General features: G+C 38.2%; 2 protein-coding genes across 2 annotated transcripts; both read right to left on the bottom strand.

Moving 5' to 3' along the window:
- Nucleotides 1–4,100: 4,100 nt before the first annotated feature.
- Nucleotides 4,101–25,189, bottom strand: LOC117299979 (integrin alpha-9-like). Its single transcript, XM_033783614.1, has 25 exons — nucleotides 24,642–25,189; nucleotides 22,182–22,306; nucleotides 21,307–21,413; nucleotides 20,551–20,698; nucleotides 20,276–20,398; nucleotides 19,682–19,786; nucleotides 19,168–19,310; nucleotides 18,247–18,384; nucleotides 17,462–17,570; nucleotides 17,120–17,214; nucleotides 16,530–16,672; nucleotides 15,625–15,785; nucleotides 15,268–15,431; nucleotides 13,167–13,328; nucleotides 12,648–12,727; nucleotides 11,831–11,975; nucleotides 11,504–11,629; nucleotides 10,632–10,804; nucleotides 9,710–9,881; nucleotides 9,186–9,293; nucleotides 8,186–8,329; nucleotides 7,427–7,543; nucleotides 6,810–6,914; nucleotides 5,816–5,935; nucleotides 4,101–5,124 (listed from the first exon to the last, which is right to left on the bottom strand). Exons 1-25 carry the CDS (start codon nucleotides 24,854–24,856, stop codon nucleotides 5,068–5,070), a joined length of 3,285 nt encoding a protein of 1,094 aa, XP_033639505.1. The 5' UTR covers nucleotides 24,857–25,189; the 3' UTR covers nucleotides 4,101–5,067.
- Nucleotides 25,190–32,526: 7,337 nt separating this feature from the next.
- Nucleotides 32,527–59,408, bottom strand: LOC117299996 (integrin alpha-9-like). Its single transcript, XM_033783638.1, has 25 exons — nucleotides 58,278–59,408; nucleotides 53,752–53,876; nucleotides 53,357–53,463; nucleotides 52,500–52,647; nucleotides 51,713–51,835; nucleotides 50,298–50,402; nucleotides 48,687–48,829; nucleotides 47,817–47,954; nucleotides 46,391–46,499; nucleotides 45,398–45,492; nucleotides 44,682–44,818; nucleotides 43,210–43,370; nucleotides 42,603–42,766; nucleotides 42,341–42,511; nucleotides 41,640–41,719; nucleotides 40,990–41,134; nucleotides 40,207–40,332; nucleotides 38,984–39,156; nucleotides 37,989–38,160; nucleotides 37,251–37,358; nucleotides 36,509–36,652; nucleotides 35,632–35,748; nucleotides 34,990–35,094; nucleotides 34,410–34,529; nucleotides 32,527–33,379 (listed from the first exon to the last, which is right to left on the bottom strand). Exons 1-25 carry the CDS (start codon nucleotides 58,496–58,498, stop codon nucleotides 33,323–33,325), a joined length of 3,294 nt encoding a protein of 1,097 aa, XP_033639529.1. The 5' UTR covers nucleotides 58,499–59,408; the 3' UTR covers nucleotides 32,527–33,322.
- Between the last annotated feature and the right edge of the window lie 1,138 nt (nucleotides 59,409–60,546).

The following is a 60,546-nucleotide window of genomic DNA, read 5'->3' as shown; positions in this document are numbered from 1 at the left end:
GCTCTGCTGAGCATTTTTAGACGGCGCAAAGCAAACTGCTGGTTTTGCGAGATTTGGCCCATCGGGCTACGGTTTCTGCAAGACTTTTTAATCCAGTTGATGTCCTTTAAGCCAATGGTTCAGCTAACCTTTGGAAGAGGGGTGAGGGTGTTACCCTCCTCTTTAAAAGACCAATTTGTTGGGTAAATAAGACCATAATATCGTACCTTAAAAAATAAAATGAATCATGTCGACAATTTCCCAAAACATGGTTGGGGGATTGCGGATAGTAATTAATTCTACAATTTGTAAGTAAATTTTGTTGACGTGTTTAACGGTGTTCTTACAAACATGTTGATGAAGAGGAGTTTTTCAATTCAATTCAATTCAAATAATTTAATTATTCTTTATTGGATCCCCAAAAAGGGTAATTCAAATGTTCGCATACAGTTAAAAACATTGACATTTTGAGAAGGATTTCTGTCAGCCTGGGAAAAAAATCAATCCTCGGTGTAAACTGACAAATGATTCAGTGGCTCACCATTTCTCTTGACGTGGGAAAATTCTTCCGTCTCTCAGAGAGTGTGCAATATTAATCATTATAGAAGTTGTCAACACAGTTGTAATAGTATAGCTGACGAATCGTTTATAGGTAGAGACTATTGGACTCTGACCCTTAAATCTCAGAGGTGCAACCATAGTCGGAATACTCGAGAGACTCTAATGAATATCTTTTGGGCTAAACTCCGACCTACGTAGAGTTTAATCATTTTCAGGAAACCAAGAAACATTTTTCAGAGACAGTGAGATAAATCACAAATAATAGAAAAGTAATTTTTTTCTAGTACTGTTTGTGTTTTTGAATGCCTGTGTGGCAAGAGATTCTGTCCCCCGGAGAAGTTATTATGGGGATTTTGATGGTATTTACACACAATAATAAGAAAAACTAAACCATCTTCTTTAATGCCTCAGGTGTTTTCCGCAAAACACATCATTAAGTGCCTCATTATCCCGATATCCCGTCTGTTGCCAAACCGATCACATCATAACAAAGTCATCGTTAATCACCTCGTGCCTGTTCCTAAGTTTTTTGTTTTTTGTTTTTTTTTACGTTAAATGCGACCTTACATCAATTAGTGTACGATGCCATATCAACCCATCTATGATGACAACAACCACCGATCCACATTTTTTAGGGGTCCTTCGATTGTGCACGCAATGGTGACGTACTGGGCTCGATCTAAACCCTGGGAAAGAGTCAGAAAATTAATACCCATGCTGTTTATAAACATATTATAATTATTGTGGTAGTTTCGGAGACGCTTGGTGGCAGCAGACTTCAAAAGACTTGTAATATAAGGTGAACCACATCATATAGGCCTACTCCCGAGCAACCAATGCTAAATGCTAAATATTCAAAAATACTATAAAAAAAAGTAAAGTACTTTTCAAAATCATCAAAAATGATATTTGCAGACAACTAAAACTTCAGATTTCTTTTTAATTTTTGTGGGCAGGCCAGCCGTTTGGAATATCATTTGCAAATTACCTCAGAAAACAGGTTTTTTTTCTTCATAGGGCTAGATATAGGGAATACAGGACACTTAAGCTATTTGAGCTGAATAGGAAAAAAAAATAAGTTTCAAGAAATACGATTTCTTTGGATGTTGTATTTTTATGCTTTTTTGTTTTAATCAACACTTAACTCATACAACTAACTCAACAGCCACATTAAACAAAACAACATTATACGAAACAAAACAATTACATAAAAAACTACAACAAATTTCTAGAAAAATATGTTAAGTTATACCCTTCAAGATAAACGTACACATAACAAATTCCTTAGTTTAATTAGTACACCTTTTACGTAATTGTTCAAACACTTGCATAGATAAAATTAATCGACAAAATTTACTGAGTAAATATACAAAAAGTAAAGGTCTTACTGCGGCCGCACGGTAGAACTCGGTCCTTAATATAGCCCCAAAGGGGAAAAGGCGCTGGACACCTTTGTTAAAGGCACGGACACTATTGGTATTCACTCGAAATAAATATTAGCACAAAACCTTACTTGGTAATGAGTAATGGAGAGCTGTTGATAGTATAACACATTTATGCGAAACAGCTCCCTCTGAAGTAACGTAGTTTTTGAGAAAGAAGTAATTTCTCATTAAAATATTTGAATTTGATTTCGAGACCTCAGAATGTGATTTCGAGGTCTCAAAATCAAGCATCTGAAAGCACACAACTTGTGCAACAAGGGCGTTTTCCCCCCATTATTCTCTCGCAACTTCGACGACCAATTGGGCTCAAATTTTCACAGGTTTGTTATTTTATGCATATGTTGAGATACACCAACTGTGAAGACTGGTCTTTGACAATTACCAATAGTGTCCATTGTCTTCAGTTGTAAAGCGTATGGTTATTGTGAAATGCGCTATATAAGAAGGTGTTATTATTGTTGTCAAAGACCATGCACACTGTTTCCCAACAGTATGCATAAAATAACAAATCTGTAAACATTTGGACACAAATGGTCATCGAAGTTGCAAGAGAATAATAAAAGAAAACACACCCTTGTTGTACAAGTTGTGTGATTACAGATGCTTGAATTCGATACCTCAGCCTCAGCTAAGGTCTCAAATTCAATTCAAAAAATTATTTTAGTGAGAGTTACTTCTTTCTCAAAAACTACGTTACTTTAGAGGGGGCCGTTTCTCAAAGAATTTTATACTATCAACAGCTCTTCAATTGCTCGTTACCAAGTAAGTTTGTATGCTAATAGTTATTTTGAGTAATTACTGTACAACTACTATTACAATATTGTCCACTGCCTTTAAAGCCAATGGACCCTTTCGGTAAACAGTGTTGTCCAAGGCCCACACTTCGTGTACCACAACTTCTATATCAAATAACAAACCTGTGAAAATTTAGGCTCAATCGGTCATCGGAGTCGGAAGAAAACAACGGAAAAACCCACCCTTGTTTCCGCGCGGTTCGCCGTGTCATGACACGTGTTTAAAATAAATCCGTAATTCTCGTTAACGAGAATTCATATTGTTTTGCTGTTTTCTCAAAAAGTACAGCATTTCATGGAATAATATTTCAAGAGAAGTCTTTCACCATTGCCTTCTGTAAACCCTGTAAGTTATTTGTAAATCTGTGAACTTTTTTTTTTCTGAACCGAAAGGGATTAATGGCTTTAAAGCAAAACAAACTTTTCTATTGTAGCGCCACAACACTGTCTTTTTAATAATAATAATAATTTATTCATTTATATTGCGCCCATTCCATAAAATATCTTGCACTTAGTCTTCAAACAAGTCACCATTCACCTTCAATTTAGTTTAAACGTCTAATAAATTTAAAACCTTTACATCGACATAAAAAGACGAGCATATTTACAAAAACATTACATAAATTGTCACACAGACTGGCATTCAGAGTTAGTCGTTCAAGGTTGCAAAATTCCTTTCGAAATCCCTTAAAGTATACCAGTCTAGCCAAGTCGACCAACTGAATCTATGTCCTAAGAATATAAATTTCGCCAGGTCGACCTATTATACATCTTAGATGTTTACTTGTAAAAATAAATCGTGCCGGTTGTCTTACACTTCGGGAGTACAAGTTGACCTATACTGAATCTTAGATGTCGACTTGTCGTGACAATACATCTCGCCAAGTAGACCCATTGAATCTGAGATGTCGACTTGTCCCGACAGTCAATTCTGCCAGTTGACTTACTGAAACTTATAGATGTCGACTTGTACAGCGTGTACAAATTCGTCCTACTGAATCATAAGATGACGACTTGTCCTTATGTAAGTCAAGTCGATCTACTGAATATGTTGACTTGACCTGGTGTGAGCAGAGCACTTATATTTTTGTGGTATGGCAATTCCGGAGCTCCGTATGTTGGATTGAATAAAAACACACCCTGTGTCCTTCCTCCAAACCAAATTGTCTGTCAGAGCTGGTTTACATCTCCCGTTTCTTATTTGTTTGCTTACTTGTTTGCCTACTTGTCATGCAAAATATGTAATCGGTGTTTCACTATTTTCTCGTGACCCAGATGGCCGATCAATCTCAAACTTCAATAGGTTTGTCAGTTTATGTATGTTGATTACATAAAGTACTTACACTGCCAGCCATGTTTTGTTAGCAAAAAACAATTATGTAATGTTCCTTTAACAAGGTGTCAATTGATCACATTTCCTCTGACAGCTGTTCCAGAAGACTGCTCTACATTAAACTGTTTCTGTGTAAATCCATTGTACTCCTATTTTCAAATCTCATGCAAAATATACAGCTTTTAATGCATTTTATATACGCATACAAAATAATAACAACAGCAGTATAAAAGAAAACAGCGTATAATGTGTACACCCCATTATAATGTTAGTTTTGGTATAATTCTACTGTCATATTTGGGAACCAGTAGCTTCTATCTAACCGAGTAAATGCAGCAATATATATAAATTAAGCGGCAAGTATTTACATAATTTTGACGTCATTCGTGTAATTAGCCAATAAACGATTCACAAAACACGTATACCCCCATTGCTTATGACGTCAAAAGCTCAAGTAGAGCCCTCATTAGGTATATAAAAGGAAGACTATCATTGACGGAGAGTTTGTTACATGCATGCTTGACGTTTCTCTGATTGGACTAAGAATTTGGCGGTTTATGCAGGGGTCTAGGATACAAGATGCAAAGCATAAGTAAAAGTGAACAAAAGGAAGAAGACTGACAATTTTACAGCTGTGTAGACCTCTTTTTTACCAACTCTCTATAACCAAACCGAGGCTGGAAAGAAACAAATAGACTGGTCCCTTTTTGTATTTACACGAGAAGCCCATGATTGCACAAAGTGAGGGAGTTTAGGAGCAATACTAAACAATTATCAGCATCCGATCGCACTATGAGCAGTTTTAACACATCGCACGTGGGTTCTGTGAAGTTTGAATTTGAGTTTTTTGCACGTGGTGCAATAGGTTGGAATTTTGAACGCTAAACCTCGATCTATGCTGTGTTTGTTTTTTTAAGAGTTCGAAGATTTCTTGTGTCCAAACTGAAAAACCACCTCAAGGGGCACCCGATTTGATAATATCATCCACTGTCTTTCTCTCGAAGAAACCAACCTATGGGAGAAAAATACAAACATCTCAAATAATTAGTTGTCGGTTTATGGTTTTTACAAGCGGGGGTTGATTGGCGTAGTGGTTGCTTTCCTCGCCTTCCACTGGCAGTAGAAGAATCCAAGATGTGAAATGGATACGCAGTCCGTGCCTGATTGCGTGGATTGTCTCTGGAATAATTCTTCGAGTTTACCCCCCCCCCTTTTTTTCTAAGGGTGAAACTTCCTTCTTTCCGTTCTTGGCTATTTTTAAGTCTTTCTTTTGCATTCGTTGGAATATTTTGGGTTTTTTCTTAAATTTGCTCTTCCATGTACAAACAACCATCGCCAGAAATACTACTATTAAGGAAAGGTTCTGCTTATAAAAAGTGGTTACATTTTAAAAGTCCAGAATTTCATTTTAGCTTTGTGTTTCTCTGTTTTTCTGTCCTTTTATAAGAATTTTGTATGCCTGTTATTTTCACAGAAGTCGGGAAAGTTCTGAGTACACATTGCTAACACACATCGTTGTAAATGGGTAAAACCAAACTGAATATTCTTTATCCCCGAAGTAAATTTAACATCTATTAAATGACATTTCTGTTATTTTAGAAAGTTCAAAAATGTTAAGAAGTCATTCGGCCAGTCCCACCGACCTTGTGATAGTAAGAGTCGACTGTAATAGTTGGTATTTTATATTTGTTTTTATGGCGTACCTTCCATAGAGCTGCTACTAACATCACCAGCCCCAGTATGCCTCCGATGGTACTGACGGCAATGACCCAAGGCTCCACGGGCTTATTCAGAACCTCGTCGGTAAAAATCGTTGTCTTCAACTGAAAATGAAGAAAAGTCAAAACTTGTCATCTTTAAATAAACATCTTGTTTTTGCGTTTCTTGTGTAATATACAAATTGCAATCCTGCTCAAATAAACATAATTAAACTCTGTGGAACACTCCTTTTGGTAACGAAGGGTAAATTAGTAACTTTTATATAACACCCAAGCAGATCCTTGCCATTTGATTGGAGGATTGTCCGTCACGTGATAGCAAATAAAAGTACCATTGCACGCTGAGTCACTCGCCGTGCTTTTTCGTTCCATCCGAAAAGTACCATTGCACGCTGGCACGCTGCCAGCGTGCAATGGTACTTTTCGGATGGAACGAAAAAGCTGAGTAAAAACATCACTGCGTGCGCGTGTCTTTGGTAACGCAGCAGGTGTTACTGCAAGAAGGCATAGTAAAATTACTAGCATTCGGCTTCTACAGTTGAAATTGTTTGTTTTGAAAGTTGTTTCTTTCAATCAAAATGACAAAGTTCTACTTGGATGTTATATAAAACAAATAATGAATGTTTTTCATTCGTGCAATGGTGCGAATATGTTCATTCGTTGAAAGCTGGAATGTTCCATTCAACTCGGCTCCGCCTCGTTGAATAGAACATTCCATCTTTCAACTCATGAACATATTCGCACCATTGCACTCATAAACATTCATTATGTGTATACTAACCTAAAAACGAAGTTCCCCCGGTGAACAAGAAAAAAAATATGTCCCCAAATCGGTAACAAACGTGACTTTAACGGTCGCAGATCAAAAACATATGTTTACAAGAATTGGTCAAAAAAAAATATTCACATTCGCCCATTGTCTTAAAATATGACCCAGAAATTAAAAATTACTATTACAGCTTTTTTACTGAAATATTACCTGAATGGTATCCGGCATCCCATCATCAGGTTGCGTGTGGGGTCGGCTGGTATCCTGCAGTTCAAATATTGCCGTCGAAATCAGATCAACGATTCCCATCTCATTCTAGAGATAAATAATTATTTGCAAAACGAAAACAATTGATTCGAATCCAATTCGCGTAAAAATTCCTGAGATTTTTCACATAACCTCAAGAAAATTTTTGTCATCCAGTGCTGACACATATTAAAGGTGTTTGGGTAAAAACAGTACTCTGTATCCCATCTACTCTGCAATTTTAACATTAATACTGAGAACAAAAAATAAAGTAATATTTCAACCGATCCGCTTGGAACTGGGTTTCAGTGAAACTTGAAGTATGATGACTACGTCAACATTGAAACATGATGACTACGTCACCATTTTGGTGTGACAGAAAGATCATGACTTTGTGGATGTTCCCGGTATTTACACACAATTATAAGAAACACTAAACCATCTTCTTCAAAACCTCAGTTTTGTCCACAAAAAAACACATCATTAAGTGCTTCATTATTCCAATACACTGCATGTTGTTCAATGGGGTTTTTAGGAGCTTTTTTTTTTAGGAGCTTGTAAAAGTTAAAAAGCATCCTTACATCAATTAGTGTACGTTGCCACAGCAACGCATCCGCGGTGACAACAACTCCAGCTCTGCTGTTCATAGGGCCTTCGACTGTGCATGTAACAGTGACGCACTGAGCTCTGTCGCAATCCTGCGGGGGGGGGGGGGACAACACCCGAAAATTCAAAATGATTTTAAAAAAAATAATACAATTAACTAAAGATGTCAGAAACTATTCACAGTTAAATCTTCTTGTTCACTCAAATTAATCTTAGGACTTATGACGAGTTAAATTCCCTATCCATAGACGTGAGGACGCATTGAACCCATCCTAAGTAAGGACGAGTTACTCGTCCTAACTCGAGAAAGGATTAATCGATTCGTGAAATCGGCTCCAGAACACTTATTGTGGAATAGGGGTTAACCCTGGTGTTTCTTGTTCACATAAGAAGCACCCTTATTTACAGGTTTCCTCGAGCGTGCGAGCTACAGTGATTAAGTTCACTGTGGGGCATCATTTTCACACCAGAAATGTATTATAATGATAATATTATACTAGGGAACTTTCAAAAACTTAAAACATTAAGTAGGATCTGAAAATTGGCATGGTGGATAACTCAGGGAGGTTTGCGATATTCACCATGTGAATATTGTATCTTGTTGAGTAGTGCTGGTTCTAAAAAGAACCGGTGGTTACGACCCAACTTATAAATTGTTGAACTCTTTAGTTGTTTACAACCGTATCAATCAAGTAAAAGTATTGAAGTGGTATTTAAAATGGTTGTATACTTACAAAATCTTGATTTGAAGAATCATCTAAAGCTAGTCCATCGTTTGAATACGCCAGCATACCGGCTGAATCTAAATAATGGTCCATTATTTCAAATCTCTGCTGTTCTAGTACTGACGCACCATCACACTTGCCTCCACCGTTCATCTGCAGAGAAAATGAACTTAATATAACCATGGAGGAAGAGAGAAGACTTTTTAAAGCCTTATTTGTAACGCTGTAAAAATTCAGACAATCCCATTGCCCCAGGGCTCCATGGAACTCTCTACCACTTAATCTTCGATCTGTCTTTGTACCGCAAAATTCAAGTCTCTTCTCAAAACTTATCTTATGTCACAGGTTTACAATGACTAATTTTGTTGTGTCTGTTTTTCTCTGTGTTGTGTTTTGTTTTTGTTTTGATTTTTGGTTTTACCGCGCCTTGAACACCCAGCAGGTTGGATATGTGCGCATTACAAGTCTTATTATTATTATTATTAATAATATAACAGGGTACATTTTCCCTCTTCCGCTTCCTAAGGACTGTCTTCTCCAGGGATAAATACATGTTTAATCGTATACGACACCTTTCCTCTGAACTGTTTTAAAGACACTGGACACTATTGGTAATTGTTAAAGACCAGTATTCTCACTCGGGTGTATCCCAACTTACGCACAAAATAACAAACATGTGAATTTTTTGGGCTAAATTCGTCATCAATTTTGCAAGAGAATAATGACAAGAAAAACCAGTCACCCTAGTTGGATTATTTTGTATGCATTCAGATGCATAATAAAACGCTTCAGATGAAGCCTTTTTACTAACTGAGTGAATAATTACTTCTTTCTCAAAAAATATGTTACTTCAGAGGGAGCCATTTCTCACAATGTTTTATACTATCACTGCTCGTTACCAAGTAAGTTTGTATGCTAACAATTATTTTGAGTAATTACCAAACAGTAAAGTCTCCCTAGCTGTTTCGCTGGAGAAATTGTATTCACGACATTGTACAAACTGGCTTACCTGAATGCTCTTGAAGTAAATCAACCAATCACCGTTGTTTGCTCTCCATGGTAACTGAATGGTAACCTTCCCATCAAACGGTAGACGACCAGGCCCTTGGTTACCAACCTTTAATTAATCACAACGAGTTGTGTATGGATTTCACTATTGGCAGTTTGTTCAACAAATGAACATTGTTGTGAAAGCTGACAAACATTGAAACCATCAAACAAAAAACACAAACAAACAAACAAACAATTAAATGTATTGATTGCACCATATTATTCGACATGCAATTCGACTTCAGATCATTGGTCATACATTAAAAGCCTCTCTGGTGACGTCAGTGCAAAATGTTCCATTTTGTAACCTACTTCATGCTTACATGCTGCATGGCTCTATACAAAATGTTGCTTAACAATTATTATTCGCTAAGCAACCATTAGCAGGGATCCATTCTGCTTAGCATCTGTGCTAAGCAGCAAAGTGACAGTAACACATATTATGGGAACAAATCACTCTTTAACATTAATTGTTTGTTGTACCTCGTATATGTGTGTAAAAGTTGGTCCAATCCCTTTCATGTTTGACTTGCCGTCGCCGTCTAAAAAACCCGCTCCTACAAGGGCTTGCCGCAAGAGGGCCTCCTTGTCTGGTGCCTTGCCGTCAACTGTCTCGTTGTCCGGGGAATAAAAGATTTGCTCTGGTTGCACCACTCTATAACGCAAATAAAAATGATGCAACTTGAAAAGACAGTTTTGTTATTGACACAAGCTTCTCTATACAGCTGTTTTTCCCCCGGCTACTTTATTATTTGTGTTTCACTCGTACGCCCGCTAAAGCGATTTAAGTTTTAAAGCACTGTGTACTTTGGTACTTTATCGAGTCCTACATATGTTTATCAACCATTACTCGGGTCGATGGGACTCGAACCCGCGACGTTTTTCTTTTCAGTACAGACCACTAGGCCAACAAGGTTGCCTGCCGTCGATTTCACAAAGAGTTATGACTCGAGTTAGGATGAGTAACTCGTCCTAACTTAGGATTAATCTTAAGGTCTGCATGCTACAGTGCAGGGTTGGGACTCGTCCTACGTCCTAAAGATTAGTCTTAAGTTAGGAAGAGTTTTGTGAAATCGACGGCTGGTACCTAAAAGTAGTTCGAATTGTTTTGTGTACAACTTTGGAAAGGGAATTTTATCCCTACTGTGTGTTTGTATAGAAGGTCAATGGTTAACTTTTTTTGGACGCTGGGTGGCAGCAGACTTACCAGGTATATCCATTGTTCTCGATAATGTGCGCATGCTCAGAACTGCGTAAACGTTGGAAATTTCCTGGTAAGTTTGCTGCCACCTAGTGTTCTAAAGTGTCCAATTTTACCTGCTTTTTTAACGAGGATTTCGATGGTTAACAGAAACTATTGCAAGTCTAACTTGACCTATTTACCAAAAGGTAATTAGTTTCATACCCTCTGACTGCTATATCCGCGACGATTAGGACAGGCAGTTTCACTGTCACGGTGTTGTCACGTAGACCGTTAGCGCCCTCTTCGACGCTGATGGTCGAGGCTGCTATGGATAAATCCACCACTTTTCGCCCCAAGGCTATTCCACCGACATCGAACCGCATGCGCAGAATACTCTGTTTGAGATAATTTGTGCATGATTAATTGATCGTTAACCACCGAATGGCTTAAATAAATTCAATTCTAATTTCAACAAACATAATGAAATACGGTATAACCTAATGTTTCAACCCATTCTGAGTATAGTTGGTTCTGAAAAAAAGAAAACCAGAAGTAACATAAGATTTTTAAACACATTGTAAGTAAAACTGGCAAAATTAAATATACAGCTGAATCACGATTCAATGAAAAAAAATCATTGAATAACTTGTCTAAAACTTACAGCATCAGGGGCCAACTTCATAGAGCTGCTTAAGCAAAACATTTGGTTAAGCACGAAAATAGCTTGCTTATTTTACACTTGTTACTGGCCGAAACTTTATGCCATACATAGTGTTTGTGACTGGTATTTAGCTATTTTTCACTTAGCATAACAATTGAGTGTAGTCTTGGCCGGTATTCTGATTTTACTAAGCATGGATTATTTTGCTTAAGCAGAATTATGTGTTTAAGCAGCTCTATGAAATTGGGCCCTGATCGAACAGTAGCCTACCTCTCAAAATATTTGGTGACAGTTTTCATATTATAATAAGTTAATACTTTAAAGGTTATGTTTGAAAATAAACTGAGATAATCAAATCTCTATACCACTTAATATCACTGAACTTTATCCATTCATTATGTTACCCACAAGCCATGTAACATCCGGTACTCACCACTGTGTTAGATCTCATAGGATTACCCACAAAGCAAAGCACTTCCGCTGTCTCGTTGTATGCCTCTCTTGGTGCACAGGTTATCGTATTGTCAGGAGTACAGGTACTCGACTGTAGACACTCGACCTTTGAATGGAAACAAAACAATTTTAAATAAGCAATCGACGTTATGGTGTTCTCGTTGCTAATGAGTATCCGAAAGTAACGAGAAACACATCAAAAACTGAAATCTCACGTGGCACCAACTAATTAGTAACAAGTCATCAACTGCTATGAATTTATAATTGTATTTCACTATTAATTGTTCATAGCAATGCTTCCACTCACTGTTGTAGTTTCCAATGACTCGTAAACCACTTCTCTTGGATGGGTGATGAGCAGTTCCGAGTTGTGTGCTTCCTCCCCCTGGTTGTGGACTTCCACCAACAGGTACACCACGCTGTCACCTCCGAGAGTGATGTACGGGTTACCGCTGTGGTTTGGGAAATTATTTGGTTTGATTTGATTTGATTCGAAACGGTTTAATAAAAACAAAGACCACCGCAGCCAAAGGCTGAATTGCAGTCAAATTTCACTTAAGATACCGTTTTTTTTATTACAAATTTCAAAGAGTTTAAAATACAAGAAAACAATCAAATATAAAACCACAATATTAAAAAACAAGATTAACAAAGATGATTAACACAAACTAAAAAAATTAGTGGTCCAGGAAATTTCAAACGGAAACAGACTCCAAATTAGGACTACCCAAATCTTTAAAGATGTTAGCAATTGACAGGCAGACAAAGCTAATTAATCTTAGGTGTAAAGAAAAATAAAACTCGGATTTACAACAATAAAACCATTGTTTAAATAATGTTTATTTTCTAAGGGCCATGTCACACCAGGCAATTTACAGGCAACCTTGTTCACAGCATCTCAAAAAAGAGAATTCATTTACATTTGAATGTTCACATAATTAATATTGGGGATCGCACGTGTAAGACCATTCCTCCATGGTAAGACAGTGTTTGAAAAATTACTCCTGTGCTACCAAAGTAGTCCGGCAGCATACACTGCAGTTGGTTGCATCTAATTGCCTCATGTGACACGGCTAAACATTTTTATAAAATTTGACCATAAATTATTTCCACATTGTGGTTACCTTTGTGCTTCGAGGTCGGCCACGACTTTAATGTTAGTTTGGCAAATGGAGTCACTCCCGCAATCACCAACGAATAAAACCTAAAAGAAAAAGGAAAACATGTTTTAAGGAACTAATGTTAAATCGAAAAACAACGAAGAAACTGCACTAATACAAACAGCCTTCGTGTGACGTCACAATTGCGCATAAACATAACCAGTCAATTTTGATCAACCAAAAATGTATAGGCCTACATTAGATATGTTTGTTAAATATAAATTGGTTATTTATAAGTATTTTATCATTAATAAGGACTTTCGTATTGATCAGGGCCCAATTTCATAGAGCTGCACAAGCACAATAAGTATAAGCTAAGCACAGCAACATTATGCTTACCAGATTAAGGTTTCCTGCAAAAAATACAATGTCACTTGTACAATTTGTGACTGGTGTCCTGCTCATTTCTCTTAAGCAGATTTTTGAAATTCGGCCCAGGTTCTGGATGTTTAAAACATTTAGCAAATAGTTTATTTTGTTTACCATTTTTTCTGCAGTTCCATTGGAGCAGGCGTCATATACAGGTGGTAGATTACCTTTGAATCTGTAGACTTCATCACCGCGCAGTGGACCCTGGGGTTGGTAGTCGAAGACGTTATAGTTCAGAAGAAACTTTAGCGGAGTCAGGAAATCACCAGCTTCACCCTAAGAAGAAGAAAGATAAAAGGCTGTGGACACTATTGGTAATTACTCAAAATAATTATTAGCATAAAACCTCACTTGGTAACAAGTAATGGGGAGAGGTTGATAGTATAAAACATTGTGAGAAACGGCTCCCTCTGAAGTTACGTAGTTTTCGAAAGAGAAGTAATTTTCTACGGATTTGATTTCGAGACCTCAGATTTAGAATTTGAGGTCTCGATATCAAGCATCTGACAGCGCACAACTCCGTGTGACAAGGGTGTTTGTTCTTTCAATATTATCTCAAAACTTTGATGAACAGACCGATTGAGCTCAAATTTTCGCAGGTTTGTTATGTTGTGCTGATGGTCTTTGACAATTACAAATAGTGTCCAGTGTCCTTGAAGCCATTGGACACTTTCTGAACAGATTTACAAATAACTTACAGGGTTTAGAGAAGGTAATGGTGAAATACTTCCCTTGAAATATTATTCCATGATATGCTTTACTTTTTGAGAAAACATGTCCTCGATATCGAGAATAACAGATTTATTTTAAACGTATGTCATATGACACGGCGAAACGTGCGGAAACAAGGGTGGGTTTGTCCCCGACTCCGATGACCGATTGAGCCTAAAATGTTCACAGGTTTTTTATATATAAGCTGTGATACACGAAGTGTGGGCCTTTGGACAATACTGTTTACCGATGTTGTGCGATTGCTTTAAAGTCACCTGGAAATAGATTGTTTCTCTCGTTCAAACATAAGAGTATATGCTTATGAACAATAAACAATTTTTTTTAAGTAATTGTTTGTCCGATTTATAAGTTAAAATATATAAAGTTGTTTGGGAGGCTGACTCCGCCAATCCCTTTTGTGACGTCAATCGAGGCAGACTTTGCCTGCAATGCGTACAGTAAACACACGTGCAAAGTACATGTGCGGTTCAGGTCGTGAGTTTGTACGTTTCAAAAAAGTGTTTTTCTGCATTCAGCAGTAATACACTTGGTCGGCATTGCCGGGAAAATGCAAAAAAAATTTGAAACGTACAAACTCACGACTTGGACCGTACATGTACTTTGCAAGTGTGTTTACTCTACGCATTGCAGGCAAAGTCTGCCTCGGTTGACGTCACGAACAGCGCCCTCTCGGGTCGGGGCCTAGTCTTAAATTTGTAAATAACATAAGAAAAAACTTTTCTGTTTTTTTCATATTCCACTCTTCAAAACACATATATTAGTGACAAAAGCTTTATTTTGAAAAAATACCACTTCCAGGTGACTTTCAGGTAATTGTTTAAGTTTTTTTTCAAAGCCTACTCTCTGTCTCTAACAGTTGAGGTGAATTTGAAAATTACTGACTAAACTCGCTTGGGAATGCCCATTGAAACTTCTGTAAAGGGTGACAGTAAAGTTCATTTGATATTGGTTGTCACAGAAATGTCGAATATACAACAAATGCCATTAAAACACTCGCTGTGTAAACATAATGTGAATGTTCAATATTCAATATCAAACTAACTTTACCATCACCAGTAAAAGGTGTATATTGTTTCAAGAGTTAAAATTCGTGGATGAAATATAGAGCACGCAATACTCAGTTGAGTATTATTTTGTGGTCTCTTTTTCATCCATAAAAAGAACCCAGGGTAGTTTACAACACGACGTTTCGATCAGTATGCTCTGATTGTTTTCATGGAAAAGGCTGGATTCTCTTGCTACTGGGGCTGATTTCACAAAGCAATAAAATTCACCACAAGTCAATTAATTGTCAGTTTTACCATGATAAATGATTTGTATTGTGACACCTACTTAGCAACTATGATTTGATTTGCAGTTAAGATCAATTTAGCTCTTTGTGAAACGGCCCAAGGCTGGGAATGTTGATGTGGATTAGCGTGACGAGAAAGCTTGTTTCTAGTTAAATCTTCAATAATTTTACAAACTTGTCAACCACACATACCCTTAAGTAGGCCTTTGTAAGGTAACAAGAACGCACGTCTTTCTTGAGCTCAACTGTGTCTGCTATGGATGTTGCTTCGCTCCCTCCGTCCGTCATAAAGAAGAACCTGGACGCGGCTCCAATATCAGACTTCAGTGTGTCCACCTCAAGATTATAGTCAAATTCTGTGAAAACCAAACATTAATCGAATATTGATCAGTCAGCCAATCAATCAAATCGGGCCTACATCATTGCCCTTGACTTATTGAATACTCTACAAACTAAATAATACCTATCGAAATTGTAAAAAACAACAACCAGATAACAAACAAATTGGGATTACTGGATTTTGTTTATTGATTATTGATTTAAACTTACTGACGTCTTCCGGCAAACCATGTTCATCGGTGTATTCAAAACAGACTTCAACATCTAGACACGTGATCGATCGATTCCTAAGTATGCAGTTGAGGAACTCAGGGTCAAGGGTCAAGGGGTCAACTGCAATCCAAGCCTTAAGCCTGATGACCGGAAGGGTCCTGAAACAAACAAAATATCGATAGCTTGAGTGGTACTGTCTTCTGACGCATCATTAATGTGACACTGCACAATACTACACATAACACTACAAGGTGATAAATCACTGACCCTCCAAAGGCACTGAACCCAAAACTGTTAAGCACACAAATTGAACAGCACAGAAACAACTTGCTTAGCAGAAACAGGTTACCAGTCAAATTGCCATGTATGTGTTTTGTCTGCGGCAGAAAATCTGCTTAGGCCCCATTTTCTGATTAAACTTGTCAATCATTTATGTATCTCTCTCTCTCTCTCTCTCTCTCTCTCTCTGACCCAGTTATGTCCGTGATGTCACTTTTGTTTTCTGCTGAAGACAATCAAAAGCATACTGATCGAAACGTCGTGTTTATAAACTAAAACAAAGTCCATAATCACGACAGCTTATTAAGGGATGAGAACAACCATAAATGTAATAAAAATCAACCATAATAGGAGACTTTTGAACGCTAGGTGGCAGCAGACTTACCAGTTAAACGTCCATTGCTTACGTACTTCTGAGCATGCGCACATTACCGAGAACAATGGATTTTACCTCGTAAGTCTGCTGCCAACTAGCGTTTAAAAGTCTTCAAGCGTTCCAAACGACCCGAAAGTCCCCTTTTGTAATCAACCATAAATGTAATAAAAATCAAACGTGGAATTTCCTTCACAAATTAATCCAAGCAAATACGAGAGAGACCATAACTGGGTCAAAGGTCACTTACTTGAACAATACGACTGTGTCATTTGCATAGGCGCCAACAATAATATCCGGATATTCATTAAAGTCGATATCCATCCCTCCGGAAATAGAACTGCCGAAACTTTGAAGGCCAGGTAGGTTTGCCAGGGCTCTTGCGGCGATTCTCTTCAAGGTAGAAAATACGTCATGACATTGTTTTACTCATATCTCAAAAACTACAGCACCTCGGATACTAATATTTTAAGGGAAGCTTTCTACCATCATTATCTTCAAACGGTGTAAGTTTAATATAAATCTGTGGACATTGTGTTTTGTGTTACAAAAAGTACCCATACCCTTTAAGGGTTTTGATACTTTTACGGATCAAGTTTTTGGCCATGACATCTCACACACTGTATATGAGGATGTATTACGATTTCTTCGCCAAGTTTTTGAGAAGAATTTTTTTTTATCCGTATCCGTTGTACTCGTTAAATTAATCATTTTCGTGAAATTGTTTACCTCTTTTCTCAAAAACTACATGCAGCACCTCATCAAGTAATATTTAAGGCATTACTTATCAAAAATAAAAATTGGAAACATGTTGACGAAAATATCAATAATTTGACCAACCTGTGAATATGTTCTTTGGATTCCTCCAATATAGCCTCTGTAAATGTACACTGCGCCGGTATTTTCGTCTTCGTACGGTGCCCCAATAGCGACATCTGAATTTGATGATAGTAATATACTTGCGCAATGAATATGCATGAAATGACGTCATAATGTAGTTTGAATAATCAGATTCAAATGGACTGCATCCGTTAACTGCATGTTAAAAATGCGCGCGTCTTTCCTCTTATTGGTTTTCTTTTTATTTATTTATTTATTTATTCATTTATATAATTCACTATTTTATTTATTAATGTCATTTTTTTCTGGGGGGGGGGAGGGGGTTACGCAAGACTAACTTACCATTAAAACCATCCAAATTAATGTCTCCAATGAATGCTATGGCTGAGCCGAAGCGACCTCCGATGGCCCTGGTGCCCTCCAGCTTAAAATCCTGGAGTTCCATCCTTCCCTGTTTACCAGTGAATAAATAAAAACATGAAATAATACGTCTGGGATCCAGACTAAACTACCTACCCTCATCACTCTCTCTAGTCTTTCTTTTAAAAATTTAAGAGTTCAGTTCCTTATTCGTATTCACAAACTTAGGTATAATTTGTAAGTTTTGCTGGCCTTGTCTCACACTTGTATGCTTCATTACTTCATGAAGTTGTACCATGGTTGCAATAAATGTTTGTATGTCCATAGGTTAGAGAGCAAAAGCATATGGCTTAACCTTATCACTAAATGTTACCATAATTGCTGCGTATTATTGAATAATTATTGTGAACTGCTTGGGTATACTGACATTGTTGCAATGAGTTACAACAATGAAATACTTTTACTGAAAACTCTTATTGGAAATAAAAATGATAATGTGCGAATTTATCAGTGCATAGAAAGGTAACAACATCTAAAGCGCGTATACAAAATTTATATATTGTAACAGATAAATAACAAGGAAAAAACAAGAGAGGAGCGAAATACTTTTATAGACCTTATGCATTGACGTCATCCAGCCGCCATTTAGAGGTAAAACTGTGACGAAACAATCGAAACGCACACATTTGTTTGCGTGGCGCACATGATGGAACAAACAGACGAAACAAACGTTCAATAATTAAAAGAGTTTAATATTGTGTCTTTACCGCTCCTTTGTTTATGTAGACGTATACAAGTCCTTCGTCTTGTTTGACGGTATACAAGGGCGCCCCCACAAGAAGATCTGACAATCCATCATTGTTGAAGTCTACCCCTAAAACGGCACCACCGTAGTAGGAGCCCATCTGTGGATAAAGTCCATGTGAGAATAAACGAGGTAAGTGCAAAGTAGTTTATTGTGTGATGCTATTCGGACATGGTACTGCCTTTCGAAGTAGAGTTATTATCACAGTGCACACACGAGCCGCATGCTTGTCATGCAATCTGTCCCCGCAGATTGTGTCCCAATAATAATGGAAATTTAACTTGCGCTGAAAGAGGTTGATTCAAAATAGAGGGCGTTATTAGAAGACATTTGTACACAGTTCATCGTAGGGTGGACATAATCTCCGGAGAAGATCTATTTCATCTATTATGTTATTATTTCACCGGGGAAAAATGGTTTCGTGGAAGTGTCGTGGCCGGGCGGTTAAGAGCACCGAATTCAAACTCAGACATGGTGTTTCTGATGAGCAGAGTGTCAGTGAGTTCGAATCCCCCGCTGTGACACTTGTGTCCTTAAGCAAGACATTTAACCATTGTCTGGTCCTTCAGATGGGACGTAAAGCCGTTGGTCCCATTTGTTGTGTAAACGCATGTAAACGAACCGTGTGCAGTCATCGAAAAGAGAAAAGGTTCACCTACGTGTTCCTGGCTGGATTGGCTGCATAGTGCGCCACTGCACCTTGTAAACCATTACAAGGTGCTCATAAGGATTAGGTCTCATAATTCAAACTTCGTCCCACACTCACCTTGCAGTAAGAAAAACTCCTGGCGCTTGGTACCCTTTGGCAAAAGGCGCGTTATAAACACGGTTATTATTATTATTATTATTTGCCTCAATGGATAAAAATGTTATTGATTTTTACCTGCTCGCCTCTGAGCTGAGTGTACATCTCAAACGTCTCCAGATTGTAAATAAAAACCTTCCCGACTGAATCTGACCGTGGCGCCCCCGTGACGCCCTGCTCCGTGTCGACCGATCTGAAGTTCCCAGATGACACCGAGTAACCTATGAATGGGAGGTCATGATAGCACCCTTAAGTTCATAGACTTTTATCAAATTTTAGAATTGATATAAAGCACCCTTAAGTTCTTGGATTTTTATCACAGAATTTTATGCAATTTTTTGAGAATTGATAACACCCTTAAGTTCCAGGATTTTTATCACATTTCTGGAATTGATAGCACCCTTAAGTATCTGAATTTTTATCACATTTATTTTTGAGAATTGATAGTTTTGATGCAGTTTTATTTACATACGATTTGAACAAGACAGGTAAATAATACTCAAGTCTACTAAATCTTTGCCCTCCTGTATCATCCTAGACAAAAACAAAAACACCCCAGCAAAAAACGTTTACTTGTTATGTATCTACCTACCTATGTATTCCGTTTGGTGTTTTTCGCCCATCATGTTCCAGTCCGAGAGGTTCCCGAAAGTGTACCGATATGTGTCCCCGTTCTTATCTGCCTTTATTGTGGTACCTATCCAAACCATGGGTTAGAATCACAAAAATAGTTAGTAAAAATGATTTTTAACAAGTGATAAGTTTGTATTGGCAGGCCTATTTGTATACACATTATTGACTGGCAGTTCGGTAAATAGTATACGTCTATTTCCCCATAGTGACCTCTTCTGGTCACTCTTAGGCCCGAGGGAGTTTTTTAGTCGCTGTTCACGATTCACGTCTAGAGGGAACTGTAACCAGTCAACAAAAACGACTAGTGCCCGATCGGGCGCTATTCCCGCAAAACATGCGCGCGCGCGATCACTAGACTTTATTAGTTCACCCCCATGGACCGTGCTTCAGCCAACCAAGAGTTGTGTTATAAAACTTATTATTACCGGGCAATATCGGTGGTCTTATTTGGCAAGACATCTGCTATAGAATGGCAAAGATCGTGGGTTCGAATCCCAATAGAGTAAAATACCGGTGATTTTGTTTTATACAGAACTCAATTTATTTGACATACCGGCCCATTCATACGAGCCAACAGCCCCTAGCATAAGGTCTCCATCCTTGGTGTAGGCGGCGCTGATACCCGCCTGGCAGCTACCCTGGTACCTGTATGTCCCATTCACTAAAGTTTGTATCTCTGCAGAGAGAAAGAAAAAGGTAGATGATAAAAAAGGATGTTGGAGTTACTGGACTGTTGTGGACTTAATTTACATAACTGTTAATCATTATTCTAGCCACCTTCAATTGTTCAGACGGCAGTGGCCGGTGGGTCGTTCTGGATAAACTCACCATCAACGCATGGTCGTAGTTTCTTGACTTGTTCGAAGTTGGCGTCAGCCACGTAGCATATCCCATTCGGGAATCGGTCAACTCCCTCGTTCTCTGACGTGGGATCCTCGTTGATGTAGTAATCATTGGACCATAGATGACCACACACCTAAAAAAAAAAAAAAAAAACATGGAATTATGGCTTAAAATTACGATTGTCATGCACCGCGCTCAACAATTTCCTGTCGTAGGCATTTTTTGTTTGAATCTTGAAACTTGAATTGTTTTTACTGTTGTATGATTAAAAATACCATAATTCTGGACACACAATAACGTTGTAAATTTCAGGCCCTAAAAACTTATGTGAATATTCAATGTCCAATATGAACAGGTTTTCCTCATAATGTACTGAATATAGCACAATTCTGGACACACATACACTAACAGTGTAAATGTCAGGCCCTCACAAACTTATGTGAATCTTCATTGTCCAATATGAACAGGATTTCCTCATAATGTATTGTTTATAGCACAATTCTGGACACACAATAACAGTGTAAATTTCAAGCCCTGACAAACGCAGGTAAATATTCAATGTCCAATATGAACAGGATTTCCTCATAATGTATTGCATATAGCACAATTCTGGACACACAATAACAGTGTCAATTTCAAGCCCTGACAAACGCAGGTGAATATTCAATGTCCAATATGAACAGGATTTGCTCATAATGTATTGAATATACCACAATTCAATAACAGTGAAAACCTGCTTACCGAGACGTCACCATTCTTGTCCCTATTGGTTTGTCTTGCCAGGGTTACACCCAGCCATTGATTGTCTTTAACGTCAACTATCTTCTCGGCAGGAAAATCCTGATTTCCTAGATTTAAAAAGGAAATCAATAAATTCAACATGAAATTATAGAACTAAGAAGAAAGTCATCAAATCGTATTAACCGTCACTTTTTTGTTTAATTTGTTTATGTGACATCTTTCTCAGTTTAAAGACCTGGACACTTTTGGTATTAACTGTCACAGACCAGTCTTCCCACTTGGTGTATCTCAACATTATTCATAAAATAACAAACCTGTGCAAATTTGAGCTCAATTGGTTGTCGAAGTTGCGAGATAATAATGAAAGAACAAACTAAACACCCTTGTCACACAAAGTTGTGTGCTTTCAGATGCTTGATTTCGAGACCTCAAAATCTAATTTTAAGGTCTCGAAATCAAATTTGTTGAAAGTTACTTCTTTTTTGAAAACTACGTTACTTCAGAGGGAGCCGTTTCTCACAATGTTTTACACTACCAACCTCTCCCCATTACTCATTACCAAGTAAGTTTTTATGCTAATATTTTGAGTAATATAATAGTGTCCACTGCCTTTAATATAATTATTTGGTTTACGGTTACATCATGTGCATATCTACTTCCCAGGTAGAGTTTGTTCTTTAGATAACTGTCCTGCAATGTTCTCTTACCGCGGAGTAAATTTGTCGGATTTTAAATTATTTTAAGAGTTTTTAAGACAAAGCATTAAGTATAAATGAATTCCATATGTTAAAAGCATTGGTGATGCAACGAATATCACCCTTTAAAGCGCCCTCAAGCGGTCACAAGTTAAAAGGTCAATTACAACAGGTGTTTACCTGTAGAGTCAAGGAGTATCTGGTCACAAATGTAAGGGGAATTAGAACGACACTTCCAGAGGGCACCTGGGCGTTCCAACGAAGGCTGATGTGCACTTCTGCCTCTGGGGGCACCGACTAAAATCCTGGTCAAGGAGAAAGTAAAAAATGGGTTTCGTTAGTTCTTTTATTTGTTTTAAAGCCTTTGGTGATTGTCAAAGACCATTCTTCTCACTTGGTGTATCCCAACATATGCATAAAAATAACAGACCTGTAAACAATGGCCATCAAAGATGCAGGAGAATAATTCGTGTGCTTTTAGATGCCTAATAAAAGGCTTCGGGCCTTCTTTAAATATTTGAGTGAGAAACTACCTCTTTTCTCAAAAATTAACTATTTCATACAGAGGGAGCAGTTGCTCGCAAGTGGCTGCACTATCTCAATTTCGAACCGCGTTGAAACCTACCCGAGTCCTCTCCGGTTCAGCCTCGCTTCTTTTCGACACGGATCAGATCGATAAGCAACATTAACACTGGTCTTTACGTGAACCGGCTAATGCGTGAACCGTATAACAGTTCAAGCCGAGAAATGCAATTTGGATCCGGATTGAGATTTTCAACCCCCCTTGTCAGGGTTGATTTCAATCCGGCTAGAGCATGCTACCCGGATCGGAGGCGGACTGAACTTTTAACAGTGTGAAACGGGTTGAATGAAATCTCCAGTTCGGAGCCGGTTCCGACCTAGTCTTGGTTCAGGACTCTCCTGGATTTGTAACAAGAAAGCGCGCTATCACCCCCAACGCGCTATCAACCACGAACCGCTATCACAGGAGAGTCTTGGAACATTCGTTAAATCTCCCCCCAAAATCGGGGGAAAACATAATGCGCGTGCGTAGGTTTCCCGCAGAGCCCGCCCCTTTTTTTTTGGGGGGGGGGGAGATTTAACGAATGTGCCAAGACTCTCCTGTGATAGCGGTTCTCGGGTGATAGCGGTTGGTGGTTGATAGCGCGTTGGGGGTGATAGCGCGCCCTGTTGTGACAAATCCAGGAGAGTCTTGAACCAAGACTAGTTCCGACCCTGAGATTTTGGACAGTGTTAAAAGACCTTTAGGTGATACAAGAATAGCACTTTCAAATGAAGAGCCACTATTGCACTAAACCATGCGTAACAACACATTCTGTATCAACACATTCTGTATCTGTATCTGTCAAGTTATGCAACAATATCCGAACAGGGACGTTATTATTATTTACAGGCGCAGAAATGTCAAGCGGACAAACCCCCCCCCCCCCTCCACCCCAGGAAAGTAGACATGTTTTTATTAGTAATCTTCTCCCTACCTACCCACGCTACCTGCGACCGACCGTTGCATGGACGATATCGCACTTTGACTTTTGTATGAAAGGCATAATGTGCGCATTTGGTGCAGCGCTAACGACTTGTCATCAAGTCTAGAACTACCCCCCCCCCCAAACTCATTGCCATTACAAGGGGTTACCGCAAACCTTATATCTATAGTACTGTATTATTGTGCAGTATATTGTGAACGTCATTTAATAAATCGTACAAAGTGTTTATGTTTGGTGTGACCAATCAACCATAACATGAAATACAAAGCATGTGAATATTTGGTTTGAATCTATTGTGTGAGTGAGGAGGAAGTAGTGGAAACCAAGTATAGGACCTATACAACATTTCCAACATGTTGGAAATGGTATGTTGTATCAACCGAAATCGGCTGTTGCGTTTTTAAAAGATTTTCAAAGACCGTTTATTTTTTTCCGATAACTGCATTTCAGCCATGGACAATCACCGGCTTGAACGTGTCATTGAATTGGCTTCCGAAACATTTCCTACATTGTAGTTTTTGAATCTGCAATTACCTCTAAGATTCAAGTCATTGTGCAAGATCCTATACCCAACCATTTCATTCTTCGGTGGTTGTCAGCAAAATCAGGGAGCAATCGTCCTCCACCTGCACTAAGCGTTTCAGTAATTTTTATTTGGTGTCCTTTTCTATTTTAACTTCTACTTGATGTAATTTTTTTTAAACATATTTTGATGTTGACATGTGCAATTCAGTTTTTTAACTGCGAGTCATGTTTTAATAAACCATTTTTGAATTGAATTGAAAAAGTAAGTCAGTCCTGCCTATTGCTTGTCACTTGGTCAACTCCAAAATTCAAAAGATAATTCCCTGCGTTTTGTTCATTTTCTGTTTTGCTTGGGTTGCTGGCATCACTTACAACTTGTGAGGGCCTCCTTTGTTCCCTTTTTTCATCTTTGGTGGTTTTTGTTTCTGTCATCTCACTTGTATTTTTTGGATGGTTGTAAATATTTATTTCTCTGTGTATTTTTTCCCGTTTACATGTTTGGGGGTCAACTGAGTGAGTGGGTGCTATAATAATCATGGGGAAATTTTCTTTATTTTTACCCTATGCTTCAATTACATGTACTTCGATAGGCTGAAAATACACTCACCATGGCGTGGTGGCCGCGTTTGTATGTTGCACCGTGGTGTAACCAAAGTAGCTACCTGGATCTCCTGTGTACTTAATCAGGTCATCCGTCATATCGTCTATATTACAAGTAGCAACAAGACACACACAAGAAGACAAGAAGACAGTCACTAGGGCCAGTAGCCGGAACAGTGATCCACCATGCGATCCCATCGAAATCCTTAGCCGAGTTCTCATGATGGTAGCTGAACGTCTGACGACACGAAGTTGGTGGCGTTTTAGGGGTACCGGTGACACGCTGCAACACCACTTCACTGGAGAAAATTAGTACAGCGTTCCCGGCTGGTATGAAGCTGATCAAGATAACCCGAGCTTTTTCACAAATCTGGTGCCGGTTTTGCAATATGATGTGTCAGATGAAAACAGACCATGCATGTTTGACATCAGGATGTTAAAGGAGTCCAAAATAAAAGGATCTTGACGAGAGGAGCTTTTGCCGTTATTTCATACAGTTATTTATTCTCGATCTAAAAACGTAAAGGAGAGAGCAGAGTATGTATAGATGTTAACTCTGTCGCAAATATTTTGAAAGTGAGTGTCAAATGTGAACGTGAAGCTTATGAGGGCGCAAGTGAAGAGGATAATTTGCATTAAAAAAAAAACGTTTCTAAAACGAACTGAATCGGCGGATGGATAACAATATTAGTTTAAGTAATACGTTAACAAATGAAAGAAATGATACATTTAAAGGCAGTGGACACTGTTGGTAATTACTCCAAAAAGATTATTAGCATAAAACCTTACTTAATAACGAGTAATGGAGAGCTGATGATAGTAAAAAATGTGAGAAACGGCTCCCTCTGAAGTAACGTAGTTTTCGTGAAAGAAGTAATTTTACACGAATTTGATTTCGAGCTATAGACCTCAGAATTAGATTTTAGGTCTCGAAATCAAGCATCTGAAAGTAGTCGTGTGACAAGGGTGTTTTTTCTTTCATCATTATCTCGCAAATTTTCACAGGTTAGTATTTTATGCATTTGTTGAGATACACCAAGTGACAAGACTTGTCTTTGACAATTACCAATAGTGTCCATGGTCTTTAAAGGGGAAACAAGTAAACTATGTGGGTCATCTTTATAACTGTCATATTGTTCCCCTCAGTCGAAAAATGTCGTCTTCGGCATTCAACTTAAGTTATAATTATATTATAATTATGCATGTACAAAACTCAAATGGTTTTCCCTATTGTTTGCAATAATTGTTGACATACTCAGTGACACTTTCTCCGTATATACAATGGGGGAGTATCACCCTCTGGGTCACAAGGAGGGGTCGTGGAGGAGACCTCGACAGGTGAAGGAGACGAGAGGAGTGGATCTGTGTCAAATGTCACTGATGATGACATTGGTGTACCATTGGAGGATACTGGAGGTGGTATACCCTCTTGAGACTCTTCTTGGGGGTACAGGGGTTTGTCTATGCCCACAGGAATGAAGTAGATTTCTCCTTCTTAATATTGACTGTCTTCTTCATGAAGTTGCGGTTCTCTTGGTGTTTCTTGTGACTGGTTTCTCCGTCCGTTGGTTCACTCTCTTCTGAAGCTGCGGTGCTGGTTTCTTCCAGAGGGAGGAACATGCAAGCGGTGATTAGGTTCCTGTGGAGTCAGTGTCATTCATTCCCGTCGTACATGGAGCGAGCAGTATACACTGGCAGATCGGAGTGTTTGGCACATAATGGTGTAAGGGTGGTTCCCATCTATCGGCCAATTTATGCGTACCTGTTAGATGTTTGTTCTGCACCAGAACTGAATCACCACTCTAATAGAGTTTGTGCACAATTCTCCAGTTTCGATTAATAGAGGGCGCTATTTTCCTGTAATTATTTTCTAATTAAAATAACTCATTACTGTGCAAGTTTTGCCCTTGACGACTTCCACATGTTATTCAGGGCCACCATAAGTACATCTGGGAAAAAATTCAGGAAGATGCAGAGGGTAGACCACTAAACACGAAAGCTAGAGCCCTTTTTGATGATCATCCCACGGTCTATCTGCAAGGGTGCATCTCGGGTTCTTCTGTCGTAATCTTGCTTCTGTTTGGTTTGAGCTTAATTGACGGGGTCACTCGCTGTGTTGTACGCGCGTCGCAGTCTTTCTCTGAAACCTTCTAATAGTCTAGACCAGATTTCCAAAAAGGGCTCTAGTTAAGCAAGTGAGCGGCATTTTTGAGTAAAAGTTCGTAACATACCTGATTTAACTAATTTGGGGGTGCTGAATCCGAAAATGGTGGATACCAAGGCTAATTTTTTAGTCCTTCACCCTGAAAAATCAAATTTAAAACAATACAGGAAATCTAGCTGACGACGGACTTCTCACGTGAAAAATAGTCAGGTTCTGCTGTGGTTCCATATTGATGTTGTCAGGATACCATACAGGGCAGGTACCCGGGTGCATGTCAGGTATCCGTAACAAACTTTTGATTGTACTGGATAGATCTACAACCGAATTGCACTTTCAGAGGGACCAACATGTGCTTCCAATGTCAATTTGAAAGTATTTTAGTTGTTTTTTTTTTTCTAATAAAGAGTTATTTACTATTTGAACATAATTTCTCTGTTGTTAAAAGCACAAACCGTTGATTATTTTCTCTTATAATGTAGGCCTACACTACTTAAACTTCAACTTCAACAAATCAACTTTTCAGTGCTCCCTGTTTTTGAATAGGTCAACTTTTAGTGTTCACACTCATGGCTTGAAATTATCTTACACAAGAAGACGATAGCAAGATTCCGAAACAAAGGACAACAAAATATGTACCTCCTCCATTGATTAAACAATCCATCCCTCTCTTTTCAGCTGGGTGTGAAGAACAAGGAAAAAACAAATATCTCTTTATTCAATATTACCGCTCAATCCACATGAATAGAATCCTACTTTATTTTTGTATGTCAGCTAGGACGGTTCCCAGCAATGAATCATTCATGAAGGTTTGCGTATCTTCGATATTAGCAATCATAGTTTGGAGTACAAACTGTGGCAAATTGTTTTGCTAAACAAAAAGCTTAAGTCAAAAGACTGTTTTAATTTTAGCTAAGTACCTCAGACTCTTACTTTGCTTTTCCAGCAATATTTTATTTGGAAAAAACAACAGGAGTTTAAACTTTAAAAACCAACTTTAATAAAAAGTCTTAAACCCCCCAAAAATGAAAATAGTAAGTTAAAAAAAACCTAATCGTAAAAAATTTATAATACCCAGTGGACTTCTTTGCAATGTGATAGTATATGATTTTCGATTTAGATGACTCTGTACATGCTGGAAAGGATGACATACACTGAAAAGAAGATGCCTCCTTGCACCAAGCTGTTGTATGTGTTTCCGTGTTGTTTCAGTACTACAAGGATACCTTCTCCGGTATACTTCCATCATAACAACATAAAATCAGGTTAATTTTAGGAAAAACACTATTGGATTTTGGGAAATATCAGCTTGAATGGAATGCTTTGATGCGTCGATTCCATAGAGGCATTTTTGTAATGTCATGTAACTGTATCTCCCCAAAGGAAATAACATGTTTGTAAAATGATATGTTTGCTCATCAGTTTCCTGAATACTAGGGAGCCCAAATACTACAAAACATTTGTTTATAATTTATACACATTGGGTTATTTATTGGACATAATATTAAGTGACATCAAACTGAAACACTTCAAAATATCGCTTGATTTTCGCACTCTAAGTATCTTGAACTATTCTGACCAAAAAAAGATGATATACAAAAATAAAGTATAGGAGTCTATACTTGTGGATTGAGCGGTAATAATGAATAAAGAGACATTTGTATTTTTCCTTGTTCTTCACACCCAGCTGAAAAGAGAGGGGTGGATTGTTTAATCAATGGAGGGGATACATATTTTGTTGTCCTTTGTTTCTGAATCTTACTATCGTCTTCTTGTGTGAAATTTGTCCATGTGTACAAACACGAACAATGCGTTAAACTGTCAATAAACAAACAAACTGGATTTTTTTCAATTGTTAGCCTACAACAGTTAGATTGTGGAGAACACTTTTTAAAACGAGGGGGATTGTAATCGAAAAATTAGTTACTTTAAAATCCTTTAAAATAAATTTTTGTTTTGGACTGATAAGATAATTTGCTTTTAACAACAGAGAAATTATGTTCAAATAATAAATAGCTCTTTATTAGAAAAAACACTAACTCAAATACTTTCAAAATTACATTGAAAGCACCTGTTGGTCCCTCTGAAAGTGCAATTTGATTGCAGATCTATCCAGTACACCCAAAAGCTTGTTACGGATACCTGACCTGCACCCGGGTACCTGCCCTGTATGGTATCCTGACAACATCAATATCGAACCACAGCAGAACCTGACTATTTTTCACGTGAGAAGTCCGTCGTCTGCTAGGTTTTCTGTATTGTTTTAAATTTGTTTTTTCAGGGTGAAGGACTAAAAATTAGCCTTGGTATTCATCATTAGCGGATTCAGCACCCCCAAATTAATTAAATCAGGTATGTTACCAACTTTTACTCAAAAATGCCGCTCGAAGTTGGATTTTTTGAAATCTGGTCTAGACTATAAGTACTCTTCATAGGATGGCGTTTCCGTGGTGTTAGGGTCATGTCACGCGGGGCCATTTACAGGCAACCAGTTCCAGGCAATCTCAAAGAAGATAAGGCTTTCACATTTCAATACTCACATACTTTTTTGGGGGATCATAAGACATTTTTAAGAAAATTACTCATGTGCTATCAATGTGGTCTCGTAGCATGCACTGCGGTTGGTTGCCTCCAATTTGCCTGTAAAAGTTGCCTCGTGTGACAAGGCCCTTAGGCTTCAGATTGAACATGATGTCTATATGGGGAGGTTTGAGTGCCTGCCGAATATCAAGAAAATGGTGCATATCCCGTGGAGTCATGGCGAGTCGAGTTGTAAGCATGAGCGAGAGCACGGACATAATTGTTTTCAATCTGCTTTTTGTTCAGCTTCTAGATTTATACCAAGCATGTTCGGTAATGTGTGATTGAATCGTTCAGTGAGCCTGTTTCCTTGAGGATGGTAAGAAGTGGTGCTGCTTTTCTTGAACCCAAACATTTTACATTTTAGCTCTATTATAAATTCTCCTTCAAAGTTACGGCATTGATCAGCATTTGTATAAGGCGGACCGGGTCACCATACTGTTGAATGACGTGTTCCCAAAGTATCTTTGCCACCGTTTCTGCGTTTTGGTCTTTTGTTGGGTAAGCTTGGGCGTACTTGTTGAAGTGGTCGGTGATCACCAGCATATTTTCATAGCCGCTTTAGGATTTATCTACCTTCAGGAAGTCGAAATACACACCAATTCCAATGGTTCGCCTAGTGCTGGCGATCACTTGTGGCACTCGAGTCTTGGTCTGTGGGGTTTTACGAAGACAGCATCGTCTAAATTGCTCACACCAAATGTTCATTTGTGTCAGCCATCTTCGGCCAGTAGAACCTCGTTCGAACCATGTACAGTGTTCGGTCATAGCCAAGGTGGCCAAGATCATTGTGAAGGGATGCCATCACTATCTCATGATATTGAGGCGGTAGGACGATTTGGTACGACGTGTCACCGACTGATGTCTTTCGAGAGCAGTAGAGGATGTCATCCTTGATGCAGAAGTTTTTCCATTGACGGAGTAATGGTGTACATGTGGATCCACTCTCTCTTCATTGGTTTTCGGCCTTTCTCGAGGTGTATGACCTTACCGATATTAAGGTCATCCCGCTGAGCAGTCACTAACTTTGTTCTTGACACCGTGGGTAGCCTATAACTGGTTACCAATGGTTCCGACGTATCCATACCATGTTTAAATCTTGCGCGCGATCCTAAAGACTGCGGCCTAAAAACTGTGTCTTTTATGATCGCGCGTCAAGATTTCCAGGCGAGCGACCATCGCGCGACTGACTATAAACCTGCCTTTAGCTTGCATTGCGTCTAGTTGTGACCTGGCGTTGGGGTGCACTCGGTTGTACAATAATGGGCATGTTTCAGAGGGATAACCATCACAAATGGCTTGGACTACATTTAAAGAAAGAGTAATGGCATCTTTCTGAAGCTCGTGGGTGGTTCCGGTTGCTTCAGTGTGCGTCTTCCTAGTCTGTAACGTAAACTACACGTATCATGGAAAATCCCCATGAAGTTTTACTCTATTTTTTTTGTTTTATGCAAGTCGCCACAGACACACAAGACCTCGGGGCCACTTTAAGGTGTGGGCTACAAATCAACTATTTTTCGAGAGGCCGTTGCCACCTACTACTGGTGCTGAAACGGGGTTACCCTCTACAGTCCATGTAGTACTTAGGCAATAGACCATGATCATGGTGCAGCCATCTTGATTTTTTTTTCCAATTGATATTAATGTAATCAAACCGAGGCTGGAAGAAAAAATAGTTTGGTTTCTATTTGCAAAATGATTATTAGCATCCATTATTGCTTTATATGGGGGCAGCTTGATAAATATAAAAGGTCTATATTAAAGTTTGAAGTACAGTCACACTTCAATATATTTATGTGGAGTACTTTGTAAAATCCAGATAGGGTAGATTTAGGGAATACCAGACACTTAAAGGGAAGGTGCACTATTGGTAATTGTCAAAGACCAGTGTTCTCACTTGGTGTATCTCAACATATGCGTAAAATAACAAACCTGTGAAAAATTGAGCTCAATTGGTCATCGGAGTTGGGAGAAAATTATGAAAAAAAAAACACTCTTGTTGGACGAATTTGTGTGCTTTCAGATAGGAATAAAAATACTTCTAGCTAGAAGTCTTTTAACATTTTAGTGTGAAATTACTCTTTTGCAAAAGCTTTCTTACTTCAGAAGGAGTCGTTTCCCACAATGTTTTTTTACTATATCAACAGCTCTTCAATGCTAGTTACCAAGTCAGTTTTTAAGTTAATATTTGTTTTGAGTAATTACCCCAAAGGTGTACCTTCCCTTTAAGCCAATTTAATTGATTTGCATATTAAAATAAATAAATAAATCACATGATTTACGATTTCTTTGGATGAAGTATTTATGTGCTTTTTGTTTTAATCAACACTTCACTCACGCGACATAACTCAAAAGACACATTTAACAACAGCAAAACGGGGGAAAAACAATCATATCAAAAATTACAGCAAATTTATAGAAAAATAGATTAGTTGGTGATAATCTTTAAGATAAACGTACACAAAAATAATAGTTACAAATGTTATAATTTAATTTCTAATTTATTTGTAATTAATTAGCTAGTTGTAGTTAGTGCACCTTTTAATTAAAGTTTTAAAACACTTGCATAGATACAATTACTTAATGTAATAAATGTACTGATATAAGACATAAAATAAGTTAAAAGTCTAAACGCGGCTGCACGGTTAACCTCGGTCCTTTCGGCCTTTGAACCCAAATAGATAAATACACTGGACACCTTTGTTAAAGACACTGGACACTCTTGGTAAAGTGTTCAAAGACCAGAATTCTCACTTGGTGTAACCCACATAATACGTAAAATAACAAATCTGTGAACATTTTGACTCAATTGGTCTTTGAAGTTGCAAAAGAACAATGAAGGAAAACCTACCCTTGTTGCACAAATGTGTGTGCATTCAGATTCCTAAATGACATTGATGTTTTCAGATTATATACCGACTAGAGATTCAAAATAACACCAATTCAATGGTTTGGGGAAAATAAGTGTTTTTTTAACACTCATTGTGGTGTAAGATTGATTCGTTTTGGTATCTTTATGTGATAAAACCCATGGTTTCGGGTATAACTCCACTGTGATTTTCTGAGCATAACATCACTTTATCATGTTTCCAAGAAAAGTTGTAGCAGTTCCCTGTCAGGAAATAACTGGCAATATTAATATTTACCCCCTCCCCCACTTCTATTTTTCAAATCTCACGCAACTTACACAGCATTTAATGCATTATATACGCATACAAAACAATAACTAGCAGTATACAAAGACAATAGTATTTGTACAGCCCAGTAATGTGTTAGTCCTGGTATAACTCTACTGTCATGTCCATACTTGGGAACCAGTAGCTTCTATCTAACCGATTAAATGCAGCAAAATATATAATTTGGCAAGTATTTACATAATTGTGTCGTCATTCGTATAATCAGCCAATAACAATTCAAAGTATTACACATCATTGCTATGACGTCAAAAGCCGAAACAGCGCCCTCAGTTGGGTCTATAAAAGGAAGACTGCTACTGGCTGAGATTTGTACATGCATGATGGACGTTTCTCTTAATGAACTTCATATTTGGCGGTCGATGCAGGGGTCTAGGGACTAAGTTGGAAAACATAAATAAAAGTGAACAAAAGGAAGAAGAGTAAACGTTTAACAGCTTGGTGTTTATTCTTATTGATCAACTGTCTCTAATAACCGAACCGAGGCTGTAAGGAAAATTAGACTGGCCCCTTTTTCGTATGTACACGAGAAGTCCATGATTGCACAATGGGATCATAAGAAAGAGGGTACTAGGAGCAAGACGAAACTATTCTTTTGCAGCTGGACGCACCCGGTTGACACATTGCACGCTGTAACTGCGAGTTGGAGCTTTTTGCACGTGGTGCAGTGGATTGGAGTTTCGAACGCTAAACCTCGATGCGATGTTTCAAAAGAGTTCGAAGATTTCTTGTGTCCAAACTGAACCTACCATCTCAAAGGGCAGTCGGTGGGGTCATATCATCCAACGTCTTTCTCTTGAAGAAACCAAGCTGGGGAGAAAGATACAAACATCTCAAATAATTAGTTGTCGGTTCGTGGTTTTTACAAGGACGGACGGCTTTTGTGGCAGGACGGCTTTGTAGAGGTGCTGGTCACCCGTTCCTCCTTGCCACTCACTGGCTTGGTATTTTAAAGTTTTTTTGGTTCATTGTTTCTCTATGTATCGTCTTGGATAGTTATATTTGTATGCCAGTGTAAAGTTTAATAAAACTAAAACAAGTGGGTTTCTGATTGGCGTAGTGGTATTATGTCCCTTGCCTTCCACGTCTGGGACCCTTGGCAGGTAAAATCCCAGCACGTGAAATGCGTTTGCAGTCCCTACCTGATTGGTGACAAATCACAGTGACTTCACAGTTTTCCCAGTGTTTTCACTCTGCCAGCATTTGGAATAGTTCTTATATGCTTTACCTCCCCTTTCTAGAATTGAAACTTTCTTCATTGTGCTCTCTCCAATAGGTTATTGGCTAGCATAGTGATTAAAGTCTTATCTTTTGCTTTCGATGGTTTCATTTATTACTATTTTATTCAATTTGTTCTTCCACAGTCCCTATACTATACAGTCGACTCTCGTTATGAGGTTCATTATCACAAAAAGGTACTGCTTAAAAACACAGGTGACGGTCGTTACTAACGAAAAATTCTGAAACTTTGATACAAATTAAAAGGTTTTTTGAAATGGTGACATTTCTACATTTTAGTAACCCCTGGGGTTTTAGATTCCTTCAAGCTTTTGGGAACAGTATCCAAAGCACTAGAGAAGTAGACCAATGAGCAGGATTTCTTGTCTGATTTTCTTCACCAGGCCGACATAAAAAGTCTGAATTCAGCCAAAAGTCTGAACAATCTCACTAAAAAAAGTCCGGAATTTCATTTTTGCTTTGTGTTTCTTTGTTTTGCTGCATTTCCTCTTATAAAATAAAATTTTGTTATAAAGAAGTAATCTGGCCAGCCCATCAACCTTGTAACAACAGTCCACTGTAATGTTTTTTTAAATTTTAGTTTGATTGTTTTATGGCGTACCTTCCATAGAGCTGCAACTAGGATCACCAACCCCAGTATGCCTCCGATGGTACTGACGGCAATGACCCAAGGCTCCACCGGCTTATTTGGTAATTCCTCGGTAAAAATCGTTGTCTTCAACTAAAAAATACAGAAAAGTAAAAATTGATTTTGAAGATCGGTTATATTAATAATGATGATAACAATGATTACTTTTAATGCGCACAATCCACCACATGAATACTAAGGGTATACAATTTTTAAAAATTAAAAAAATTAACAAACTTATACATTCGGAATGCTACTTTGCAGTAATTTTTGTCACGTTTTATTTTATGATACAAAATTTCAATCGTGCACAAATAAACAAACTAACCCCTACAATAAATGTATATCCACAACTGAAAAAAAAAATGGAAAAAAAAAAACAATAAGAAAACAATCCAAAAAGATTAAAAGCAATGTCTCGAAATCGGTAGAAAACGGCAACAGATCAAGAACATTATATAAACATAAATTCTCGGAAATTCTTAAGAAAAAAAAATAATGCAATTCGCTCATTGTCTAAAAATGTGAGACAGCTTTTTTTCTGCGATATTACCTCAATGGAGTCCGGCACACCATCATCAGGTTGCGTGTGGGGTCGGCTGGTATCCTGTAGTCCAAACGTTGCCGTCGAAATCAGATCCACGATTCCCATCTCATTCTAGAAATGAATAAATAAAGACATAATTCATAAGGAAGAAAAAAGAAAAAAATTTGATTCTTCAGCTCGAATCTCATCCGCGTAATATGCCTGAGATTTTGTACAGAACTCGGAAATAAAAGTACAGAGTATTCAGTGCTTACAAACAAGGTGTATGGGTGAAAAAATTCTTTTTCCCCGATGCAAAATTAAAATTACTCATAAATTAATTTAAAGTCATATTCCAACCTTCACTCCACTTTGCACTCAGTTTTAGTGAAACTTGAAACATGTTGACTACGTCACCATTTTGGTTTGACATAAAGATCATGATTTTGTGGATTTTGACTGTATTTTCACCCTATCATAAAAAAAACACTAAACTATCATCTTCATGACCTCGGGTGTTTTCCCGCAAAAACTCTCAGTAAAAAGACCTCATTATTCCTGTTGTCAAGCCAAGCACTGAATAATAAACTCAACTTTAACCACCACAAGCTTGTGTGCCAAGGTTTTTCAGTACGAGTATTTTTGAGTGAAAGTTAAGAGCATCCTTACATCAACTAGTGTACGTTGCCACAGCAACGCATCCATGGTGACAACAACCCCGGTCCCGCTGTTCAAAGGGCCATCGACTGTACACCTAACGGTGACGCACTGAGCTCTGTCACAACCCTGCGGGGGGGGAAGAATATCCGAAAATTCAAAATGATTTGTTTCATATTGAAAAAAAAAAAAAACAAGACAATTAAATGTTCATGGAGTTATTATAAATATAATGTTATGCAGACTTACAAATAGGTATACATGTAGTAGAAAATGAAACTTTGCATGGGGGGAGTATAATACGGTAATATTTGCGGTAGCACTATGTGTAAATTTTTTTGTGAGTAGTGTTGGTTTGAACAAAACACTTACAAACGTGGAATAGAATGGGTGCAAGTGTTTCTGGTTCACATAGCAAGCACACTTGTTTATAATGTTTCCTTTTGCTTGCAAGCCACAGTGACCAACGTCACTTATGAGGCAACCTATTTCTTTACCAGAAATATATAATAATGATAACATACGAAGTAACTCTTGAAGTTTGTTTTTGTTCTCAAACTTAGTAATCAGTATTTGGTTTGCGTTAACACCATGTGTGTCTCTACTTGCCAGGTAGAGTTTGTTCTTAGAGAACTGTCTTGCTTAATTCTACTACCGCGGAGTAGATTATCGGATATCAAATCGGGTAACAATTTGAAAGTGGTAACATGTTTTCTGTATGCTCTCTGTCTCTCTACCAATGTATTCATGTATTTCCATTTCACCATGCCCATGTTACACCTAGAAAACCTGTTCATGTGACTTGTGTTTTCATTTAGCCTTTGAAAAAACTCTGCTGGGGTCGAAACTTTAGGCCATTAACTATTTTTTTAGGGGGCAAGATACTTACAATATCTCGATTTGAAGAATCATCCGAAGCTAGTCCATCGTTTGAATAAGCCAGCATGCCGGCTGAATCTAAATAATGGTCCATTATTTCAAATCTCTGCTGTTCTAGTACTGACGCACCATCACACTTGCCTCCACCGTTCATCTGCAGAGAAAATGAACTATACATGGTACTTATTTCTTCTTAAGCTTCTGATTGTCACCACCGCATGGATAGATACAGTTGCATGTATGATACTCTAGCATTCTCGATGACTAATGCAGTGAACAATGCATCAGACTTTGGAGTGAAGTTACATTTCCACAAGGTTAACATTGTATTTTGTATGTTTTGTTTTGCTGTTAATGTTATGGATTTTCAGCGTGCTTGTAAATATGAGGAGTGGTCTTAAATGTGAATAAATAATTTCCTCCGTGAAAAAAAGAAAAGAAAAAAAAAAGAACATTTCCTAAGAAGAGAAGGGCCCTACTTTGTAAAACTTCACCTATAGCGTAAGTGTTACTTAAAGGTTGTTTGTCAGGTTAAATGTCAAGCTTAAGTTCCTTTTTATGTTTTATAGTTGGGATCTTAATAATGAGCTTGAGATCAATATTATTTGACACAATAACTTTAGTTGTGCCACCAACTGTACTAAGTTACGAGTAAAGTGCTACTCCGTATTGATTGTGGTAAAGTGCTATGCTATCACCTGTTTCGCTGGAGAAATTGTTTTCACGGACATTATACAAAATGGCTTTATTACCTGAATGCTCTTGATGTAAATCAACCAATCACCGTTGTTTGCTCTCCATGGTAACTGAATGGTAACCTTCCCATCAAACGGTAGACGGCCAGGCCCTTGGTTACCAACCTTTAATATAAAAAAAGTAGAGTTGTGTAAGTCTTTCATCCGTGGCAGTTTGTAAATTTTAATAACAAATTTGTTTATTGTAATGACTATAATATTGTGAAAGCTTACAATTTATAAAGCCAATTACTCGAAACTGACACCACACTAGTATGTTTTAACATTTAAAAAGGCTCAAGAACATCTTGCTCAGCAAAATAAAATTAACAAGGGACAAAATCTAACATTAAAGGCACCGCAAGAACCTTATTCTTTCCACTATAATAGCCTCTGATGACGTCAGTGCAAAGGGCAAAGGCCAATTTCATGAAACACGGACATAGGAACCAGTGAAAACAATTTAAAATCTACGAAAGTTTGGCTGATATTCTGTTTCATTTCAGCAACATTTCTCCTTTTTGTAACAAGTTTTTGTGCTAAGTACAAGTAACCATACTTTATGAAAGTGAGTCCTCGTACGGCTCTATACAATGTTGTTTAACAATCAAGACTCAAGCCATTGCAGGGAACCAATAACTCTGGGTTTAGTTAATTACTCGTGGCTGGTAACCCGTTTCTGCTAAGCATCTGTGCTAAGCAGCCCAGTGAATATGGCACCCATGAACAATACTCTTTACACAGAATCTGTTGTACCTCGTATATGTGTGTAAAAGTGGGTCCGATTCCTTTCATGTTTGACTTGCCGTCGCCGTCTAAGAAACCCGCTCCTACGAGGGCTTGCCGCAAGAGGGCCTCCTTGTCTGGTGCCTTGCCGTCTATTGTCTCGTCGTCCGGGGAATAAAAGATTTGCTCTGGTTGCACCACTCTGTAACACGAATATCAAAATGATGCAACTTGAAAATAAATGTTTGTTACTGACACGTGTGGTGTGGACACCCACACAAAAGAGGTTTATACCTAGTTGCACCAACAAGTTTACTATTTGTTTATAGTTTCTTCCTATTGTTTCAGCTGTAGGCCCGCCAAAGCGATTAATGTTAAGGACTGTGTTATCGGTACTTGTTCAAGTCCCATGGATGTTTATCCACCATTACAAGGGTTGATTGGATTCGAACCCGCGACCTTTGTCTTTTCAGTGCAGACCACGAGGCCACTAAGGTTGCCCGGTTCTATAGTAGTATTAGTTCGAATTGTTTTGTGTATAACTTTGAAAAAGCAATTATCCCTACTGTCATTATTTTGGGTGTTTTCTTACCAAGGATTTTCAATGGTTTACATGTCAGAGAACAATTAGGGGGTTTAACATGAATATTATTGGGTTTCCTTACACCATCTAAATAGCCAGGTACAGCTATAGATTCAGTTTGAATCCTAAAATTTTAAAAGTAGGTACCGTAACATTTTATAGATGTTAAAATGTGTACAGGTGGTACACAGAATACTATCCTACTTGGTTTTACTCGTCAGCGTATACTCAGTATACTCAGTAGACTCGTAAATTATGTCATAACAACACTAGTTAGTCATTCATGAGACATGATTTTGACTACCATTTATCAAAATCATGTCTCATATGACTAATTAGTGTTGTTTTGACTGAAACATTTTAAGAGGGTCCCGAGTTCTGTGAAGAAGACAACTTTAACTGTATCCATTTTCAAAACAAAGTGTCACAGTTCATGTCATACCCTCTCACGGCTATATCAGCGACGATTAGGACAGGCAGTTCCACTGTCGCGGTGTTGTCACGTAGACTGTCAGCGCCCTCTTCGACGCTGATGGTCGAGGCTGTCATAGAGAAATCCACCACTTTTCGCCCCAAGTCTACTCCACCGACGTCAAACCGCATGCGCAGAATACTCTGTTTTGGAAACCAAGAATCAACGTTTAAAGACACTGGACACTTATGGTATTTGTCAAAATCCATTCTCCTCAATTGGTGTATCTCAACATATGCATAAAATAACAAACCTGTGAAAATTTGAGCTCAATTGGTCATCGAAGTTGCGAGATAATAATTAAAGAAAAATAACCCTTGTCACACGAAGTTGTGTGCATTTAGATGGTTGATTTCGAGACCTCAAAGTCCAAATATGAGGTCTCGAAATCAAATTCGTGGAAAATTACTTCTTTCGCGAAAACTATGTCACTTCAGAGGGAGCCGTTTCTCACAATGTTTTATACTATCAACATCTCCCCATTTAATGTTTTAAGCTAATAATTATTTTGAGTAATTACCAATAGTGTCCACTGCCTTTAATTACTGGTTGGTACAACTAAATCCAATGCTAATTTCAACAAGTATAATGAAAACAGTAATTGTTGGGATATGCCTTGTGTAAACACAGAGAGTTTCAACGCGTAACTATTGTTTTACCTCAGCACAAAGTCTGTAATTCATAAAGTATTTTACTGTTATGAGCATGTTCGACGAGCAATACCCAAACTGAATTGAATTGAACTAACGACAGATTTCCAAGCACATTCTTTAAGAATGAAACTGGCAATATTAAATGACCATTGGTCCGCGATTCAATGACACAAAATTGTAATACTGATTTTGTTCTTAAACTTTACAGCATCAGATCGAGCGGTCACTTTCAAGATACAATGGTGATATCATTTCATATTAATTTCATACTTTTAAAATTCTGCTTAAGAACGAACTGCGGGGGCAAACATTTAATCTGTAAACCACATTTTTATAACCGCATTCTAAATTCCCATTAAGTAATCATTTTTATGGATTGTTGTTTTTCCTGTTTTTTTTCTTATTTTGTTATGCGCTTGTTTACATGTTATTGAATGGGCGCAATATAAATCAATACATTATAATGATACCCATAAACCACATAACATCCGGTACTCACCACCGTGTTAGATCTCATAGGATTACCCACAGGGTACTCACCACCGTGTTAGATCTCATAGGATTACCCACAGAGCAAAGCACTTCCGCTGTCTCGTTGTATGCCTCTCTTGGTGCACAGGTTATCATATTGTCAGGAGTACAGGTACTAGACTGGATACACTCGACCTTCAAAGGAAAAAAAATCAACGTTTTTTAAGTTAAACATTTCTTGCAGACTTAAACTATGAGTGTCAAAAACTAAAACTATGAGTAAAAAAAACTTCACCAAAAACTGCAAAAGACCTTATGCATTGACGTCATTCAGCGGCCATCTTAGTGGAAAAACGGCGACGAAACAATCGAAACGCACAGATTTGTACGCGCGCCGCACATGGATTGGCCAATGAACAACCTCCTTTTGACCTCTAGGTGAGGACGCCCTACTGAAATAACGTCATGTGCATAAGGTCTATCGGCAAAATCTGAAGTCGCAAGTGGCAACAAAATAGTGCCACACAAGGCAAAAATTGATTTTTATGCAAGTTCACCCAAAACAAGGCTATAGGTTAAGTGCTACAAGAAAGAACACATAGAAATGTAGTAATAATTAAGTGGAGCTGAAGGTAGGAATTGATATTGCTCTTAAAAGATGTCATTAGTATCAAAACTGAAACTACATGTGTGGCAAAACTAAAACATCAAGCGGCAAAATCTTAAAACACAAGTGGCAAAAACTGAAATACCGCGTGGTAAAAACTAGTTTGTAAGTCATTAACTGCCATAAATCTATTTGTACTTTTTCAAGCAATTTCTTAGTAATGCCTCAATGATATTTCCACTCACTGTTGTAATTTCCAATGACTCGTAAACCACTTCTCTTGGATGGGTGATGAGCAATTCCGAGTTGTGTGCTTCCTCCCCCTGGTTGTGGACTTCCACCAACAGGTACACCACGCTGTCACCACCCAGAGTGATGTACGGGTTACCGCTGTGGTTTGGGAAATAAGGTTTAGTTTATTAGGGCCATGTCACACCAGGGCTTAATTTCATAGAGCTGCTTATTAAAGCAGCAATATTGCTTCAAAAAAAATTCTGCTAAGCAGAAATGAACAGGAGGAACCAGTCACAAATTGTAAATGTGACATTGTAGCTCGGCTGGTAACCTATATTCCTGTAAGCATAATTTTTTGTGCTGAGCTACTTCTAGTGCTTAAGCAGCTCTATGAAATTGGCCCGTGCCCACGGGCAATTTACAGGCATCACGTTCCAAGCAATTTCCAAGAAGAGAATTTGTTCACATTTGAATTTTCAGATATTATTTTTCTTTGGGATGGTATGAAAGTGTTGAAAAGTTACTTGTGTGCTACTAAAGTGGTCCGGTAGCATACACTGCAGTTGGTTGCCTCCAAGCTGCCTGCAGAAGTTGCCTCACGGCTAAAAAGTTTTATTTAAATCTGACCATCAATTATTCCCACACCAAATTTTGTGCATACCTTTGTGCCTCGAGGTCGGCCACGACCTTAATGTTAGTTTGGCAAATGGAGTCACTCCCGCAATCACGTACGAACAACACCTAAAAGAAAAAGAAAAAAGGGGGAAAAAAATGAATATTGCAAGGAACTAATACAAGAACAATAAAAAAACTGCATTTTGTAAACAAAAAACAGCCGTCGTGTGACGTCACATTGGCACACCAAAGTAACCTGTCAGTTTTGGTCAGTGAAAATCTACATTAGAAATACTCCTTTGATATTAATTGGTTCTTTATCTGTTTGTATTGTCAAAATACTTTCGTTCTGGTCCGGGCAAATTTCATAGAGCTGCTTAAGCACAAGAAGTAGCAAAAGAAAAGCAAAGGTGTGCTTAAAAGATTAAGGTCACCAGCCAAAATACAATGTCACTTGTACAATTTGTAACTGGTGTCCTGCTCATTTATGCAGAAATGCTGAGCAAAATTGTTAAAGAAAAACAAATTGCTAAAGAAAAGCAAAGGTGTACTTAAAAGATTAAGGTCACCAGCCAAAATACAATGTCACTTGTACAATTTGTAACTGGTGTCCTGCTCATTTCTGCAGGAAAATGCTGAGCAAAATTGTTGTTTTAAGCAGTTCATGAAATTGGGCCATGGGGATTTGAATGAACGAACAAATTCTGGAAGTTCACAAAATATATAGCAAACTGTTTCTTTCTTTACCAATTTTTCAACAGTTCCGTTTGAGCAGGCGCTATCGTCAATAACAGGTGCTAGACCACCGTTGAACTTGTAGGTCACTTCATCGCCGCGCCGTGGACCTTCCACTGGGTAGTCGAAGATGTTATAGTTCAGAAGAAACTTGAGCGGAGTCAGGAAATCACCAGCTTCGCCCTGAGAAGAAGAAGACAGATTAAGGTAAGACCATGTTTATTGGGTTTTGAAATCATTGTTTTTGAAACATTAGTCTGTTATTTACACATACCCTTAAGTACGCTTTTGTTGAGTAACAAGAAATTACGTCTTTGATGAGCTCAACTGTCTCTGCTTTGGCTGTTGATTCGCTCCCTTCGTCCGTCAAAAAGAAGAACCTGGACGCGGCTCCAATATCAGACTTCAGGGTATCCACCTCAAGATTATAATCAAATTCTGAAAAACCAATCATTGATCGAATATCGATCAGTCAGTCAATCAATCTTTGTTGGCCGACCATCGATTATTCATCCACCAAACCCTCAATCAATCACGATCACCAATATGTAAATATTAATGACATCATTAATCAGTCAATATAGTTGCTACTGTTCTACAATTGCAAAGGTCGTTGGTTCGAATCCCAGCCGAGTAATATATCAAGTAATAATCAAGTATTCAATTATATAAATATTAACTATTTAATCAGCGTTCATCAATCACGGCCATTTTTGTAAATCAACCAATGATGCTAACAAAGTTTTGAGGAAAAAAAATCGCCGAACACTTCACAAACTTAATAATAGCTACCGACATTGTAAACACAATAAACACCTAACAAACAGATCGAGATCAATGGAGTTTATTCAAACACTGATTTAAATATTGTTTAAACTTACTGACGTCATCCGGCAAACCATGTTCATCGGTGTAGTCAAAACAGACTTGAACATCTAGACACGTGATCGATCGACCCCCTATTCTGCAGTTGTGGAACTCAGGGTCAAGGGTCGATGGTTCAACTTCGATCCAAACTCTAAGCCTGATGACCGGAAGGGTCCTGAAACAGATAAAAGATCGGTAACTTGAGGGGTACTGCGCCTTCTGACTCACCATAAATTTCCCTCGAAGACAATCAAAAGATACTGTAGAAACGTCGGGTAGCTGCACTTTAAAAAAGAGTATTACCAGCTCAGCTCGTTGGGATTAGCATCTAAATGGTGCTACCATTTACCTGATGACATCCAGATCATAGTTGCATCGGAGTTATTGCACTTGTATCTAGCATCGAGCATGCTCTTCTCATTACTTAAAGACACTGGACACTATTGGTAATTGTCAAAGACTAGTCTTCACAGTCAGTGTATCTCAACATATGCATAAAATAACAAACCTGTGAAAATTTGAACTCAATTGGTCGTCGAAGTTGTGAGAAAAAATATGATGAAAGAAAAAACACCCTTGTCACACGAAGTTGTGGGCTTCAAGATGCTTGATTTCGAGACCTCTAATTCTAAATCCGAGGTCTCGAAATCAATTGATGGAAAATTACTTTTTTGTCAAAAACTACGTCACTTCAGAACGAGCCGTTTCTCACAATGTTTAATACGATCAACAGCTCCCCATTACTCGTAATCAAGAAAGGTTTTATGATAATAACTTTTTTGAGTAATTACCCATAGTCCACTGCCTTTAAAGCCATTGGACACTTTCGGTAAACAGTATTGTCCAAAGGCCCACACTTTGTGTATCACACATTATATATAAAATAACAAACCTGTGAAAATTTAGGCTCGATCGGTCATCGGAGTCGGGAGAAAATAACGGGAAAACCCACCCTTGTTTCCGCACATTTCGCCGTGTCATGACATGTGTTTGAAATAAATCCGTAGTTCTCGATTCCGAGAATTGATAATTGTTTCTCAAAAAGTTAAGCATGTCATGGAATAATATTTCAAGAGAAGTCTTTCACCATTACCTTCTGTAAACCCTGTAAGTTATTTGTAAATCTGTGAGGTTTTTTTTTTTTTTTTTTTCTGTTCCGAAAGTGTACAATGGCTTGGTAAAATCACTGTTAATAAAATGCCAATGTGGTTATGTAAATATGTTGAGTTGTTATCCCCAAAATTGAATCTCAGATTGTGTATTCCAACACCGGTTATTCTTCCTGCGAGGACATAATCGCTCTGGATTTCTGGCGATATCTCAAAAACGCGACCACATTTTCAAATGAGATTTTCACATAGTTTAATATTTTATTGACACCTAGATTTATACAGGATCAAAACAATACAACGGTTCCAAAACCCAAAGGGACATTTTGCCTTTAAAGAAATAGGGAGATACCATAACTGGATGAAATATTACTTACTTGAACAATACGACTGTGTCATTTTCATAGGCACCCACAACAAGATCCGGATAGAAATTAAAGTCGATATCCATCCCTCCGGAAATAGAACTGCCGAAACTTAGAAGGCCAGGTAGGACCTCTCTTGCGGCGATTCTCTTTGGGGTAAGGAATGACGTTGTGGAAGTTTACAATATTTTATTACAATAATTTTTGTCAGGCACCTATCACGTCTGGTAATATTGTCAAATACCAGTGTTTGCACTTGGTGAATCCTAACAAGCCAGTCGAAACGTTGAGACCAATTCAGAACTGACTCCGCGGCAGTACAGTTAATTACAATCCTATAAAGCTAAAGTAGTAGTCCAGTCTATTTTCTATACCATCCGCCCTGGTAAAAGTTCAAAAGCAGGACAGTTCTTTTCAGAACTGAGAAGTCTCCCGAACCTCCGATTCTCTACTCCGCGGTAGTAGAATTAAGCAAGACAGTTCTCTATAAGAACAACTCTACCTGGCAAGTAGATACACACATGGTGTTACCGCAAACCAAATATACATTGATACCTCACCATGCAATGCCTCAAATCCTATAAACAAACACCCTTGTTGCACAAATTCTTGTTTGTTTCCAGATGCCTGATAAAGGTTATTGGGCCTAAAGTCGTCTCAGATTCATATAAAAATATTTACAGCATTTTTTTAAAACAAATTTAGAAAAAATTATACATTTGACCCACCTGTGAATATTTTCTTCGGATCCCTCCAACGTAGCCTCGATAGATGTACACTGCGCCGGTATTTTCGTCTTCGTACGGTGCCCCAATAGCGACATCTGAATTTGATGATAGTAATATACTTATATATACTTGCGCAATGAATATGCATGAAATGACGTCATAATGTAGTTTGAATAATCAGTTTCGAATGGACTGCATCAGCTGCAGGGCTAGAGTAGGTGTAAGGACAAAGTATCCCCCTTTTTTTTAACCGTTCGGTTGTTTTTATGTATAGTATAAATCTATAAATGTAGCCTATACAATATATACACATGCATAACCTAAGAAATAATGAGAAAATTTTGACTCGATTTGTCATCGATTATGCAAGAGAATAATGAAAGACTACAAAACAACCTTGTTGCACAAATTCGTTTGCTTTCAGATGCGTAAAAAGGGCTCCAGGCCTGAAGTCTTTCATCAATTGAGTGACAAATTACCTCTTTCTCAAAACTATGTTACTTCAGAGGGAGCCGTTTCTCGCAATGTTTTATATGTTCGTTACCAATTATTGTTTAATGCTAACAATTATTTTACGAAATTACCAACAGTCTCAAGTGCCTTTAAACAGTAACTTGTAAACATACAAAAAAACATTGTATGGGTCTACCACAACACCTTGTGATGTTATCTTTGCTAGACAGACTTCCTGCTCGTAAGAAAAATGAGCTGGAGTTAGGTTTCGAATCTTAAGTGATTTATACAATTTTGTCATTTTACCGGACGGATACTAAACTCAATCTAAGGGCTTACAAAACCTTGTTCAACTTCCCATGAAATATGGAAGTCTTTCCTCTTATTGGTGTTCTTTGTTTCCCATCGCAACTGATACCGCTGTTTGTTACGAACTAAAGCAGGAAAAGGGCTTTATAAAGCAGTAGTCGTTTTGCGATATTTTTTTTTTTTTTTTGTGGGGGAGGGGGGCTATTTATGTTTTACGCGAGACTGACTTACCATAAAAACCATCGAGATTAATGTCTCCAATGAATGCTATTGCTGAGCCGAAGCGACCTCCGATGGCCCTGGTGCCATCCAGCTTAAAATCCTGGAGTTCCATCCTTCCCTGTTTCACATCACAGTGGATTAATAATAACATAAAATAATACGTCTAGGATCGAGACTGGAACAACACCCCTCATTGCCCTCTCGATTATTTTTTTGTAAAAAATTAAAAGCTCAGTTCCTTTAATCGTATTCATAAACATAGGTGTAATTTGTAAGTTTTGTAGGCCTAGTCTAGCACCTGTACTGTCTGCTTCATTTGTCATACGTCCATATTACTGTCCCTTGGTTGTACATTATTGTATGCGTCTATATACACTCTAAAAACTAAAGAGTTGAATCCAACACTTGCATGAGTTCGGTGAGTGACTACACTTTGAAAGTGTTGGATCGAGCGTTTTGTTTGTTAAATCTAGCATTTTTAGTTTTTGGATCCAACGCAAAAAGGTTTGATTCAACAATTTAAGTGTTATTTCACCATTTCTCAAAAAAATTACTTTGAATTGTTGGATCAGCTTTTTAAACGTTAAACTGACACTTAAATTGTTGACCAAATACGTTAAAATGCTGGATTTAACATATAAATTGCTGGGTTCAACACTTTCAAAGAGTGGTCATCACTCACCGAACTCATGCAAGTGTTGGATTCAACTCTTTAGTTTTTAGAGTGTAGGTACGTAAGGGAACAAAATCATCTTGCGTAACCTTATACCTAAAATGTTGTCTCTAATGTGCGGCTTGTTATTGGATGATTGTGTACTTAATATCATTCTGAAGCATTCGTATGGACTGTGAAAGGGGTAACCCTGTTTCAGCCCTAAGAGTAGGTGGCAACGGCCTCTGGACAAAAATAATTGTAGCCCACACCTTGAAGTGGCCTTCAGGCGTTGTGTGTCAGGCGACTTGCATAAAAAAAATTAAAAAAAAAATTAAAAAAAAAGCAAACAAAAAGCATTGCTTGTGTATAAAAATTATACATAATTTTGCACTGTTGTAATGAGTGACAGCATTGAAATAAATGTTACTGAATATTGATTCAACAAATTGCTCTTTGATTGGGGCATCGAACGAATCAAACGTGTCTCATCTATACACACTCGATCTGCTGAGATGTAGAACTAAGCCGTTCCAACGGTTTTATTCCACATCATGCATCTCTGTGGAACTTCTTGCTTGGTGCATGTTTCCCTTCATCCTACAATTTGGACTGTTTTAAGAGGAATATCAATTCCTACCTTCAGATCCCCCGAGTTCTTTCCACTTTAAATATTTGTTCTTCCTGTAGCCCCATACCAAGAGTGGTGTTATGCTTGTTTGGGGCTAACTTGCAAAACAAGAACTAAATAAATACAAAATATATATTAAAGTGTGTCTTTACCGCTCCTTTGTTTATGTAGACGTAGACAAGCCCCTCGTCTTGTTTGACGGTATACAAGGGCGCCCCCACAAGAAGATCCGACAATCCATCATTGTTGAAGTCTACCCCTAAAACGGCACCACCGTAGTAGGAGCCCATCTGTGGATTAAGCCCATGTGAGAATAAACGAGGTAAGTGCAAAGTAGTTTAGTGTGTGTCGTGTGTTCCGATACGGTGTTGTATTTAGAAGTAAAAAAATATCATAGTGTACCCTCGAGTCAAATGCTTGTGTTTTGTATACCTGCAGGTAAAGGGAAATGTGTTCCCCGGAGAGTCTATCCCCACCATCATAGACTGGTTACCATATGATTTCATTGGATAAACGTGTAGCTTTCCATGTATTATGATTGGTCCGAGGTGATGTAATTTGTCAGCTTGGACTTTTGATCGTTTGCATGTAACGTGTGTTAACAATGTTTGTACATAATGTCTGGCAGGCAACGTGTGTACATTTTGTTTGCACATCACAGAATGTTGTTTTATTCACTATGTAATACGTGTACACATGTATGTGCGGATTGACTGCGAATATCCGTGTGAAATGAATGCAAGGTTAAAGTTATATTCGGAATTATTCCGGTCAGCCCGGTATCTGGGGTTATTCGCGGGGCTCGAAGTGTGTCGCAGACGTGCATGCTATCCCCATGGAAAAATAATATCAAGGGCCGAATAAGGTCAATTCAATAAAGAAATGTGTACACAGTTCGCCGCACAGTTCTCATGCAACACCCGGCTCCATCTAGCCCCAACAGAGTTATATATTAAATCTAAAAGCCATTATTTATTCGGGGAAAATCGTACAGGGGTAAACAAAAATTGCAAAGACTTTACCTGCTCTCCCCTGAGCTGAGTATACATCTCAAACGTCTCCAGATCATAAATAAAAACCTTCCCAACTGAATCTGACCTTGGCGCCCCCGTGACGCCCTGCTCCGTGTCGACCGATCTGAAGTTTCCAGATGACACCGAGTAACCTATGAAGATAGAGCGATAGGTCACGATAGCACCCTTAAGTTCCTAGTTTTGATCACGTTTTGAGAATTGATAACACCCTTAAGTTCCTGGAGTTTTATCACATTTGAGACTTGATCATTTTTAAATGCATTAATAAGTTTTGGGGGAGACAAATCCTCGTCCAAGTACAGGGAAATAAGTACTCGAGTATGCTAAATTTGTCCCTTCGGCATCCCTATAGAAAAAACAGCAAAACAAACAAAACCTCCACCAAACCATTTTCCCATTGTTGAATTCCTGTGCAAACAATTTCCTCCTGGAACATTCTTTCCTTAAAAAAAATCCCCGTGGAGATCCTATTGTATTCGGCTTCAAACACTCCACCTAGGTAGCGAATATCAAACGGCATTCTCACTTTAAAGGGACAAACCCGTTGGGCTATTTAGGCTTTACAAAATACACTAACACGTGACTCTAAAGGTCTTCCAGGAATGGAGAAGAATAGTTGCTTGTGGAGTTCATGATGTATAGAAAATCAGGTTTAGATACCTTTTGTAGATGAATTTGTTTGCCATTTAAAACAAAACATTATGCAAGTCGCCAAAAAAACAAGGCTAAAAGCCATTCTAGGTAAAGAGCTACAAGGAAGAAAACATAGACATGCAGAAACTCAGTGGAGCTGATATTCCTGGAGGTTGATATTCCTCTTAAAAAATTCCATTACATGAATCCCCACTCACTATGAAGATGAACGTAGCATAATTCACATGTAGAAGTTCTATTTCATTAGTCGCACTGAGATGAAAATTGTTGCTGTGGAATTGTTTCACTAACTTCTCAAAAACAACAGCGCCTCCAGCCAGTGGTAATTTAAGGGAAGCTTTAAACATTGAAAGTTTAACCCAAATCTGTGGAGATTTGTTTTTTGTGTTGTACACCGTTCACAAACCCTTTGAAAGGGTTACTCCATTCACAATTAACAATTGCGTTCTTGGTTTGTAACCTGTTTTGCGGTAACACCTTGTATAATATCATCTACCTTCCTGGGTGGTTTTGTTCTTGAGAATGTGTCTATTTCTACTGCTGCAGAGTAGAATTCGGAACTCAGGAGACTTCTTTAGTTCTGAAAAGTTGTATTGGTCATTAACTATGACCTTGGAGGTAGGAAATCGGCCAGGAACTACCACTTTCGCCAACTGTTTTTGCTGTGCAAAATTTGTCTGTTTTTTTAACATCAAAGTTGAACTTAATAAACAAATAATTCTCCTGACACATTTTGTCAACCAGTTCTTCTGGTCATCTCATGTTCACCAGACACCCCAACCAACCTGACAAAATACGAACATAATACCCGTACACCGATCCATATACCCATACAACATGTAACAACACTTTTACGGTTTGATGTTTAGCTCAAGTCAACAGTGTTGGAGTGTTACTGAATTGGACAGCACCATAAATTTTCAATCATTACAATGGTCTACTTACCTATGTATTCTGTTTGGTGTTTTTCACCCTTCATGTTCCAGTCCGTGAGATTCCCGAAGTTGTACCGATATGTGTTCCCGTCCTTGTCGGCATTTATTGTGGTACCTGTTAGGGTCAAAGATGAGTAAATATTGACTTTAAAAACTGACAAGTTTTACTACGCACATAATCATTTAGATATTATTTATTATGCTGGGCTATCGCTTTGGTCTAGTTTGTTGACTACATTTGGTGATAGGGCTTTTTCTGTGGCAGCCCCTAAGCTCTGGAATGCGCTACCGCTTCACATACGTAGCGAACAGAAACTCATCTCTTTTAAATGTAATATAAAAACCTATCTTTTTAATACCGCTTTTTAGCTGTTTATGTCTTCTTCTATGGTCACCTCGCCAGTTAGTTTAGAATTTTACCATAGTTAGGGTTAGAGGCGTATGTCTCCTGAAAAGGTCAACACATTACTGATGCCAGCAGAGATAGGCCTATGTAATAAGCAATTAATTAGTTATATGTTGGCGGGACAGACGTATCCCCATACTTTTGTTTGGGCACTGGCCTGGTGACCAGTCTTTTTTCTTTGTCTTTGTCTTCCACTCTGTGCTTTTTGACAAGTGTTCTGCGCCTCTGATCATTTTGTATGTAAGGGGCGTAATATGTATTTATGTAATATAAATTTTAATTATTATTATTATTATTATTTGTAAGCCATCTGCTTTACATTGTCAAAGGTCGTGGGTTCGAATCCCACCGAATAAAATGTTTGTGATAGTTTTTCTTCACAGGATTCGGGATTGCCGAACTCAAATTAAGCCCGATCTGAACCTAGACACATTATACCTGAAAGACTTAGCATAGATCCTCTTCAGATTGAGTGGTCGCGGGTTCACGGGTAGTTTGCCCGTGGACTTATTTGTTGGGGTGGTTGTACGAGGGACTCAGGAAAGCACTGAGTTTGTAGTCAGTGCTTACAGGCACTGGACACATTTGGTAATTGCCAAAGACCAGTATTCTTACTTGGTGTATCCCAACATATGCATAGAATACTAAATAAGTGAACATTTGGGCTCAATTGGTCATCGAAGTTGCAAGAGATTAATGAACAAAAGAACGCCCTTTTTGCATGACTTTGTGTGCTTTCAGATGCATAATAAAATGCTTCAGGTGAAGCTTTTTATTATTTGAGAGAGAAATTACCTCTTTCTCAAAAACTAAGTTACTTCAGAGGTAGCCGTTTCTCACAATGTTATGTACTATCAACAGCTCTCCATTGCTCTTTATCCTGGAATTTTTTTTTATGATAACAATTATTTTGAGTCATTACAAATAGTTTCCAGTACCTTTGAACACTGCGGTGTAAAGGGTAAACATAAAAAAATAATAATTAAGTATTAGAAATAAGTGAATTTATTTGACATTACCGTTCCATTCATACGAGCCGACAGCCCCTAGCATAAGGTCTCCACCCTTGGTGTAGGCGGCGCTGATACCCGCCTGGCAGCTTCCCTGGTATCTGTACGTCCCATTCACTAAAGTTTGTATCTCTGCGGAGAGAAAGAAAATGGTAGATGATAAAACATGATGTTGGAGTTATTTGAAAGTTTGAGACCTAATTTACATAATTATAAATCACGTGTCCGTGTTATTGGAAGTTAATGGTGACGCAATGTTTTAGATCTAAACTGGTGGTAGATGAAAGCCAGATTTCAAGAAATTAACACATGATTGTGCATGTGATGTGAGAATGTTTTTAAGTGTTAGACGAGACATCAAGTTGTTTTCTTTATTCTTTAGTTGTCCACTCGCCAATTAGGGTGTGCATAACTTTGTTAAAAGTAATACAAATTATTTAGAGATTTATACACAAACAAAAAGCGTTAAAAAGATGGTGATGGTGGGAAACTCTCTCAGAAATACCGTTGCTTGAAATGCAATAGTTTTTGAGAAATGACAAAATATATATTTATATATTTTTGAGCTTGCAAGCCCAAGACAAAATGTTTGAAAACAGTGAAAACGTTTAAGGTTTTTTCATTTTTGTTTCTCGTGACTCCAATGGCCGATTAAGCTAAAAAAAATGTCCCAGTTTTGTTATTTCATGTAATGTTGGGTCACAAATGTGGATACTGGTCTTTGAAAATTACCAATGTGACACAAGTCATTGAAGTTGAACAATTTTTTGAAGGCCGGTGATGGGTATAAACTCACCATCAACGCAGGGTCGTAGTTTCTTGACTTGTTCGAAGTTGGCGTTAGCCACGTAGCATATCCCATTCGGGAATCGGTCAACTCCCTCGTTCTCTGACGTGGGATACTCGTTGATGTAGTAATCATTGGACCACAGATGACCGCACACCTGAAAAAAAAGTGCGGGGAGGGGATAATGTCTTAAAAGTACTATTTTCATGCACCGCGCTCACCACCTCCCTTTCGTAAGCTGTAATGTGGCCTTTTGTCGGGTAGTTTACTCCTGCAACATATTGTCTATGCTCGGCAAAACCTGAAAAGGGTGATGGACCAGTGAAATAAACTAAACTGGTACTGCATGCTGGCCGGTCACTAGAAAAGTTAAGTGCAACCCTTGGAAACCATTTTAAAACATGAGGTTAGAGACTTGGTTTCCTTTTTTGTTTTACACTTTTACATGGACTCTCTTGAGAATCAAAGGCACTGAAGAACTGAAATTGGTCATAAAAACACTCTTTAAACTAGATGTGTTTTTGTTCCTTGTGGTTTTTTTCTTTTTCGGTTTCGTATGAACAGAATGCTGTGAAGTACTGAGGTTGGCTTAATAAGGGAATCTCCCTACTTTTATTAGGGAATCTCTTACTCTATATACATTTCGTAAAGGTCTTAAGACTCACCTTGTCCATGTTAATTGCTTTCAAGTGCGCTATGATCTGGATGGGATTAGCGCCTTATAAATTTCGATTGCTTTATTATGTTATTTCAATGTCCAATATCGACAAAGCAAAGTGTATCATTCGCTGTACAAACCTATGTGAATGTCCAATGTCCAATATGAACTAGTCATGACAATTCGAAAATAGTGAAAACCTGCTTACCGTGAAGTCACCATTCTTTTCCCTGTTGGTTTGTCTAGTCAGGGTTACGCCTAGCCATTGATTGTCTTTAATATCAACGATTTTCTCGCCAGGCAAATCCTCATTTCCTAGATATAAAAAGGACAATAAATGGATTCAACATGGATTAATTTGACTTACAGGATGTTTACGAAAGTCATCATTTTATGCAATCACTTTGTATTTCATGTGTTTCAGTAGATATATTTACAAAATGTTTCTCGGTTATACATATCGGTGTATATAGGTAAAAACAAAATCTATAATCTTTATGCAAATTTCCTTCTATTAAAATGTATGGTGATGCAACGAATATCATCCTTAAAAGCGCCCTCAAGCGGTAAAAAGATATAAGGTCAGTTATAACAGGTATTTACCCTCAGAGTCCAGGGGTATCTCAAAACAATTGTAAGATGGCTGAGGTTGGCATTTGTAGAGGGCACCTGGGCGTTCCAACGAAGGCTGATGTGTACTTCTGCCTCTGGGGGCTCCGATTAAAATCCTGGTCAATGATAAATTAAACAGTGGGTTGGTTAAAGGTGTGTTATTATTTTTAAAGGCTCTGGACACATTTTGATAATAACTCATCAAGGTCTGCTTGCATCGTTCCCTAAAAAGAAATTGTAAATGTCTACTGGAGTATTTCGAGGGCACCAAGGCAATTATCGTGTGGGGGGGGGGGGGGCACGGAGGCAATCACCTTCGTTGCCTCCCTGAAGTCTCGGGCACAGGTGTATCAAAACATAATTCATACAATAATATGTCTGTGAAAGTTTGGACTCAATCGGCCAATAATACAAGAAAAACACCCTTTTTTCGCAATCTTATATGCTTTCAAAAAGGGGCTTCGTGCTTGAAGTCTTTAAATATTTGAGCGAGAAATTACTGCTTTCTCAAAAACTACGTTACCTCAGACGACGCCGTTTCTAACAAAATTTTATCAACAGCTCTCCATTGCTCGTTGCCAATTAAAGTTTGTATGCTAACAATTATTTTTAGGAATTCCAAATAGTGTCAAGTGACTTTAAATGTATAAATTCAATGTGTGTACTTTATCCATTTAATTCATTCTTACTCCGTAAGTGTATTTGTTTTGCTTTTTTTTCTCTGCTTGTTTTGTATTTCTTGTAATGCGCAGTGTAGTATATTTGTATAGGTCACTGCGCAATACAAATGTCCGTATTATTATTTGTTTGATCAAAACCACCCCGAATATTGTCATTTCATGGTGTTACCGCAAACCTTACTATATTAAATATATTGTATTTTATTATTCAGTATTGCTGACAAATCGCAGACAGTGTTCATGTATTGTGTGTTCAACCATAACATACATGTAAAATACAAAGCATGTGGAAATATGGATTGAATCTATTGTATGAGTCTGTGAGTCAGGAGACACTGGTGACAAATCACGTAGGCCCTCCATATACCATTTGTAGCATGTGAACACAAAAGTCCTTAATTTTGGCACTAAATCAAAATCAGCAATTGCGGTTTTCAGAGAGAGTTTTCAAAAAAAAAAATACAGTCATTTCAGAGGGAAATACTTCACAGAAAATGTCTAGTTCCTCATAATATAAGTAAACTTTCAGACAAACATAAAACAAGGATGTTTTCCAATCCTGTGCAAACTTCCATATAAAACGCACTGCCAACTACTTCTACAATGAAAGAGTTCGCGTATAATATGCACTGACCCATGACATTTCTCTACCAATATGCAGCGAAAATAATAATCATATCTATTAATAATGGAGGACGTCTGGGGTTCAAAGTCCCACATTGCAACAAGCCTATGTTTACACAACACTTAAATTATGTTATGTAAATGCAAATTGGTGTCATGCTGTGCTGAGATTGGGCATTGGCCTCACATGGGGAAATAACAGCGAGAATGTACATAAAGGGAATTTATATTTATGTTTGGTAACTCTTGAAGGCAGTGGACACTATTGGTAGTTACTTAAAATAATTATCAGCATAAAGCCTCACTTGGTAACGAGTAATGGGGAGAGGTTGATAGTATAAAAACATTGTGAGAAACGGCTCCCTCTGAAGTGACGTAGTTTTTCGAGAAAGAAGTAATTTTCCACGAATTTGATTTCGAGACCTCAGATTTAGAACTAGAGGTCTCGAAACCAACCATCTAAACGCTCACAACTTCGTGTGAAGGGGTGTTTTTTTTTCTTTCATTATTATCTCGCAAGTTGGATGACCGATTGAGCTCAAATTTTCACCGGTTTGTTATTTTATGCATATGTTGAGAAACCCTTGTCACACGAAGTTGTGTGCTTTCAGATGCTTGATTTTGAGACCTCAAATTCTAAACTTGAGGTCTCGAAATCAAATTCGTGGAAAGTTACTTCTTTCTCGAAAACTACGTCACTTCAGAGGGAGCCGTTTCTCACAATGTTTTATACCACCAACCTCTCCCCATTACTCGTTACCAAGTAAGGTTTTTATGCTCATAATTATTTTGAGTAATTACCAATAGGGTCCACTGCCTTTAACTCATAAACGCTACCCAGACCTTAAAATAAATTTTCTTCATAAAAAGTGTTATTCTCTCTATATTAAAGGCCACGTTGTCTTGGATCGGGCGAGTTGGTCTATGAAAAATGCTATGAAATGCATACGGTTGGAAAGATGTTTTAAAAGTAGAATATAATGGTCCACACAAAAATGCCTCGAAATTGCACGGTTTTCCTAATACGTCGTGAACTAACACGGCACGCCAGATTGTGGAGTCAAATTTGTTACGTCACACAAAAAATGGCCTACCGTAAATATTCTACGTTTAAAACATCTTTCTAACCACATGCATTTCATAACAAACGGTTTCAAACGCTTTTCATGGACCAACTCGCCCGATCCAAGGCAACGTGTTCCTTTTTTAATAATTATATAGAAATATGATTAAAACAACCGAATGGTTCCATAAACTAAAGGATACTTTCCTTTAAAGCTGTAATTTCACTTGTATTTAATCGTGTTTTTTTTATGGCACCCTGACCATATAAACTCTGGCGGGGTGTAATTCAAGTTGATAATTGAGATCAAACAAATTAGGTTGTGGTTTGTGTAAATTGGATCTTATTTTCTATAAAAACGGAGGGCTGGAACAAAACTCAGTTGTGTACTTTATTATTTATGGGTGTGTTTTGCGAGCTATCTAAAAACTGGGAACTGGAACCAACTCATTCCGTGCACTTGGTTTTTGTTTGTGTGTTTGCGGTTTGTCTGTATCATCTTACTGCTTCTGTATTTCGAATGCGATTCGGGGACAATTTCAAGCGAAAAACTCAGGAATCAGTTAGTTGTTTTTGTGTGTGTGTGTGTTTGAGGTTTGCACATCTAACCGTAGAGAAATGGCCAAACAAAACTCCGGAACAAACTCAATCTGTTTTTGTTTTTTACGGGTTGTCTGCACATTTTACCATTGAGTAAGGACACTCTGACTGGTTCTGTTTTCGAATTAGTTTTTATTTTGAGACATTTTCAAGCTAGAAACTCCGGAACAAACTCGTTCAGAGTTAGTTTGTTATTTGTGTGTGTGTTTTGCGGGTTGTCTGCACGTCTAATAATGGAGGAATGACCACTCTTACTGGTTCTGTTTTCGAGTAAGTTTTTATTTTGAGATATTTTCAAGCTAAAAGCTCCGGAACAAAACCAATCTGTTAGTTTGTTGTTTCTTTGTGTGTGTGTGTTTAGCGGGTTGTCTGTACATTTAAATAACCACCACTCTAACTATAGTTCTGTATTCGAATGAGTTTTATATTTGGGGACATTTTCAAGCTTAACATTCCGGAAGATGGTCACAGATGAAAGGAAGTTGGAGTACCTCACTCCGGACGTGGTCAGCTCGAGAGTGGTCGAAGGCCTCTATTGTTATCACTTTGCCCTTGGTTATAGACCAAACATGAACAGAGTGGGAGTGATTCGTCAATGAAACATCTTCAGACCACTTAGTTTTTATTTGTTGAAATTAAACAGCCGCGTGTAGACTGTAGACATGATGTTTTTCAGTGAGAGAGGGGGGGGGGAGGGGCATGGAAGGACTTTTCAGTGGGTGATGAGGGGAGGGGCGGGGGGGGGAAGACTTGTAGGTGGGAGAGGAGGGGAGGGGCATGGGGTACAAAGACATTTCGGGGAGGATGGGCTGTTGTGTCATTGGGGTAGGTTCATGCTCTCTTTGGTGAAGTTGTACATATGTTGTTGTTGTTGTTGTTTTTTTGGTTTTTTTTTTACTAAACTCTTGTTTCTGAACAGCAGACTGAGCAGAGTGTGGGTTCGAGTCCCCGTCTTGGTTGTGTCCTTGAGCAAGATACTTTAAAAAAGGTGACTTGACCTTCGGTTGGGACATTAAGCCAAAGGTCCCGTGTACTGGGATTGTTAGTGCGGGTAAAGGAAACCAGGGTGTATTTCACAAAGAGTTAGGACTAGTCTTATCTTGAGTTAGGACGAGTTACTTGTCCTAACTTAGGACTAGCCACACAATTTTTAATTTCTCCTATGACTAGTTCTAAGTTAGGACAAGTCCTAATTTTTTGTGAAATCGACCCCTGATCACTTGCTGTGGAAGAATAGGGATTAACCGCTGTGTTTTGGGGTTACAAAAAGCAAGCAGCCTTGTTTACATTTTGTTTTTTAGGCAAGTGATTTACAGTGATAAAAGTCACGTGTGAAGCGTCATCGGTTTAATTACCAGTTAATAATATAATAGTTAGCTACGGAACTGACGTAAATTGTAATGAAAACTAGGACCTAGATTGAGAAAGTGTGGGATACCTTAACACAACCGTGCAGGAAATATGCATTATTAGTTTAGGCTATTTCACTCCATGCTACACATACCAAATTACAATATACTATTATGATAGTCTACCAAAAAAACACTCACCATGGCGTGCTGTCCCGTGTGTTTCTATGCTGCACCGTAGTGTAACCAAAGTAGCTACCTGGATCTCTTGTGAAAGTAATCAGGTCTTCCGTCTTATCGTCTATATTACAAGCAGCTACAAGACCCACACAATAACACAATAAGACAGCCACTACAATGGCTAGTAGCCGGAACAGTGATCCACCATGCGATCCCATCGAATTTCTTAGCCGAGTTCTCATGATGGTAAAAGTCCGACGACACTAAAGTTGGGTGACGTGTGTTGTTAAGGTCCCGGTGGGGGTGTATGGGCGGTTTAGCCCCCGAGTGAATGCGTTGCTACACGCTGCACTACCACTTCGCCGGTGAAGATTACAAGTACGTTGATCCCAACAGGAATGTGGCTGATCATGGGCTGATCAAGATAATGCAAGCTTTTGTAAAACCTGGTGTCAGTTTAGCTCTAATATGATGTGGCATATGAATACAAACCATGCATGGATAATATACACCGAAACCAAAATCAATATGCTCTATGCTATTTAGTGTAGAACACAAACTGTCACAGCGGTTTTTTCAAACGGATGTTTAAATCGCAGATATCCTACCTCTACACAAAATAAATAGTGTCACCGTCTGATCCAAAATCAATAAAGTACATCACCAAACCAAATAGCGACCACTTCTTCAGCCTCCGGTTAGTAGGTGGTTATCTATTTATTCCTAATGGTGGTGACCCAGTAGCGTTGGCATTCCTTCTTTCAGACGACTATTGTACTACGTAATGGTCATAACATCCTCTTCCGGGTTTGGTTTAGTGGCGTTTTTTTTTTCCTTCTTCAATTCAGTCAGGAAGAAACGGGGGATCGCTGCTGTGCAGCTGTGTGCCACGCCTCGATGGTTTGTCACTGTAGTGAAGAATCAACGGTGTCCTTGGATGAACATTGTGAAAACTAGTACTCTTGTTGGCTGGTTATAACTTTGGATCAGATTCAATGAACCATGGAAGGGATGATCATGTTTTAGATAGTCAACTGTTGATGACCACTCTACTGAAATCAACACTCGTTATGGACACCTAACTCAACTAGCTACTGCAGCTGTTTAAGTGTTTAGGGCTACACACAAACCTGTGTGGTGTCTGTGCAAACAGTACACATGTACCTGTACCTACCAGCAAATTTACATTGATTGTCATATAGGGCCATGCACAGCCTATCCATTCAGGCATGCCAACTATTTGACCTCAAAATGGGGAGATCAACTTCTGGCTTGGCGTCCTTGACGTCACACGGCCGCCAGAAAAACCACCATAGCTTGTCATGACGTCATGTGAACTTTTTTTAGATGTTAGTTGAAGTATGGATGAAGTGGGTTTTGGTTGATGTGGGGGTGTGTCGTGGTGCTTGGTGGGTCATTAGTGTCAACGAAAAGAGAGTATAGATTATATGAAGTTTATAATATAACAATTATAAATTGGGATGTTTGATTGACTGAACTTTATAATTCAGGAAACTTCCTCGTTTGTATGTCCTAAAGTTTCACTTTCATCAAAACCACGCATTACAATGAATTTACACTTTCATGCTCCTTCGCTGCGCTCATTCGCATAAAAAAACAGTTTCACCCTAATGGCTGTCAATAACAAAAGCTACAGTACCGTTCATTGTTTTGTTTCATCCGATTTATTAAAGCAAGGGAATATGCCGGTCGTTGGCCGATTCTGATGGTTGTCGGGTCAAATGCGTGGGATCCCCCTGTTGCAAAATGGTCGAGTCATAGTTGTCTTGGGGTGTCTCAAAAACGATGTCTTGAATTTCGCGGAATCCGAAATGATGTAACTCGCAAGACATTTTGTTTCCGTTTTATCCAAATGTGACTCAACATGACGTTTGACAACGCCCAAGTAGCATTAAGTAGCATATACGTATTGAAATATCGATACTTTTTATGTACACACAAAACCAAAAGTAAACATAAACCAAAAGTAAATAGTTAGGATTTTTTTTCTCGCACTCAATCAAGTAGGCCGTTTGATCAAAACCAAATAATAGCCAATATTATATTATATATCTTTTCAGAACAACACAAAAGAGAAACTTATATCGATGAGCCATCCGGGTAACGAGATAGTAAAAAAACCGATTAGGCATTTTGCACCACATCGATTTAAAAAAATAAATAAATAAATAAAATTGCAAGGGGTGTTTTCTGTTAACATCATTAGACCGTGTAAGTTTTTTGTATATCTGTGATCTTAGATGATTGTTTTCCCTAGTTCTGTAATACC

Source organism: Asterias rubens, chromosome 15 (genome assembly GCF_902459465.1).
Source record: "Asterias rubens chromosome 15, eAstRub1.3, whole genome shotgun sequence".
NCBI classification, from domain to species: domain Eukaryota; kingdom Metazoa; phylum Echinodermata; class Asteroidea; order Forcipulatida; family Asteriidae; genus Asterias; species Asterias rubens.
Note: the sequence above shows the minus strand (reverse complement) of the source record. Positions and strands in the feature narration are given on the sequence as shown.

Bases quoted from the DNA above. Each gene is read 5' to 3' on its own strand.
- LOC117299979 (XM_033783614.1), bottom strand. From the start codon at position 24,856: ATGAGAACTCGGCTAAGGATTTCGATGGGATCGCATGGTGGATCACTG. The intron at 20,699-21,306 runs GTAAGCAGGTTT...TTTTTTTTTTAG, and splicing joins ACAAGAATGGTGACGTCTCG to GTGTGTGGTCATCTATGGTC. The intron at 17,215-17,461 runs GTAAGTTAGTCT...CATCAAATTCAG, and splicing joins TAATTTGGATGGTTTTAATG to ATGTCGCTATTGGGGCACCG.
- LOC117299996 (XM_033783638.1), bottom strand. From the start codon at position 58,498: ATGAGAACTCGGCTAAGAAATTCGATGGGATCGCATGGTGGATCACTG. The intron at 53,464-53,751 runs GTAAATACCTGT...TTTTATATCTAG, and splicing joins GATACCCCTGGACTCTGAGG to GAAATGAGGATTTGCCTGGC. The intron at 36,653-37,250 runs GTAATAAAGCCA...TTTTCTCTGCAG, and splicing joins TTTACATCAAGAGCATTCAG to ATGAACGGTGGAGGCAAGTG.